The 71,298-nt window shown below is 44.4% G+C and overlaps 3 protein-coding genes and 1 long non-coding RNA gene across 12 annotated transcripts; 1 reads left to right on the forward strand and 3 right to left on the reverse strand.

The window, feature by feature from the left end:
• Positions 1-2,120: 2,120 nt before the first annotated feature.
• LOC120725487 lies at positions 2,121-3,397 on the reverse strand. The gene is made up of 2 exons (XR_005694120.1): positions 2,526-3,397; positions 2,121-2,431 (listed from the first exon to the last, which is right to left on the reverse strand). It is a non-coding gene; the product is annotated as an uncharacterized LOC120725487 (long non-coding RNA).
• Positions 3,398-5,301: 1,904 nt separating this feature from the next.
• zbtb1 (zinc finger and BTB domain containing 1) lies at positions 5,302-14,004 on the reverse strand. Its single transcript, XM_040018407.1, has 2 exons — positions 13,891-14,004; positions 5,302-9,696 (listed from the first exon to the last, which is right to left on the reverse strand). Exon 2 carries the CDS (start codon positions 9,690-9,692, stop codon positions 7,686-7,688), a length of 2,007 nt encoding a protein of 668 aa, XP_039874341.1. The 5' UTR covers positions 9,693-9,696; positions 13,891-14,004; the 3' UTR covers positions 5,302-7,685.
• On the forward strand, positions 13,980-21,417 carry zbtb25 (zinc finger and BTB domain containing 25). Of its 4 annotated transcripts, none has more exons than XM_040018432.1 (4): positions 13,980-14,089; positions 14,487-16,588; positions 16,667-16,847; positions 17,986-21,417. In XM_040018432.1, the coding sequence occupies exons 3-4, from the start codon at positions 16,675-16,677 to the stop codon at positions 19,166-19,168; spliced, it is 1,356 nt and encodes a 451-aa protein (XP_039874366.1). In that variant the 5' UTR covers positions 13,980-14,089; positions 14,487-16,588; positions 16,667-16,674; the 3' UTR covers positions 19,169-21,417. The 4 variants fall into 4 exon arrangements, with proteins under 4 accessions (XP_039874366.1, XP_039874364.1, XP_039874367.1 ...); XM_040018430.1 differs by having other exon boundaries at positions 14,487-15,388; XM_040018433.1 differs by having other exon boundaries at positions 14,487-14,969.
• Positions 21,418-35,661: 14,244 nt separating this feature from the next.
• Positions 35,662-50,552, reverse strand: LOC120725481 (C-1-tetrahydrofolate synthase, cytoplasmic-like). Of its 6 annotated transcripts, none has more exons than XM_040018446.1 (12): positions 50,213-50,552; positions 48,872-48,974; positions 48,706-48,810; positions 44,782-44,841; positions 43,983-44,036; positions 43,758-43,894; positions 43,569-43,669; positions 42,970-43,106; positions 42,709-42,820; positions 42,328-42,455; positions 36,646-36,710; positions 35,662-36,445 (listed from the first exon to the last, which is right to left on the reverse strand). In XM_040018446.1, the coding sequence occupies exons 1-11, from the start codon at positions 50,242-50,244 to the stop codon at positions 36,663-36,665; spliced, it is 1,017 nt and encodes a 338-aa protein (XP_039874380.1). In that variant the 5' UTR covers positions 50,245-50,552; the 3' UTR covers positions 35,662-36,445; positions 36,646-36,662. The 6 variants fall into 6 exon arrangements, with proteins under 6 accessions (XP_039874380.1, XP_039874384.1, XP_039874382.1 ...); XM_040018450.1 differs by having other exon boundaries at positions 48,706-48,790; positions 50,213-50,544; XM_040018448.1 differs by lacking the exon at positions 50,213-50,552 and adding an exon at positions 49,943-50,144 and having other exon boundaries at positions 48,706-48,790.
• Positions 50,553-71,298: the final 20,746 nt, after the last annotated feature.

A 71,298-nucleotide genomic window follows, 5' to 3' on the forward strand; every position in this document is an offset into this window, starting at 1 on the left:
TCTATACAGCCAATCACGCCTGGGAACTGTGAAAATAAATGTAAAATTTAAGTAGTAGTTCAAGTATCACCACATCATGAATTAAGTTTCGTTCATCCTGATACCTGCAATTTTGTGGAATCCCTCTTTGATAAATCTTGTGGGTCTATGACCGGGGAACACCACAAACGAGTACACGAGACGTTTCAGTGCAACTGTAACATTCCTGACTGCCCGACAGACGGTAGCCTTGGAAACGTGCTCAGCGTCACCAATATTATACAGAAAGCTCCCGTTTGCAAAAAACCAAAGTGCAATACAAATAATATGTACAGAACTGAGAGAATGTCCGCGATGTGTCACATGAGCAATATTAGGCCTGAGGATGTTATTCAAATGAATTATAGATTGTGCTGAAAAACTGTAACGTTCACACAGGAACTCATCAGGAAATGATAAAATGTCCGAACGCGCTCTAATCACTCTCTCCCGGCGGAGAGCTCTGCGGAGAATTTGGGCTTCAACATCTACTGGCTCTTCAAGGAAGGGACACGCCATGTCTGACACTTCCTACAGTCAGGTTTCCGACAAAGAGGCGGAGAACGTCAGGGTTAGTTGAAGTAAACCTGCTAGGGGGCAGGTTAGCTTCACGGAGTGTGTCGTCATAGTAACTCACTCAGAATTAATCTAAACTCGCTTTGTGAAACCGAAAACCCAGAGTTTTCGTTATCTCAGGGTATACTTACTCAGAGTTTGCACTAAACCGGCTTCCTGAAATAGGGCCCAGAAGTGTTTGTTTTTATTTACATTAATAAATGAGTAACATTAAAGTTTTAGAAACAACTTTACTCTGATTTAAAATGTCCTGTTGATCAGTCTCATGATGAATCTTCATGTCTCTGTCATGGTCAGTTTTTTGAGTAGAAGAAGATTGATTTGTTTCATTAAACTAAAACCTATGAAAATACCATAATCATTCAGATCAACAGAAACATGGAGTGTCTCTGTGCGCAGACCAGTGTTGGAATCCACAGTCATCTCCTCTCTGGTCAGAGCACCAAACTGCAGATTCATCCACTTCCTGTAAGCAGACTGTCGTTATTGGACATCAGGCTGAGCTCTCAACAACCAGTTGCACAGTGAAGCCCTGAGCTTTACATCGTGCAGCAGCAGGTGAACAGCCTGTGAGACAGTCTCATTCTTCCGTCTTATTTTGGATCGAATGGGCATTTGCTGGGAAGGTCTATGCCATCCCGCTCACCTCTTTCCTGCACACGTTGTCTTCACCGCCTTTTGTGCCAAGGCTGAGTGACCTAAACATCTGTACTGGCAGGTGATGTATCACTGAGGTTGTGTTGTGCCAGTGCACCTCAGCCGTCTTAGATCATGTGTCTGCAGCAGGTTTTTCCTCAACGGGTCTAAAGATCAGCTTCATAAATGATTTTCTGTTTGTTTGTGAAATCTGATCATTCGCCCCATCAAAACCAAGAAACCTCTGTGTGGCAGCCATCTTTTTTTTTGGCTCAAGACAGCAAACAGAATCTGAAGGTTTGTGATTGTCGTCACAAAGCCGAGGATTCAAAGCAGAGATACGCCGTCAGATTCCCAAGCTCCTGGAATCCTATGTGGAGACAGACTTGCTGTTTGACAGGAAGTAGGAGAGGCCGCACATTTTCATGCCTCAGTTAATGACCTGAAAATCCTGTTTACGGCTTCCTGTTTGCAGGACTGAGATAAATAAATCTGCATTTACCAAAATACCAAGGTGTGACTTCAGGAACAACGCTATTTGTACAGCTGTCAGAGCTCAGTGTGGATGGCTAATCACAGACCAATTGATGCAATTGATTAGAAATCATTTAATATTTGTTTACAGGAAATAAACTCTAATTAAATGAAAGTTACAGTGACTCACTGCGCCACCATGTGATACAAGGTGGAATTACAGAAAAGAACAGGCCAAAGCAGCTGGTGGTAGTTACTCAAGCTAACTCAGATCAGCTGGAGAGAAAGACCCTAAATTAACATCAGTGGCACTGAAAGCAGCTGTAGATAATGTTACATCTATGCAAATATTTGGTTCAGATTAAAACAGTTTGATGATGCCCTTAGGTGCATGACTGTCATCACTGAGAAATGAAAACAATTTAACCTGATTTATTTCATTCTGTTACAGAAAATAGAGAATGAAACAAAAATAAATACAGCAGAAGGTTTGTATCAAATCCAGCTCAGCATTTCCAAACACCAGTGGTTTTTACACCTGAATCAAGATGTGTGTGTCTGCAGAGTCCCAGCAGACATGTGACGGACACAGGTCCTCCTCCTCAGACTCACCTGACCACACACTCAGGTGTAGTCAAGTCAGGTGAGTCGCACCTGTGACACGTTCATTGCCCACCTCTTGAACTGTGGTGTAACATGGCCTGGTGGCAGAGGCGGAGAGCACCACCTGAAGTCAGAAACAATAAAGTGAAAACTGTGCTGCCACATTAGAAACACATCTAAGTGATGTCACATTCCTGTTGTCGCTCTGTCACACTGACCTCTGCATTCAGCTTCCTTCTCTTCACATCGTCATACACGTGAAACATCAGCAGCTCGCAGGTCTTCTTGTGATCTCAGCCTGCATTTGAGCCACAGCACAGAACACCAACCCTCTCTGCTCGAGGGCTAGCATCTGTAACTGATCTGGGACTCGTGTGCCAAAGCGTTATTAAAAAGGACTTGACTCCTCAGCAACTGACACAGTGTGTTTGTCACATTCAGACTGACCCAAGGACCTACTTCTCACAGCCAGCAGCTGACCTTTGGCCTCCAACATGCAGTTGGATCACAAACTCTTTTGACTCAGTCAAACCTCAGAGAGGTGTTATGAGTCATATTGCAGGTTCTGCTTTCATTCTGATGTCTGAAGAGGTCCAGCCCACAAAGCAGATCTTCAGTCTGTCAGTCCTTCTGCAGCTCCCCCGTGTGGACAGACGCTGAACCAGTTTTTCACAAAGTGTGACTAGCAGCATCAGCCTCACAGCTTCCTGTAGAGCACAGGTGCCAAACTCGAGGGCCAGTGTCCTGAAACTTTTAAATGTGTCCCTGCTGCAACACACCAGAATAAAATTGGTAGGTCATTAGCAAGACTATAGAACTTGACTGCATGCTGAGGAGGCAATTCAGGCCATGTCCACACTTATACGTTTTCGTTTGAAAACACATCTTTTTCTCTCCGTTTTGGCCTTCCGTCCACACTGAGACTTCGTTTTTGGTCAAGGAAAACGCTGTGTTTTGAAAACACTTTCCAAACCGGATATATTTGAAAACGCCGTTTTCGTGTCGCAGTGTGGACAGCGAACCACACTGTGGCGTCATTGTTTTCTAAAACGATGACACATTTTAGTCATGTGATGCAGTCATGTGACCAATTAAATTAAACTTAGGCTACGTTCACACTGCAGGCGAAAGCGCATCAAATCTGACTTTTTTGACCCTATGCGACCCATTTCCGATCATGGTATGACAGTGTGAACAGCGCAAATCCAATATTTTTAAATCCAATCAGGGTCACTTTCGTATGTGGTACTGAATTCAATACATATCTGATGTTTTAGAAAGCGACTGCTGTTTGAATGGTCATGTCGCATTAAATCCGTCTTTTACGTCACTGACACAAGACAGACGCCAATTATCAGCGCCTGAAAAGCACCCGATAAGACATCGCGAACGCTTCCTGGTCATCCCTTGTAGATGTTAGTGAAACGTACAGAAAATGGGAACATTTTATTTGTACTGTATAATCTGCAGATTCTGACAGACATTTCTAACTATCCTTTGAAGCACCGCTCCTCTCTAAAACAGCAATAAGGATAATTATTAGGCCATTTGTAAATAACAAAATAACTTTATAACTTAAAGAAAATTTGGGAAACATAAAGTCCGAAGTCTTTATATAAAGGGCCATCAGTCAAACAATACTGTTTGGTCTGGGTCTAAACAGAGCGCGTTGTGTGTGACGTCTTCTTTTGCGCATGCGGGCTGCTTTGAGGGTTCACACTAGAGCTCGTTTGCTGTCACATTTTATTTGTAGTGTGAACAAGCAGACAAAAAAAAAAAAAAAATTGGATTTGATCAAAAAATCGGAATTGAGCATTAAGACCTGCAGTGTGAACGTAGCCTAATATAGCAGAGGGTATTTTCGGCCGTTTCAATGTGGACGCACAACGTGAAAACGATAGTGTGGACACGGAGCGTTTTCAAAAGAAAACACAGTTTTCAAATTTATCCGGGCTAGTGTAGATGTAGCCTCAGCCATTTGATTCATGTTACAGCAGCTCATAAGTGAATGAACATGGTGCAACAAAAGTACTTTTAGAAGTACAATTTCCCAAAAACTTACATTTATTTAAATTTACTTGAGTAGGGTTGGGATTTGCCACCTCAGCATGCAGTCAAGTCTTTCTAATAACCTAATTTTAATCAGGTGTGTTGCAGCAGGGACACATGGAAAAGTTTCAGGACACCAGCCCTCAAGTTTGACACCTGTGCTCTACAGGAAGCTGTGAGGCTGATGTTGAGGACTGGAGTTTGACACCCCTGCTGCAGAGGAACATTACAGACCCTCCTCTTGTGGATATTTTAATCCAAACAGAGACAAAAGTCTGGATTTAACATTTTCAGATTCAAAGGTGATCTGACGGTGGAGATGGACATCTGCGGCCTTGTGTTGATGACATTCTGATCAAATGTTATTTTTATGTCTCATCTTCAGAATCTTTAGAAAAATTAAAACAAGTATTTCTGAGTGAGATGCAGTTTCCTGGAAATATTTCAGAATAAAAGCCTCACTAAACACTCAATTTGAAACAGGAAGCGCTGAGGTTGCATGATCAACATCAATAAAAATCTTCAAAATAATTGTGATTATATTCCAATCAGATAGAAAGGTCAAAGGTCAGCTGAATCTCAGAGCCCATGTGACTGAAAAACATTTATGTGGAGCATTTAAACACCAACACTGGACCTGTTTCCCGCTGGCCTTCAGTCAGAAACGATCACCGTTAACAAACCAATAATCAATAACAGCTGCTTCTTCTGTGGTATGCTGTCAGGAAACCACAGAAGCTAGAACACAGCTACAGGTGATCTCTGTGAAAAATGTGAGCATCAGTCCAAACATCAGCTGATCAATGAGCTGATCCTCCCTTAGTTTTGACATTAAAAACTTCATGAAGCAGAGAAAAGATGAAGCTGCAGCTTGAGGAGGAGGTGCTGGTAAATAACACTGAGCCTTCATCCTCTGTGGGATGGAAACAGAGGCTCCACCCACACTCAGGTTCACTCTGTTTATTAAGAGTCGTGGTCACAAACAGAAAAACAACGCAAGAAGAATAACAAACAGCTGACATCGCTAGCTTTACTTAAGACGACATTCGTTTACACCTGGGGTAACCAGGTGGACCCGCCACCTTGGTCAGATCCACCCGGTCCGACCTGAGCCGGCTTAAACTGGTCTAAACTGGTGAGGCGTTAAAGGGGCATGTCCCTGACTTCTCTTAGTGCTGATTAGGTGAAAGTTGAATTAGTTTGAGTTCAGCTGGAGTTTGTTTGGTTTCAGGTCTTAGTCCACAGAAAACAGTCTCACTGTGAGCCAGACGAGAAGATGAGGGGGCAGGGCTGATTGTCCGAGCAGCCGCAGAATCATTTCATGGAGCTCATTCTGATTGGTTCTGATAGTCTGATTTACTTGAGCCTGTAACGACTGGTTGGTTCTGAGCAGCTGGATCCAGTCCGATCCCGTACTGCTGGCGAGCGAACACTTCCAGAGACTTGTAAGGCATCACAGGAGTTCTGAAGGTAAGAGTCGAGGTGACTGGTTCTAGTGTTTAGTTGTTGGATTTTTCATTGGCCGGTTCAGTCTGAGGGGGGGGGTTGTGACCTTCCGTGCCGGCCCGCCCCTCACACATCGCCGTGAGTTTGACAGGAAGGACGGAGTGTTACAGTAAAGGCACCAATCACAGAGTGCGTGGGACGGTGACAGAGCGAGGAAGCCGTAACAGGCTTTAGTATTCTGGGAAACATCCAAGCGTGAGGCAGCGCACCCTCGCAAACAGGAAGTTCTCTCCACGCAGGCCACAGGGGGCGCCGTTTCAGCAGATATACTAGTTTGTATTTCCTCTGGAGATCACACTGCGAGCAGCACAAGCGCTAACCGTGGGTGTGGGCGGAGCTTCGACGGACTCATTTTAATCGGTTACTATAACGTTTTTAGGTTGTGATGACGTCAGTTTAGCGTGTACGTGCTGAACCTGAACTCTAGGATCCATGAAGGTCCGCAAGTCCTCCGCTTGGCCCATTGGACGGAAACGCTACGGTCGACTCGTTCAGACCTGAGCTGTAACGGGTGGAGGGTGGTGCCTCCTCTACGCGACTGCGAGATTCCTGCTCTTTGATGCGAGCAGCTGATTGGCCATCACAGCTGTCAGATATCATACATGCAATTATAACTTAATAAAAATAATGTTTAACTATAAAATCGATCAGTGCCGTCAGCTGAGAGCGTGATTGGTCGTGCAGGCACCAGCTGACGGCACGTCACCTTCATGGTTTGTTTAGAGAACAGAGCAGCTGCGTCTAGACCTGCAGCCAGTTTCAGGTAACGTCTTAAAACAGAAGCTCAGAGCGCTGCAGAACCACCGCAGCTCACACCGGCCTGTGACGGCGCCAGTTTCAGTAACTCATGACGATTTTGAATCAGCCAGAAATGTCGCTAAAGCGCGAGTTCATAGGGGTCGTCTGATTGGTGGGTTTCTGTGGATTACTTTTGGTCCTGAAATGTGATTAAAGCTCAGAGAAGGCCACATGACCACATCAGTCTGAGGCCACGATTTGAACCGTGCACTCTGCGAGTCGGAATTTAAGGCAACATGGCGCCTCGTTGCTCTGAAAATCACGCAAGGGCAGTTTTGAGTTTCAGCTCGTGTTTAAACATTTAAAAAAAGAACAACAGGAAACGTGGGCTCTGGGCGACCAATCAGATTTTACGATGGGTTCAGTTATTTGTAATCTGTTTCCTGGCGTGTAATTCATTGTGCAGCTCATTTTGGCCTTTAATTTTGTCAAGGGTTAATCTCACAGAGCCCCACGAGGCGACTGCTGTTGTGACTGTGTGCCGTATGTTTGCGTAAAATAAAGTTAAATTGAATTGGAGGATAAAACAACTGTTCGTGCTCTAAACAGCTTCCCTCCTCCCTCCAGAAAAGGTCTGCCTCTCTCGCCACCGAGTTCAGCTCCAATATGGCAGACAGAAGCTTCCTGTCACGCACGGTGACTACACCGTCATCATGGAGAGAGGCAGGCAGTGGGTGGAGCCTGTGTGCCACCGCCCACCTCCCGCTCTCCATGTACGGACACATAGCAGTCGGTTTCTAGGCAGCATGCTGTTTGCTATTTATTCAGAATCAGCTCTAACACGAGGCTTCCTGTCCTCAGGTGTGCCTCAGGTATCTACCAACCCACCAGCTTCCTGTTGCGCAAAGCCTCAAGCGGTCAGAAGTCACTAAGGCGCGGCTGGACCCGCAGCTCGCAGTGTGACACCCGGTTAGTTTGCGTACGGCTTCAAAGTGCAGTTCAGTCTTTTTGGTGTTCAAGTGCATTCTTTGTTCTCACATTTATGGCTTCTTAGTAACAGACTCGTGGACATGGCAGCAGCGCTGTTATAGTCTCTTGGTGTGTTTGGAGTTATAGTGGCTCCGCATGTCTTTGCGCAGGCGGAACTTCTCACCGCACACGCCACAGATGTACAGGTGGACATCCATGTGCTTCTCCAGCTGTTCGCCACCCGGGAAGATCTGGAAGCACACCTGGCAGATGGTTTCCCCGGCTGACAGGTGGGAGATCATGTGACGCACGTGGTCGTGTTTGAGGAAGGTCCCCTGGTCACACACGGGGCACACGTAGCGCGCCATTCCTTTATGCATGTCAGTGTGGAGGCGGAGTTGGCGCTCGCGCAGGAACTGCTTGCCACAGGTCTGGCAGGTGAACTGCTTCTCCTTGGTGTGGACAGTGTAGTGCTCGCGCAGGTGGCAGCGCTGGTAGAAGCCTTTGCCACAGATGCTGCAGAAGTGTTTGCGGCGGTGATCGGGCTCGCCGCCTTCCTCCAGCATGGTGGGCCGGAACAGCTCCTGGTCGTGGCAGGATAGAGCGTGCTCCAGCGCCAGGCTCTCGTTCTGGAACAGCAGGCCGCAGTGTGGACACGCCAGGTCGGCCGCCTCCAGCAGCCCCTCCTCCATCCCATGCGGCTCCTCCAGCAGGGACGCCTCATCCTCGCCATGGGAGTCCGACTCAGCTCCATGGGATTCACCGCAGCGCTCGGCATGCTCCTGCAGCTGCCGGCCTTTGATCAACACCTGGCCGCACCTGCCGCAGGCACATATGTGCCCCATGTGGTTGGACAGATAGTGCGCGGACTTGTCCTCCTCCAATAACAGAGCGCCACACACCTCGCAGGGCGTGCCGTCAGCGTCCTGCTTCTCGTCTTTGACCTTCTGGAGTTTGGCGGGGATGCCGGAATCATTGCCTTCGAAAGGCTCGCTGCTGTTTTCCAAACCGGAGACACCGGGCTCGGGGTCCGATTGCGTCTTCTCCCTCAGCGCTGCATCACCGAAGCGTGTGCTAAAATCTCTGGCGGCATGCTCGCCAACACGGACCACCTCGATCTCAGGGAACATGCTTTCTTCTGGTTCGGTCTTGATGCTCCTGGTGGACCCAGGCTCGCCGTCTGGTCCGCCTAGGACTGACCGGGCAGTCTTGGCCTCAGGCCAGTCATCCTCGCCTTTACAGACGACCCGGTGCTCCTCCACGCTCTCTGAGGCGGAGCTCTCTGCTTTACTTGAGTCGTTGTCACCCTCAGTGTTGCCTCGGGGTGGGTGGAAGGCTTTGCGGTTGGTACAGGTGAGGATATGCTCGATTAGAAGCTTCTCGCAGCTGAACACGAAGCCACAGTCGTCGCAGGTGTATGTGCGACCGAACCTAGGGCGGTCCTTCAGAGTTGAACTCCTGCCACCTGACCGCTTCCTCAGGTCACACGGTTGCTCGCCTGCTCCGTCTAAAACTGGCGCCGCCACAATCAGAGGAGCGGTTGCCGCCTCTTCTGTCGTGGCTGGCCTGCCAACTGCAGCAGGAACAGCAGGAACAGCCGGACGCCCCGTGCTGCTAGTGACGGCCTTCGGCAGACGCTCCCCTTCAGGTGCGGCGGGCCGCTGCTGTTCGTACATGCGCACGCCAAACATCATCTTCCCGCCAGCAGGCCCGGCGGAGGAGCTGGATGAGGAGGCAGAGGAGGACGGTGTGATGTTGGAGCTCCTGATGTCCCTGAGGTCCTCCAGCGAGTCGGGGATGTAGTACATCTGCAGATATGCCATGGACGCTTTCAGCTCCTCAAACTCGTAACTGCCCACAACGATGCGCCCGAGGTACATGAGCTGCAGGATGAGGTCGAAGCACTCGGCACTGATCTGCATGTTGCTCAGGTCCAGGCGGCCCGCCCCCTGCTGGTCCCGGATGAACATCATCCTGAAGTAGGAGCTGCAGGCCGCCAGCACCGCCTTGTGAGCCCGGAAGTAGATGTCGCCGATGGCGATGAGGCAGTCGCACAGGAAGCCCCACTCGCGCTGGTTGTTGAGTTGCTGGAGGACGTGATCGCTGTGGCTCGGCCTCGCCATCGCCCTGTGGACAACAGAGGAAGACAGAGTCAGAGTTTATGAGGCAGCAAGGTCGTCTGCGGTCGACTTTCATAACGTGTGAGCCGGCACGGGACAGTTGGGCCTGATATGATTCATCAGCAACTCTGACTTTAATTAGAGCCACAAGTTCACACACCGAGCACCCTCAGATCAGCTCCCAGCTTCACTTACAGCACTGCAGTGATGAATCAGTATTTCCTTCTCAAGAACACACTGCTCAGATTTAACATGCATGCGCACGCACACGCACACACACTCACACAGGATGGCAGGTTTACTTTTCACCTTTCTAAACTCACTGTGGGGGAGGATGCTTCACCTCCCGTTGGCTATTCTCACAGTAAGTGACACCCCCCCTCACACACACACACCTACCCTGTTATGTGACAGATGTGTTTGTACTGCAGGACAAGTATACCTGTACACACCCCAAGTTACTGCCTAAATAAAAGGTCCACCCTGACCCCACCAACACCTGGAGAGTTCACAGCAGATGTCCTGTGGACCAGGTTACAGTAAACTGTGAACCAGATGTGCCCGACACACCCGACAAATCTGGATCTTTAAGGTGGACTCAGAGGAAACTGCAGATGCAGGGCACGTCTGGGCCAAACAGCTCTCTGAGAGCGCTCTCTGCTCGCTGGTTACCCGAGCCCTCATCGGCGGGTCTGCGCCAATAACATCTGCAGCAGTGCCAGATGTGGGCGGAGCTAAAAACAGGTTCCTGTGCTGCAGGAGAAAACCGGTCGCATGCGGTTTTCTGTACCGTGAAGTGAACCCGGTCCTGTTCTTCAGAACAGGAGCTTTTTGTTAGACATGTACCTTCACTGCCTGACCCCCCCTGCCCCGCTGCTGCTTGGAGACACTGAAACCCATCAAAAGATGTCACTTCTTGTGTCAAAATGGGGTGTAATCAGAGGAAGATGTTTCCTCCCGTCACCTGAGCTGAACAGTGATTCACTTAAAAATTTGACGTGTTTTTATTTTCAGCGATGTCGTCCCGTCTGTGTGTACTGAGCTGCCTTCCCTCCCCGGTTCCACTGGCAGTTCACCTGGCTGTGCTCACAGGTAAAGCTCACACATAGTACACTTGTGACCAGCTAGAATTTCTGTCTTTGTGTCATGTCAGCTGATCCCAGAGCGCCTCAGAGCATCGCGCCAGATAAGAGATCAGTGGCAAAGTAGCATCACTGCACGTGTGTGTGTGTGTGAGTGAGAGAATCCTGAAAGCCATAGCAGCAGAACAACATAAAACCAGCTGTGCAGGAGCTCACCTGCCTCAGGTGCAATGAGAAGACTCGCCTCTTCCAGATTTTTAAACATTTAGTGCCAGCTGACCACCACCGGTCACGTGTTTCTGCGTTAAATCTACGCCATAACGTGACGAATCCTGACAAATGCAACTACACATTGACGCAGCCCATGATGACCATGATCAGTTTCAGCTGTTTCCAACTTGTTCTGCCTCACACAATTCCTGATTCAAGCAAATTGACTGGCAGACAAAATTTCCAGCGCCAACTAGTGCCCTGCATCTCCGCGCTCTGCATGTATTAGGCTGCAGAGCGCCTAATAGATGCATGAATCATGCTTCACTGCAACAGCAAGGCAAGAACACTCAGCGGTCCTCTGGATGTCGGTGGTGGCCATGCAAACTGACACATGACTAGAGCAGGACGATATGACCAAAAATATTTATCACAATATATATTTGAAAATTTGTGATAACGATATAACTGACGATATAATTGACACTAGACAAAATACTTTACAACTCCTCAACTTTATTAGTGCAAAGAAAAAAAACTCATCAATGTATTTTCACTTAAACAAGCAGCTTTTTTAAGTGCATTAAAGTTATATAAAAAATTAACAGTGCAAATGCAAATCCTTGCTGACAGTTTAACCAAAAGGCATTTCCGGTGGAAATTGGCCGACATATCCTCAGCATAACCATGTATAATATCCACAAAAACTTAAAAAGAGGTTATATACACACACAATACGGTAATATTATGTTGAAGCACAGTACGTATCACTCCGCGAGGCTCCTGCCTACGATAGCCGTAATGCTCCGACAATCCATCAAGCGGTGCGGCTTCGTAGCTTAGCAAAGTCGTACTGAAGCATTTGACAGATTTTCGAGCGCCGTGTACCACATAAAATCGTTTCCAGGTCAGTAAACACAACCAGAATTCATACATAAGGCACACGGGATTATAAGGGGCGCTGTCGATTTTCAGAAAAATCAAAGGATTGATTTTAAGGGTGCCATATTTTCCAATAATAACGACAGCCCGTTAGCATGCGCTACCAAAAATAGTGTTTTGTTGTATATCTGACGACGAAAGCTAAACCAGTTCCACACCACTGAAGTTGCAGCATTTTTACAAACGAATTCTGGTTCATCCGTTTCATTCAACGATCCACTTTCGCTCTTCTCATTCTGCGTCGACGCCATGTGCGTATGTAAACAAAGGCACTGCGCATGCGCGTTTTACCCATATTCTATCGCGATATTTCATTTTCTTATCGTTGCCCAACATTACACCGGTATTACCGTGAACGGTATGATATAGCCCAGCCCTACACATGACTACAGGAAGTGAGGTCATCATGTGAGATCAATTAGCCAACATGTTCCAGCAGAATATAAATTGATGACCGAAGAGCATGACTCCATTGCAGACTGTCAGGTGACTGATTTCCAAACTGAGTTCCACCTCTCAGATGAGGCTCAGGATGGCGTTTTATTCTGAAATGGTTTGGCTCTTTGATCACATGACGTGACGTCAGATCAGTTCACGTGAGTTCAGGACGGTCCCGCTGATTTAAAGCCAAAACTGAGCTCCTCCAACAAAACCTGATTCTGCTAAAGGTGGAGACATAGAACGCACCTCCACATGATTCCCCAGACACCGCTAGCTACACACCATGTGACAGTATGAGCCAGAAGTGGAGTGACTTGTGATGAGGTCACACAGTGGGAAAGCAGGACTTTGCCCCCAGCCCCAGTTTGATGTGACGGCGCCGTGCAGCTGCTGCAGTTACATTAAATTGCAGAACGACCTTTTTATATCCCATCATAAACGTCATCATCATCATCACACTTTTCCAGAAATATGCAGATATGATTTTAAGAATGCCTTAAAACGTTCAGGCTGATTAAATCCTCAGTTTCTAATCACAGCCCAGCTCAGAGTTTATGATTTTAAATGGTGACGCATTGTTTTTCCCCCTTTCAGGTCATTGTGATATGCAGTTTTTAGTAAGATGAGTGCCTTAATCGTGTTATTACCAGAACAAGTCATGGACAAGTCGTTTGAACTCTGATCAGCTGGTTGCTGCTCACAGGAAGGTCTCAGGGCTCATTTTATCAGCCGACACGTGACAGTCTAAGTTCATATCTGATGTGTCTGCTGTCAGGTGTGTTTGAGCTTTGTGAGGTTAAAGGTCACAGTTCAGAAACCTACTCTACTGATCAGTAATCAATAAAGATAATAATGTGATCACTGTGAAGAGTGGATGAAATAATTTTGGCCTCTGTCACCAGACTCCACTGTAAAAACCACTCAAATAAGAGCCCTCATCCTGCTTACTGGAAGTCCCCGCCGGGCCCGCAGGCACGCGGTGCGGGTTGTCAGTCACCGGCAGACAGGTCGCGAAGGAGCCGCCGAGGTGGGAGCGAGCCCGTGGAGAGACTGGAGGGAGAGGCTGGCCACACCGCCGAGCTAAAATGGAGATTACAGCTCAGATGAGATTAGCTGCTCCAAGCTAACCCCTGTTAGCGTGGTCCACACCGGAAGTTCCTGTGATCGCTCCTCCAAAATGAAAACACGAAGCGTGACAAGGGGTGAACGAGACCACCGTCAGGATATCCCGTGCATCACAGCGCGTCTCAGTGACAGTCAGACACTCCCCGAAGGACCGTCAGTGAACCCGTAGCTCCTCCGGCTGCTTCAATGCTCAAAACTATTCGTTACGACTTATATTTTGAAAGTAGCCACCGGATGTGATGCGAATAAAACCGGGCGTTTACTGAGCGCTCTCTCCCGCAAACAGCCCCGCCGCCCCCGCACTGCCACCCGCATTCAGCACCGAGAGCAGGCCGCGAGCATTTCCTTCACCGCCTGCCGCCCAGACGGCCCCGAGCCCGGACACGGGTCCGTCCACTCACCGTGGGTCCCGGAGGCCGGCGAAGGGGCTGCTGCTGTGGGATTCCCAGGCTCCGAAAAGTCCTCCGCGGATGGTTTACTGTGGAGACGAAGGAGCAGTCTCTTCTTCTTCTTCTCCTCCCGCAGGATGAAAGCACTTCCGCACAGCCCGCCGCGCCGTCAAGCCGCACATAGCGAGGAAGTCCAAATAAGGAACTTCCGGTCAGAGTGAGGCCCTTCAAAATAAAGTTAAATAACGTTTTAACGTTTCAAAAATACGTTTCTGCTTTGATGCTTCGCGCAGCTCAGCTGACACCACGGAAACGCAACATGTGTCGCACAGTAAAAAAATAAAAAAAAAGTAAAATGAAAAACTGAAGTTATAATAAAATATATAAGAACTTTAACCCAGTGGGACATGTTTAACTGCATCAAGCAGTAGTTCACAGGTGGGCATTAAATAATAAATATACGTTTCTGGCTTGGACGGGGCCTTTCACAGTTAAATAAATAGTGTCAGAATTATGTCTTCATTGAAAACGACCACAGGAAACCAAGTCTGCTTTTAATTTGAAAATAATAACCGGAATAATTTATTTGTTTTCTCTCTCGCTTGTAGGATTACTTGAGGCCTCCCGCCACCCACATTCAGTCAGAGAGCAGCAAGGAGGTCTAACTCTGAGCTGAGCAGGAGACTCCGCCTGAAGAAGCAGCAACATCTCACCCATCAATCATATACGAGGTGGCCCATACCTGAACGATCTCATCACTGCAGCTGCAGCACCAGTCCGTCTGTTTCAAAGTAGCCTGCGATCTGGAGGCAGCACCTGATGATGCCAACAGAACCACATCATCTGCAAAATGCAGAGACAAGATGCTGGCCACGCCCAGATAATCTGCCCATCACCGGTGACAAAGTGCGGCCTAGGCGGAGCCCAGCACCCACTGGGAACGTGTCCCACTCACTGCCAAGAATGTGGATCACACCTCACAGCATACCCGCTGTGGTCAGTAATAATCAATACTGCTGATCAGCTCAGTGGACACCAGCCTAAGAAAACATATTTACACAGGTTATGAGTCACTTCAGTCACCAACCGAGGTACAGTGGCCCACTCTGAGAGTACTCTGAGTCTCAGATTACACAGATTATGATGGGGTTCAGTCCCTGAGCTGCAGAGCTGAGGCGTGTTTGTGAGTCTGTCTGCTGCACGGTGTCGGTGTGTGTTGTGTCACGTGATCGTGCTCCCTGCACGGTGTCGGGGTCTTATGCTGCTGGCTGACAGCCTCTGATCAGTTTCACTTTTTTTCCTGATATACTCAGAAAATTATCGATGGCACGATAACGCCATCTTTCCTGCTCTGCGTTTATTAAATTACTGATCAGCCATCAAACGTTTCTGACGGCTCACGTGACTGCCCCATTTGACCCATGTTCTCGCGAGAGGTGACGCGGCTCGTCGCGAGATCCTCTGCAGCAACAAATCGGCCGATTCTGAAGACGATCTGCTCGTTTCTGCGGTAAGGCGCTCGTTAACGGCGCGCGTGCAGGGTCCGCGCATACACAGGATTGCCGGGCGTTGGGAGCGTGAACACGCGCCCGTGTGCGCGTGTGTGCGGAGGTGATGAGGACGTGCGTGTGATGAATGAGATGAAGGATGGAGGATGCTGCGCGGTGGCGGGCGCGACGGCACGTGCACGCGCAGAGCTAGTGTGTGACTGGGTCGCGCGGGTGTCCGGTTTCCGGTGTGGTCGGGTCAGTTCGATGTGAACACCCGCCCCTTCCCCGTGCATGAGTGCGTGTGTGTGTCAGGTGTGACCTTCACTGAGGTCAGAGGTGGCGTGTCCAAGTGAGCCTGACGGACTTAATGTGACGTCACAGGGTTAAACAACACCTTAAGTTTTTCAGGTCTGAATGTGCTACACTGCTCTGTGTTTGTGTGTCTGTGTGCTTGTGTGTGTGTTTTTGTGTTTCTGTGTATGCGTGTGTGTATGCGAGAGATGCTGAAGATAAAATAACTCTTTATTGTCATTGCACACTCATACCTTGTACAATAGTACAATGAAATTGGAAACTCCCACGTCAGCACAACTAAAGACAACACAGTTACTTAAAGTTGATTTTTTTTCATTTCATTTTTTCATTTCATTTATTTATTTATTTCACACTTGGTACAACAATTCAAACAAACCAACCACACTTTCTATCAAAAAGCACTACAACCATGTGTGAAAAGGAGCAGGAAGAAGAAAATATTCTTATTAAACCCTGCCCCCTATCTATTTTCAAAGTGCAAGGAACCCAGACAGTGGCACGCGTGCGCCCCTGTAGGAGCTGAAGTTCCTCTGATGTCCCCCAGACGCTCCAGCAGTGAGCGGTAGAAGAGGCTCCTCCTCAAACAGAGGAGCTTCATCAGCTCTTTTAGTGAATGAACCTGCACCCCTGCTCTGTTCTACAACATCGACCAATAACAGTGCACGAGAATCAGGAAGGCTCTACCTTGTGGCGTTATTCAGCACTTCGATATTAAGTACTTACTGAGCTAAAGCAACAGGAGTATCGGTAACACAGCAGCAATGGACTTGACCGACCACAGATATATATATATTTCATCTTCTATCACCACAGCGGATCCTCTGCTCGGGGTCACAGTGAAGTTCCTCTGACCTTCTCTGAACCTCTTCAAGACATCCTCCATCCTGTCGCACATTAATAAGTTTGTATGTTAAATGTATGTGTGTGAGCAGTGATGATGGAGGTCATAATGTGAACTTCATGGGCTCGGGTTTGTGTTTCAGACGGTGTCATGGAGGTGTCGTCGCACAGCCTCTTCCTGCTGCAGCAGCTCAACGTGCAGAGGGAATTTGGTTTCCTGTGTGACTGCACCGTCGCCATCGGAAACGTCTACTTCAAAGCTCACCGCGCTGTGCTGGCTGCCTTCTCCAACTACTTCAAGATGATCTTCATCCACCAGTCCAGGTGAGGGATGAGACAGCGGCGTGTGACCTCTGTACCTGAGTAGAAGTTAGTTATACACCTGTGCTTTGGGTCATCACACAAGTGCAGGTAGGATAAAAAATAGGCATGTTTTCTGAGAACCTGAATTCTTTTAAATGCCCAGCAGGTCGTGACTCCTCTGACCCTTGAATCCTTTGTCCTGATAAATTTGTTGGCTTCCTCAACCGTGTTGGGTTCCAGGTCAGAGAGGAGGATTATCTGGGGTGTACTAAACGTACGTTCTTCAGTCAGATATGCCGCTTGCTGTCATCGTGACGGCAGTGATGAAAAGGACTTCACTAACCAGCCGGTGACAGTCTCTGCGTTGATCCTTTCATGAAAACGTTACCAGATGACCTGCTGTTAGCCACCTAGCTGTGAGTTAGCAGTGCGGCATGAATCCCAAGAGGGTTTGCTTGTCTGAAACCATGCAGCTGCAAATAGATCAGCCTTGGGAGTTTGGACAAACTGGCCAACCTTATCCATTAAAGACAGGATTTTACTACTTGTCAGCAGGCGTGTTAGTGTTAGCTAAGATTAGCCATGAGAAAGACAGCTCAGGATTGGATTTGCTCTCCACAACCAAACCGAATGCTAGCGTTAACTACAAACTTGGAGCTTGACTAGTCAAAAAGTGGCTAGCTGTCAGCTACAAACAGATGCACTGTGAGGACATGTGAGGACAGTTTATTTGGCCTTAGCTTTTAGGTGAACAGCGGTGTGTTTGATTTGTAACACACCAAAAAAATAATGAATGAAATTTAATGTTTTATCCCAATTATTTTATTTTGTTTTCATAATTTTTAAGAAGCAATAATAATAAAAGTAATAAAAGTAAAAGTAATAAAAATTCAAATATGATTGATCAGCCCTAAATGTGTTTAAGACTAGAATAATGTCTTAAACACAGGAGAGTGTGGACGGCGTGCCTGCCCGAAGGCTTGTACCGGTGTTTGTTCCTTTATTCCAGGAGAACAAATTTCAGGATCTGGATCCTGTAATCCAGAATAGAGGAACAAAACTTTGGTCCAAACCTTCAGGAGAACATCGATCCAAAACATCAGGATTCACATGCTGTTTTTTTCCGAGGTGCTGACCTCATGTCTCTCTGTGTCCCCAGCGAGTGTATAAAGATCCAGCCCACGGACATCCAGCCGGACGTCTTCAGCTACCTGTTGCACATCATGTACACCGGTATGTGTCCCAAACAGCCGGTGGACCAGAGCCGGCTGCAGGAGGGCATTAAGTTCCTTCACGCCTACCAGCTGTGCCGCAAAACTGGTGAGGGTGCTGCTGAGACTGCCAACAACGTGGTCCGCATGTCCAACCTCTATGGCATTCAGATCTCTTCCCAGCTGGCCAGCAAGGAGGGATCCGGAGTCCCCAAGACCACCACGGTGTCCCGCGGGGCCGAGGATGGGCGGTCCTCTGACCGAGGGGCCCGGTCTCACTCCCAGCTGTCCCTTGCTGTCGGACTGGAGGGGGTATCATCGGACCATCAGGCCTCAGCGCTACGTTGCTCTGTGGCATCCGGAGACGATTCTGACATCTCAACTACCCATATCAAGCAGGAACGCTTAGAGGAGGAGGAGGATGGCGAGGAGGGTCCAGGTGCAGGGTCTCCAATTCAGGACAGCAGTCCCATTCAGGGCCTCCTGTTCAAAGACCGGCCGCTAGTGCTGCTCTGTCCCCGCTGTGGAGAGCGCTGCTCCTCCCCAGAGGGCCTGCGGGAGCACCTATTCAGCCACGCCCTCGACCCCGCCCGTCTCATGGAGGGGCTGTCACAGGGCGGCGAGCTGGAAGCCGGCCTAGAGGAGGGTCCTCCAGGAACCCAGGAGCAGCTGGATGCAGGATGTTTGGAGGAAGCTCTGAGACAGAGCCAGGCGCTAGCCAACCAGCTGGCTGCTGAGCTGAGGCGGAGCCGAGGAGGTGGTGGGAGTGGAGGAGGGGGGAGTAGCCCTGCTCCCTCCCTGCACTCACGCAAACGTAAGATTGCCTGCGCCGTCTGCAGCCTACGCTTCTCCCACAAGAGCCAGCTGCAGGAGCACATGTACACCCACACAGGCAAGCCGTCCCGCTACCACCGCTACAATCGCCTCTGCAGCCAGCTCTTCCAGGCCTCCGCCCACTTCTGCGACAGTGCTGCTGAGCCTGGGGGAGGGGCTGGGGGTAGAGCCTCAGTGGGCACCCCCATAGCTCTCTCTGAGGAGCCCAACAGGGACACTCAGGACAATGGCAGCTCCTGCTACTCCCTGGACTCTGAGATCTCCCAGGAGAGTGTGGACGGCGTTCCGGTTGAGTGATGCCATCTGTTATGAGGGATGTGATTGGACGGAATAGTAATTTCCGCAGGTGGTGGTGTTCTGAGTGTTTGGTCTGTACCTGTTTGGGAGTGTCTGTGTTGAATCCAGTGATGTGATCATGAGGTGCTGAGGTCAGCAGGTCGGACTGTTTGATGCTCAGAAACGTCGGCAAAACCTGACTGATTGATGATTAATAATTAATTGATTGGGAACTGTTTCGCCGGTTTGAAACATTTGCTGATTTGTGCATGTTGAACAAGTTTCTGGACTCTGATTACATGATTCGTTGATTAATCAGCAGATTAATCAGAGATTAATGATACGTCAGTACTTTGACTAATGTCACTTCCTGTCATTCATGTCACTACTTTGTATTTCCTTCTCTGAAATTGAGCCGCCAGAGACTCTAAACCTGAAAGCAGCCAACACTGAAGCCCATCCGAGTCTGAGAGGACTGTGAGGAAGAGGAGACAGTGAGCACTGTGATGTCAGAACCTTTCTGTGGATGCACTGACATGTGCAAACTACAAAAAGCGAACTACTCAGATTTCTGTCATTTGGTGTCAGAGTGTCGTACATACAAGGTGTAATCTACAAGTTATGAGAACAGGTCCAAACCAAAAACTGGATTTAAATCTGGCAGATGTCACATTCAGGATCATCTTCCCCTGGTTTTTGGATCTCTCAGTGGAAATCCTGTCAGTTCTCCTTCCAGTTTTATTTTTTTACTCACGTTTTCTTTCCCTCCATCTTGCCACACAGGTTTAGGATTAAAATGTACAGCAGTAAACCCTCTCAGTGACAAATAACGAGTAAGCGCCGTACACCTTACATGTAAAGTTTGAGTTAGTCTTTTGTCAATGTTCATCGTCAGAAAGAGAGTACGAGGCTTCTTGTTTCTGTCCTTTTATTGTTGTCCACAAAGAAACAAAACTACAGTGCAGACTTCAGTAAATAACACTGTACTGTTAAACGTATTCACTCCTCTGCATATGATTAATAAGAGTTACTTCACTAGAACTAAGGGGCGGAGTCCAAGTCCTGAAAGGCACACCCACACCATAATCCCCCCACCAAGCTTTACATTTGTCCCGGTAACCACTGAACCTAGACTCATCCATTAGAGTGCCAGATGGAGAAACGTGTTTGGTCACTCCAGCGAACATGTCTTCACTGCTCTAGAGTTTAGTGGCATTGTGCTTTACTCCACTGCATGTGACGCCTTCATTGCCCTTTGTGATGTAAGGTTTATTATACAAATGGTCACCATGGAAACCCATTTCATTCATCTCTAATCTGAAGGCCACATGAAGTCTGTAGTGGTTGAATCTGCAGGAAGTTGGCGACCTCTGTGCGCTCTGTGCCTCAGCATCGGCAGAAAGTTTATCACCACAGAGTTACAAACATTATCAGATGGAATACAACAAAAACATGCAGATCAGAACATGCAGGAAACACAAGACAGTGTCCTGGTTAGGACGAACAGATCTCTTTGGAGGAGCTTGAAACGTTCAGATTTTGCTTCTGAAGGTTTTCCAATGCTACACAGAGCTTTGAGAAGATCCCGAGTACCCTGAAAAGGAGTGACATCCTCAGAGGTTTGAATGGATATCTGCCAGTGCAGTGAATTTACACCCAGCTAACAGTCAACAGGACAAGGAGAAGAAGGCAGCAGCTACAGAAACGTACTGGCAGAAATGACCTGAAGCCACCTGGGTTCTCGGACCTCTGCAGGTTAAATAGTGAATAGTGATGACCTGTCATTGAGATTAGCCGGGGTTAAACCAGGTTTTTATTGGACCTCTTCGCTGAAGCTGCTCACACCCACTAACCTCAGTGTGCAGCACCAAGGACAGAGGTAGAGCTAACGGTTCAGATCAAAGCCACGACCTAACATCAGTCATCTTCTGCCAAACTGAGCAGATCCGAAAGCTCTTAACTTCATCCTGCCTCTGTTCTGCTTTTCTTTAGTTTCTGCTAAAGAGTTTACAGCGTGAGATGTTACATTTCACCGAGGTAAAAATTAGTCCCTGTAGAAAAATCTCTGATTGAGGTGTTGCCCCTCAGCGGGCTTCCAGAAACTGTTCAATCAGGAAGAAGTGAGCTTAAACGGGCGCTCACACACAGATGGGAGGATTACACTGAGGGTGCTCTTACATGGAGTCGGGATTAAAAAGCATCTGATGGTTTAACTTCATTTAAAGGATCATTCCACAGTTTCTTCCATCTGACTCGAACAAAGGCAAGCACAAAAAAAGACAGAAAGGACAGGTGGGAAAATAAACGTGTCCCAATCTGTGGGTCAGGACTCTCGCTGGTTTCCAGCCTACGCCCACAGGGGCACATTTTTTTATTTACATTTTTAAATAAAGTTTTAAAAATATTCAATCTTTTTTATATTTATCAAAAAAATGTGAAAAACTAAAATCTTTTAACAGTCTAAAAAACAAAAGCCAACAAAAAAGCACGATCTGAATTTTATTTTTAAAAAGTTACTGCCAGCATTTGAAATATTTTGTTGGAATGCCCTATTAACTTTTACATTTTATTTTGAAATGGTTATGCTCCTATATGTTCTAAACATTTTATTTTGAAGGAGTCATAGTTTAGTGCATTTGAAATACATTTATTTTGAAGGAGTGACATTCTGTTGCATTTAAACCTTTTTATTTTGAAGGATTTGATGTTTGTTCATTTTAAACATTATTTTGAAGGAGCCAGTCTGTTATATTTAATTAATTTATTTTTTAGTTTTTGAAGGAATTGTACGCTGTTGCATTTGAATCTTTTTATTTTGCAGTGGTCCTATCTTGTATTTTAAACCTCTTATTTTGAAGAAATCAATATGTTCTATTCTAAACTTATTTTGAAGGAGCACCAATCTTGCATTTTAAACCTCTTATTGTGAAGGGGGCAATAGTCTTGCATTTTAAACCCTTTACTTTGAAGGAGTTACATTCTTGCATTTTAAACCTCTTATTTTGAAGGAGTTGATCTCAATTCCATTGTAAACCTTTTACTTTGAAAGTTTCCACCGGCCAGAGGGAAATTGGTGGTCTCTGCTGTTCCTTTCTGTGTCACGTGACCAGCGCTCATTGATGATGAGGTGTTGATGATTATTGATCGTGTGTGACTGTCGTGACGTCGTCTTATTTCTGTGTTTCGCTGTAAAAAAGCAAACAGGAAGTTCAGTGTCAACATGTTTTTGTAAACGGCATCTGTTTTTCATGGATAGAACAATAAAGTTTTGTAAATAAATGTTTTTTTTCACCAATAAGATCAAAGCTCTCGTGTGTGCTTTTCATTCTTTTTTTTATTATTGATTTTGGAACAGGTTTTAATCGGCTCGGCGTGGATGTTGCTGGGTTGCACCGCAGCGTGCAACACACTTCAGCTGTTAGCTGTTAGCAGCAGCCCAAACATGCATCAGCACAGTGGGAAAATGCCCGGTATGCCAGATTTTCAGTCCAGCCCTAATACCGATCAACCAATACTGAGATTGATTATTGATTAACCAGAGTAACCTGTTGGTGACATCAGCTGTTTATCACAGAGGTGATTATTGAGTTTGCTGCGTACTGATTGATTGCTGATTGGTCTGCAGAAGAGCATTCTTTGTGCCCTGCCAGAATCTGACCTGCAGGAGTCAACAGAGAGCTTAGCAGCCAGGTGAGCAGAGAGGCATTGTGGGAAAATTCCGACTCCAGTTTAACTGCTTTGACTCGAGATTTTAAAAATAAAAATAGATTTTTTTCAGTCCGCTTCGTCACGGGGTCAAAGGTGATGCCACAGATTTGATCACACTCCTTACTGTCAGGGCGAGTCCACAAGATGTACTCTGTTTCCCAGAATACTTTGCCTCAGTGAAGGACTGGATGAAGGTTCCCGACAGTCTCTTGGCACTCACCTGTCGGGTGATCTGATTGGTCAGCGTGCTGTTGCTTGGCAACAGATGGATGTATTCTTACCCTCCATCACCATAGAAACAAAGGCTTCAGTTTCTTCTTAACACATTTAAAAATAGATTCGGAGGACAGAGAGCTTGCGGCAGGCAGATCAGTAACTGATCAAGGATCAATGATGCGGTGCCACAGTGTGACTGAAACGGGTCTGAACAGCTGATGGACTCGATGACTTCGCTCTGCGGCTGTTTGGAGATGGTGACCTCTCACCTGAGCCTTAGATATCAATCACAACTGAAACGCTGATCAATCAATCAATCCCTTAAACATAGTGAGCATCTCCTCATGTTTAAACTCAGTATTTCTCCTTTCAGTTCATCTTTTCATTGTTATTTCCTGTTTCATTTTGAAATTACTCACCTCATGAACAGGTGTGGCTTTGTGCTCTCTGCAGGTTCCTCATACTTTAATGAGGAATCTTGTTCAGGATTAGTGCAGACTGCTAATTGCAGGTAAAATGCTGAGCTTTTCTTCCCATCATCATCAAACACAGATGAACATTCGTGTTTGTAACAGGAAGTACTTCAGTAGCAGTACATCCTGTCAAAATAAAGCAGTTTGAAATCAGCTCCAGAAGCATTTTAACTGTTTGAAATCACAAAAAGCTGATGAAACTCACCTTGGATGTTTTTAAGTGTGATGTTGTTCAGGTCTCCATGGTTTCTGTCATTTCCATGGTGTTGGTAATGCTGCTCTAAAACCATCAGCTGACTGAAACGTTTAAAGAGTCAAACTGCTGCCATTAAGTGAAACTGGACGTGACAGTGATGTTACTCTGCAGTCACGTTTCATCAAGTCTTTGTGTTTTGTTAAACCTTTATTTTAATACTGTTTCAGATTCCTGAAGAACCAGTGTCACACTAGTAATAGTAACTGTAATGTGATTACAGTAAGGTGTAGCAGCCGTGCTGCTACAGTCGTGTGTTTCAGTGTTGAATGTCCAGCAGATGTTCGGAGAAGTAGAAGGAAACACGTATGTTATAGAAGGGGTTTTAGGGAAGAGGATGCAGCCCCACACCTGCAGTTCCTCTGGTGTCCAGCAGAGGCAGGGCTGAGTCATGCGTACAACCTGAAACAAACTGATTGGTCTCTTTCCTCGTTCATGACACCGGTACGGAGGGAGGATGCTTCTATGACTCACCTGTTTAAGAGTTGTGTGTTTATTGAAAACTTTACTGACACCGTGTCTATGGACAAACACGTGCAGGCATCGTTATACAGAGCTATTTGGTGATTGGACCTCCTGATGACACAAACCTGATTACAGGACACGAAAGCTTCTGTTTCCTTCCCCCTCCCCCGCCCACGTACCACCGCTTTATCAAAGAAGCAATTTGTGTAAAAGAAAAAAGCATCAATCAGTGTGGTTGCTATGGAAACTGGGGAGGCACAGTGCTGGTGGCAGCGAGGAGAGAGATGTGCTCGGTGTTTCCTGATGAATCCGAGAGAAACAGATCGATCAGCAGGAAGCACCCAGGTGAGAACTCATCTGTTCATTCATCATGTTCTTTCATGTTCATACCTGCCTGATGATATCATCACTGCATGCCTGATGATGTCATCAGCCAGCAGGAGGAGGTGCAGGTGGTGGAGGAGGTTCTCCTCGGAGCTCATTTGCATCAGAAGTATACAGAAAAAAGTCGAGAAACAACCGGAGCAGCAGCAGGATTCAGAGGTGGAGCCTCAGTCACAGGACAAGAGAGCTAACAAGAGGGCATGGCCAAAGTTCAGGAAGTCCAGGAATTCATCATACCAGCAGAGGGAGGAGGTGCAGGGGGAGGCCCAGAAAAAGCTGCACAGGTTCTTCATCAGAGGAAGAAATAGGCGCCCACAGGAAGACATGGTGGCGGTGGGAGTGGCTCAGACAGACACTGTTCAGGCAACTGTCATAGTGGAGACTAGCATGGAGGCGGCACAGGATTGAGCTGCAACTGGGAGTCCAGGAGAACCAGCAGCAGGAGAAATGTATGAGGAGGTGAAGGAACATCGACCAGAGACCTTCCAAAGAATTGGTGAGGTCGATGACATCACCGTGGGGAGACCACTCAAGGTTTTCAGTGACTCTGCGGACGCTGGGTCATTCCTCCATAAGGAGCTTCAGAGCTCATTCCAGACCTTCTCCTCCTCCCTTCAGGCACCGGCAAACGGTCCGTTCATTCGAATTGAGCTCTGCCCCCAGGAGAGGGAGGAGGAAGAGGAGGAGGAGTGCTGGGAGGGCAGCTCTTCCTCACAGAACCACCTTATCCTCCACCTCCTCGGTTTTGACCACAGCGAGCAGCAGCTGCTTCAGATGGCTTACACGCTGGTCCGAGCTGCCGTGAATGCCGCTGTGGATCAGCTGACCAGAGAACAGCAGAGCACCGCAAACTGTGTCCAGCGAGACCATGCTGAGGACGGGGAGGAGGCAGATATAGGGAGGAGGCGCTGCATACCCGAGTGAGTCTCTGCGCAGAACTTTATGTCAGGCGGAGAACAAACTGGAGCTAAAAGATGACACGAAGACGCTGACAAGCCATGATGGATCACGTGCAGAAGGAGATCAACACCTGCAGGAGGAGATCAACACCTGCAGGAAGGGATCAACAACTGGAGGAGGAGATCAACAGCCGTTTTTCTCTGGATCAACTAGATAAAGGTTACCTTTCTGCCTGAGAGTCACAACTCAGTTCTCTCGCCACCTTAGGCTCTGCCCATGAATTATTGCTCTGTATAAAGTCACATGTTCTGCTTTTCAGTCGTAGTGATGGTTTAAATAAATATGATCTTCCTCCTCTTAGAAACTTCACGTCTCTTCTTAAAGCCACAGTTTAGAAATGATTTCTACAAGGAAAGGACAATCACAGAAAAGAGGTGTAAAAAAAACAGAGGGCCTGGCCAAAGGTCAAGACCAGCTGATGTAATGAGCTCAGGCGTAGACAGGTGAGTGTTTGAATCAGAAAGCAGACTGAGAGGAAGAAAAGGATATTTAGAATAGAATAGAATAGAATAGAATTCAACTTTATTGTCATTGCACATGCACAGGTACAGGGCAACAAAATGCAGTTTGCATCCATCCAGAAGTGCTTTAGTGATATAGATATATTACAATATATATTAGCAATAATATAGATATGTGAGTATATTACAGAAATGGGTCTATTATGGTATGTTATAATGTACACGGTATGAAGTATGTTGTGAATATTCTATAACTATATGTATGTACAGGCTGTAGTGAGTACAAGCTATGTACAGGCTATGAACAGGATATAAATATGAAAAACTACACAGAATATGAAATAAATAACTTTACAGAAATCTGAGATATACAGTTATACAGAAATGGGAACTATGAAAGTTGTAAACAGTTGTAGGATTAAAAATTATCAAATGTACAGAATGATTATTTACACAGAGCTATACAGTAGTGCAGTTAAGATAAGTGAGATATAATTCCTACAGAGGCTATATAAAGTGCTAGTGGTTGTGAGTGGTGGTTCAGTCCATGTTATTATTGTGTGTTTGAGGGTATAGTTGTCCATTGTGGGTGTGTGTATGTTCAGTCCATGTGTTAACGTGGGTCAGATGTCAGGAGGCAGAGTTCAGGAGTCTGACGGCTGTGGGGAAGAAGCTGTTCCGGTACCTGGTGGTCTTAGTCCGGAGGCTCCTGTAGCGCCTCCCAGAGGGCAGGAGGGTGAAGAGTCCATGTGATGGTGACTGGGGTCTTTGATGATTTTCCCAGCCCTTTTCAGACACCGCTTCCTGTAGATGTCTTTTATGGCAGGAAGTGGTGCTCCGGCGATGCGCTGGGCAGTTTTCACGACCCTCTGCAATGCCTTCCGGTCCGAGGTAGAGCAGTTCCCGTACCAGACTGTTATACAGTTGGTCAGGATGCTCTCGATGGTGCAACGATAGAAGTTCACCAGGATGTCTGAGGACAGGTGGTTCTTCCTCAGAGTCCTCAAGAAGAAGAGGCGCTGGTGAGCCTTCTTGACCAGCTTGGAGCAGTTGGTCATCCAGGTGAGATCCTCGGAGATTTAGAGGTCAGAGCAGCTGGAAGTGACATCACAAAAGAGCAGAGACTAATGAGCTAAACTCTGTACTTAAGGTCAAATGATGAGCTCTTTGGTTTCTTTCATGAGGACATAAACATATAACCATTCTCACCATGTGAACTCGAGGATGAATGGAGCTCCTTAAAAATGCATTTTCTCACCTCCTCTGGTCTGTGAGCAGATGAGCCATCTGTGCAAATTGGAATTGTGACATTAAAAAAAAACAATAATTGCTAAAATAAATTAAATTTGTAGTTCTAAATAAATTCTAAATGCATTTAGGACGTTTTTTACTCACTTTATGTCTCTTCCACGATGTTATTTCTCTCTCCAACAACATAGGTTACAATTATTAGCATGACCAATTATGCAAATTAGGCGATGACATCATTGAGTGACTTCTAGCGACTTTTAGGACAGCCAATAGCGATTTTCCTTATTGAGGAGTTGGCAACACTGCCCTTGCTGCCAGAGCGATGGTGGCTGAGACGCAGCGGAGTGGAGGTGTAAGTGCCTGGACATGTTAGCTGCATTTAACCTTCAGTTACTCTTTATATAGTTAGGTAGGAGTCAGACCATGTTTCTTTTTAGCTAAAAACATTACACTCAGGTAACCTGCAGTGTTGAAAACTTTTCTGTCGATGTTTGCTACCCTACAATCTGCCCTACTCTGCAGTAAAATCAGCGACATCTGACTGTCCTGTTGCTCCCACTGAAATGTATACAGCCTATTTAAAATCTAAAACTTAAAATTGTCCGTAACCTACTGTTGTTACCACTGTCCTGTTTGAAATAGATACTAACTAGCTAACTGACTGAATGCCCAATAGCCTTATAACTCCCGTTGTGTGTGTGTGTGTGCACAGAGCGACAGCCAGGTTCATAATGGATATAAGGAAGTTTATTCAAAAAAGGAGCCACATTCAGGTAAAAGTGTAAAATCAAATGATCCGTCTCTCAAGAATAATGTTGGATCAGTCTCAAAAAGTTGAATCTGTTCATCTGGACGTAGCGTTTTCAGTGGGAGAAACGTTTCGTCACTCATCCAAGTGACTTCTTCAGACTCAGCTGACTGCAGGTTTCCCGAAATCTTATAAACAGTACATTTGCATAATGACTGAAACCAGCCCACTGAAGGAACAATGGGCTGGGAGGTCAGTTCCTTAATCTTAATTATGCAAATTCTCATGACCATTGATCAACAACCACTGACCAAAACTCACTGACCAAAACCCACTGATGTGTGGTTCAGCCACAACTCTACTAAAACCTCAGCCAGTAATAGGTAGGCCAACTTTTGGACCGTCCAGTTGTCTGTATGACTGCCGCAGTACGTGGATCACATTTGCACACTATCAGAAAGTGCCAAACAGCCCTGGTGGAGTGAGGAGCTGTAAAGAGAAGCAGATGCTCTGTTTATATTCTAAAAATATTTTAAGCTAGCTTGTTTCAAAGATTCTGTACAGCAGCTTTAAATGTTTTCCAAAAGCACACATACACTTACCTTATCAGTGTTTCTCAAACTTTTTACAGTGTGTACCACCTGAGAAAATGTCAAGCTCTCCCAAGTACCACTATAAAGGCATCAAACTCATAAATCTTACAACATAAAATTAGTATCTGCAGTAAAGATTTTTTCATACATTGTATACATTCTACCACAGGCAAAGTTGCCTCCATTTTTATAGTTTTTTATTAATATTTTGTAATAATTTATTCTGTTTTGGGAGGAGTTTTTTTTATGTATCTGTATTATACTGTTTACTTTTTACTCACTATGAGCATTATTCATTATCCTCCCCCAGTAATTAAGGTTAGGATATATATATTTTTTTGATTCCAGAAGTCTCATGGTGACGTGTAAAGTTTATCTTGTCTGGCTGGGCAGCTCTCTGGGTGCTCAGCACCCCCAAAGCCCTAATCCTAGAATCACCCCTGATGAGATCACTTTAATTTGTTGAGTATCTGAGGCTGAGACCATGGGACTGTAAAAACATGATTGTTGGGCTTAATTTCTGTAGTGAACAGTCATTTTAAGATTAGCTAGTAAATAACAATTTACTCATGTTGTTCATGAGACTGAAGTCATCTCACTTTGGTAATAGGAAAAATAAATGACTGCAACTTGAATCTTTGACACAGAGTTCAAGCTCACTGCTGTAATATAGTCGCTAAAAAAAGACGTGAAAGCGCGTATCGCTTTTACTCTCAACAAGCAGCGGGTGCTGTAACGCAGTCAGTTCTTCTTTTACTCTTTTACTCTTATGCTGTTTTGTGGATCACAAGGTTTAAAACTACTTATAAACACACACACACAAAGTAACTCCACCAGAGTGCCTATTTCGGGTCACTTTTGCCGGTCCAAGCCCGGGTAAAAGAGCAGGGTTGGAATTGTGAGATTAAAAAAACAATAATTGCTAAAAGAAATTTAATTTGTAGTTCTAAATAAACTCTAAATGCATTTAGGACGTTTTTTACTCACTTTATGTCTCTTCCACGATGTTATTTCTCTCCAACAACATAGGTTACAATTAGATTAGCATGACCAATTATGCAAATTAGGCGATGACGTCATTTAGCGAATTCTAGCGACTTTTAGGACACCAATAGCGATTTTCCTTACTGAGGAGTTGGCAACACTGCCTAGGCGGAGTAGTCGAACGCAGATCCACTGAGCGCAGGGCAAGCCAGCGAGACAGAAGTTAAGCTCTCCTTGCAACATGGCAAATTGAACCTCCCCAACCCTCATTCAGATCTGGCCTTTGGAACTATTTTGGTTTTCATGTGAAGTATGACCCTGAAGGTAAGCGCGTCATGGGCAAAAGTAAAACAGTATGTCGGATGTGCCACGCAATGCTCAATTACATTGGTGGGAACTACTGTGTTAGCGCAGTTAGCTCGTTAACGTGTTGGCCGTCCAGCCTCACGCACGGGGCGATCCGCGGTAGCTCGTTAACGGAGATTTGCCGGTTAACGTCATTTCAACGAGATTAACGCTGACAGCACTAGTGGGAACACAACGAATATGACTGCACATTTACGCCGACATCATCCTAGTGCAAAAACAAGTGGAAGCAGACAAAAACAACAAGCACGCATGCTACAAACTTTACCCAAGTCATTTAGACAGCCGTTAGCACATGATTCTCCTTATGGGGACCTGATATGTTTAATATGCTGCTGAGAATATAGCCCAGAAGACGCGTATAGTATAGCTTTTATTTTGGAAAGAGCCATTTCTCTGTAATAAACTCTCTTTTCCAAAGATGAGTGATTTCTCAATTAGATAGATTTATTATTTTATCCCTTTGTTGTTTCAGCAACATTAAATTTAAAAACTGTACTTTTGAGTTAAAATATATATTTATAATTTTAATAAATGACAAATTAAAAAGGCATGAACATTTTTTTTGTATCGAAAAAATATCGAACCGTGACACCAAAGTATCAAACCGAACCGAACCGTGAATTTTGTGTATCGTTGCACCCCTAATATATATATATATATATATATATATATAATTAGCTAATGGTGTTCATGAGACTAAAGTCATGTCACTTTGGTAATTTAAATATAATATGGCCAATATTATATTTATTGTCAGATTATATATATATATATATATATATATATATATATATATATATATATATATATATATATATATATTACAGCAGTGAGCTTGAACTCTGGGTCAAAGATTCAAGTTGCAGTTATTTATATTTCCTATCACCTTAAATCTTCACTCAAAGACAAGTATCTTTGACAGTGTATATACAGATGTGTTATATATAAGAGACAAATATTGTTCGTTTAATTTGTTGGCATTATTACATTTGGCTCAATGCTTACATATATGTGTAAAAACAAAATATACGAGCTGTGATAACTGTTTCTGATAACATGAAGAGTAGACTGATATATTAAATATTCCTTTATTGGGTGAGAAAATCAGACCATGTCATAACTGATTTAAGTCATACAGAATAGATATCAGAGCCTTAAACAGGCTGACTTCTGCTAAATGGGTCAAACTGGGCAGAAAGTATACAAACACATAACATCCTTATAGAATATGATGTAACACTATAGATCAACTTACCTCAGAATATATAAAGCATATAAACAATTACAGCAATATGATGCAACAAACACAGCAGTACTACTAATCCAAAATACTCAAAGCTTCATAGAACTGAAACAAACATTTATTTTTAGGTCCATTCTGCTGCTGATACATACTTTAGGTTTCTGAACATTAAACTTGTTTCTGCCTTTCATAGTGTGTAACCTGAAGGCCCTGAGTACTTTCTCCCACACTGAAAACACTGGAATGATAAAATTATTTTAACATTACCTAATAAGTGATTCAGGACAGACAATTAGTTATTCTAAACTTTTCTAGCAGTCCTTCACAAACAGGGAACAGTCTGTCTATTCTCTCCATCTGTCAGCTGCTGCTGGCTCTTCCTCCTCCTCTTCCTCACACACTGCTGAGTTTGTCCTGGTGGATCATCAGGGGTGCAAAGCCTCACAGATGATGTGCAGCAGTGGGTCCCTCAGTCTGTCCTCACTCTGGACACTTGCAGTTGTCACACATGGAAATCAAATGTGTGATAAGCTGCAGGATTCAAACACAAGTGTAACTTATAAATACATGTTCATACTTTTATTACACAATCAGAGAGAAAGAAAAAGAGAGAGAGTGCAGGACAGACAGACAGGTGACAGTCTCAGGTGTATACACTGCTACAAAACAGCACAAGAGAAGGAGGATTTGGTGTTTGTGTTATTACGAGTGCTAAACAAGAAGAGTTCCCAGATGGTACAGTGGACACATGTGTGAGTCCTGTAATTAAAGCATCTTTCTATCAGCTTAACGAGTGAACCATCAGTTCGTTCAAACACACGTTAAAGTCCATTTGGCTCGACACCACCGAACAGAAGCAGCAATATAACATAGCTAACATTAACAGTGCAGTGGATCCTGCTTGTGCCGTGATATTCAGGACTGCAAACCGAGCAGCATTCACTGACTTTCATCTTATTGTGTTTGTGGATATATTCCTGACTTTAATTATCCAGAAAATCATCACATTCTCTGTAAGATTAAGGCCAACTATTGAACGGCGTATATTTTAAAGTAAAGGCTTTAAAACCAAGTTAACACTGCAAGTACTAGCATCACTAATGTCACATAACTTTGCCGACATGTGGCCAACAGTAATGTTTTAATGTTCTTCATCATTCTTCATTCTTTATAAACATTCGCACATAAATAAGTGACATAATATTCAGTACTTACTTTTGAAAGTTTACTCTTCGGGAATGTTCCCTCTAATTTTTCATGTGTCTGAGGGAACACACAAACTCCCTGAGCAGTCCCTTGGACCACTGTGAGCAACAGCAGACGTGTGCACTGTGGTCACGCCAGCATCGAATCCATCCAAGTTACATGGTTTATTAAAATAATCAAATTACAGCATTTACATTTATGTTAGTCTACTTTTAATTAACTGCTTTAGCCCACTTACAATGAAAATTTAAAAAAAAATGTTGTTCATGACCTGTGTAGTATGTTAACACTATTGGAAGTAAAAATAACTCCAATTTTGAAAACACAACTTTCTTTTTTTTTATATATATAAAGCTCTGACTTGCTATCACAGCTCTGAGTCCTGTAACTCTCTGTCTGCAAAATACAGTATATAATGACCAATGTTGGGCAATTAATTATATAGTTACTCCTTCAAAAAAAGTAACTGAGTTTTGCAAACAACAAAGTTTTTTGCAGCTGTTTACCTAAAAATGCAGCCAAAGCGTTTTTTTTAAATAAACATTTCAAACTATTTACAGAACAATCAGGTTTTCTGCATCAAATTTGATGCCACACAAATTATTTGTGCCACTCCAAAAATGTATTTCTGTCCACTATGAGATAAAGGAGAACAACAGCCTGATACCTGCAGGCCTGACAACAGGAGATGTATCACTCCTGTAACACCTGTAACATTCAGTAGTTGCCTCATTGTTCTGTCACACACAACAAAACTATTGACTACACTACACACTAACTACACAAGATTTTTGCTAAACGTCGCAAATCTCTCACATCTCAAAACATTGCTGTCATTCCTAAAACTTCCCCCTTCCTAAACAACTAAATGCCATGTTGCCATATCATTTTTTGATTGGTCGACATGGTACATTTTTCCACCAATAGGAAAGGGTGGGAGTTTTCTGGTTTTGTTTTTGCTCACAGGCGGAGAGCGTTTTCCTTATAAAACACAGTTTTTACCGTTTCTTCCCGCAGTAAATATAAACAATGATAGTATTCAGGAAAAAAACAAACATTGCATATATTTTTATCATAACTCTGGTTTTACGTGACCTATCAACACAATTTAAAAACTGGTATAAAGTCCACATTTTTTCCGTCAATTGTTCCATCTGTCCTGCTCACATCTCCAATGGTTGTACGTGTTGTCATTAACGTGGCTTCACTCCACATCAGCCACGCCGCTTTGCTAGCTAAAACACTGGTGTCAGCACATAAGGACGCTGTCATAGCCTGTCAACGACGTTGATTAGCTGTGTATATACGAATGTGAATCACATTATTGGCTGGACTATAATAAGATGGCGTCGTTGCAATCCCATACGGGAGCAGCCAGTCACTTACTGACTAACACTGCAAAACAGAATTGTTAAAGTATTGTGACAGCCAGTGGGCTGGCCTTGTGTTTTGGTTTTTCTGTTACCTGTTTCTTGCAGGTAGGTGGAGCTGACCCAATTATAGATGCAGCACACCTGAGAAGGCCAGTCCCAGTGTATAAAGACACCTTGACTCTCTCCGTCTGGCACCCATCAATTTCATTTGAGGCTTCAGTTATGGCTGTTTTGTCCTTTAAATTGTGTTGAAGTTGCTTCACCTTATTTTCATTAAATATATCTTACAGTGTTTAAAAGCCTGTGTGTGGTCTCCCACTTGCTTGTCACTTCCTTTGAGCCGGGTTGTGACAGTATTAATTGTAATTTCAATTTGGGTTAGATTTTTTTTTTGTGCGCAACGCAGATTTTCTGTGCGCAGAGACCATGCCAGCAGTGCGCAATTGCGCACGTGCGCAGCTTAGAGGGAACATTGCTCTTCAGCCGCTGCGCTTCAGGCATCTGCCATTTTTTTCCGAACAAAATATCCACACTCACCACCGCGCTATGAATTGTGGGATGTATGGGACCACGAAGTCTATGCCGGACTACACTTCAAATTTGGGAAAATGAAGGGCGCACTTGAAGGGCGCATTTGAAGTACACTTCGAATTGGGACACCCTTCATCGCGTCGCTGTTACGTAATTGGCCTGCCTGGAGCTGTGTCCCAAAACGTAGGCCGTTTCGGAGGACCCTGCCTTCGCGGTCTACGTGGGCCGGGTCCTTCGAAGACCAAGAAGGCCGGAAGTGCGAGGCTGTGAAATGGGACAGTCTAGCCTTCAGATTTACGTCACCGGTGTCTCGGTGGAGTTTAATAAACTCAGCCGTCTGCTCCTTGCTATCTAAAATACAACAGGACACTGGGGTAAATTCTCGACCGTCTCACACTTCGGTGTGATCCGTTTTCTGTTTGACGTTTATTCAGCTGTGTGAAAATCCCGGAGGAACCCACCCGATGGATTAATAAAGTTTTATTTAATCTAATCTAATAACTTTGATCTCAGCCAAACCGATTTACTCCGGAACAAATAAAACACAGAAAAAAGCCAAACAATTATATTTTTAAGTTATCGGAGTGACTTATATATCATGTTTAACCTGAGTAGCGAAAGACAGCAGAGGTCTGAAAACGATGAAGCCGGGAGTCCGCTGCTCTCGCTGGTTCGAGTGACCATTGAACCCTAGCTATTGAGCGGGTGGGTAACAGACATTTCCGAAAACGTCAGAGCACTTCTGCAAATATGCGATGTCTTGATAAACCAAGCAGTTTACTCAACTACATTCTTGCCTGAAAATATGTTAAAAGTTATTTTTGTGACCCAGAAAGAGTAATAAGAGTAATATTAAAACTTAGTAGCGGCCGCTGTTGTTGAAAACTGGAATTGGCTGGGCCGGGCTATGAATTCTGGGATATATGATGGGCCACAAAGGACACACCCGACCCGTCCTTGAAATTCGGGGAAATGAAGGACGCAATTGTCGGCCACATTTGAAGGAGTCGACGAATTGGGACAGCCTTCGTCGCCTGGCTGTGACGTAATCAGCCTTCAAATGCGACCTCCAAAGGATGCAGCCTACGTTTTGGGACACAGCTTGAGTCTCTGCTCTCAGCTCTGAGTCAAACAGGGAGTTTATTTTGAAGATTTTGGTCCAATCCGTCAGATTTGGGGACAGATGACAAACATTTTGGTGTGCATTGTTTCTCGCAGTCATCCATGTTTTATATGCGGTCAGATGTTTTTGTTCTTCAGGTTTGTGTCTCTAATAAAAATAACAGAATGTATAAATGAGTTTGAATACTTAACTTTATTGAACACTTCATTTAGACGGAGTACAATTAGAAGTTAATTTTCAGATTTACACGTTATTTGCATGATGAAACCTCAAACACGTGTTCTAATAAAATTATATTATATGATCTTTTCTGTCAATAACCAATACATTGATCCTTCATAAATCTCTGATTAGTCTGCCTGACTTCAGTTGCCAGCAGGAAGCAGTTGACTCTGTTTCCATGACAACAACCTCTGATCCCTGAGCAAACAAAGCTGCTGATGATTTTGAAGGTGAACACGTGAAGGTAACACATTGCATTCAAGGATGTTCATATGAAGCTCAATTGAGTCAAAGTTGCAGCTTTTCACAATAAAAGCCCCATGAAGTTCTTATCCATCACTTCTTTTAAACTGAAAGTACAGAAACTGTTACTGTCAGAGATTTTTTTATACAAGAAGGTAAAAGATTTTTACTATTTAAAAATCAAAGTAACAAAAGGATGAAAATAAATAAATGCTGGGCATGTACTTACACCTGGTTTAATACTGCAGGAAAGCGCAGCATCCACAGCCTCATCGAGCTCAGTGCATCTGAACTCTGAGGTCCTGCTGGAGTCACAGTCAAACTTTGACAGACGTCAGAAATCTCTCAGATCAGGAAACAAATTACAGAAAAAAATTAAGACAAAAGAAAAAATACGGACGAGTTCAGCCTCTGAAACAAGAAGTGTTTCTGCTTTCATTCTGACGATGTCATCTCTGTGTATGAGCTGTTCACCTGTCCACAGCTGTCTGCCTACAGGGATACAAACAAAGTGAAGAAACTGTCACAGTTATCAGAACCCAAACAAAAACACATTTAATCATTTATACCTGTGCAGTTTTTTTGGTTGCAGAGTGTCCTTCAGTGACAAAAACTGATCATGACAATAAATTAGTTCTGATGAATTTAGAGGAAACCCTGGTTGGAATTTGAAAGTTTGAGCCGAGTTTTACCCGTCAGTGTCAATGTTTCACCTCCTCAACTTCAGGAGGAAGCGCTGAGCACTCTGCACCGTATTCTGAAACAAAGAAAAACCACAATAGGAACCGATTAAAGAAAAACCACAATAGGAACCGATTAACCGTCAGACCTGCCAACACTCCCAATCTTCCGATTTTAAGACCACCCCCATTTTCACCCCATTTCCCCATTTTCAGAGGAGACCTATGTCTCCTCTGAAACTCCTCAGATTTGTGTGTTTGTTTCCCAAGTTGCTGCTTACATTTTCAACTGAGCCAGATCAGCTGATATGCAGACAATTTTCTGTTGTACCTATTAAATCTTATGGTGTGTTCACACCGAACGCGATGGACGCGAACAAAACGCCCCAAACGCCCCTAATTTGATGCGTGCACATTCGCGTCTCAACGCGTGTCCAAGAAAAATCCATAGCGCGTCAAAGCGTGAACCGGAAATGTGGGAGGAATGTGGGAGGAAGTTGTGCCAGACCGGTATCTTTGCAAGATGGCAGCTGTCGAGCTAGCGCTTGAAGAGAGAGTCTCCCTTCTCTATGTACAGTGGAGAGCAGAGCAGCGGCGTAAAAGACGTCCTCGCCGTACCTGGGTCCATCAGGTCCTCCAGAGGCGTAAGCAGTTTGGTGAGTTTCACCATTTGCTCCAGGAGCTGCGCCTGGATGACGGCTGATTCCAGCGATATCACAGTCGGCCAGTTTGAGGACCTGCTTTCCCTCATCGGTCCCAGCATCGCCCGCCTAGACACCAATTACAGGCGCTCAATCCCACCTGCAGAGCGCCAGTCCATCTGCCTGAGGTTAGTAAAAGTATTTAATACGGTAGTCCTTTATTGATACCTGTGCTAATATATGCTAAACCATCCATTTATACACTGCTAACATGGATGTGCTATGCTAACAGTGAATGCTCTCTGTGTTTACTGATAGCAAACTGTGGTACTGAGACGACTGTTTATAATATTTCTAGTGATACTCAGAAGGTCTCATCAAGTCCCGATTTAATTCGATTTATGCTGTTATCAGTGTTTGCAAGGATAGCATAGCTGTGGTGTCACATCAATGTATGTGCTTGGTGTTTGCTGATATCAAACTGTAGCATTAGGACCACTGAGTTAACCTTTGTAGTGATACTCACTCCTTTTTATTTAGACCTGGTTTAATTCTGGGATAGTTGAATATTTGTATATAATCCCTGCAGCTGTCAGACTCTATAACAGGGGTCACCAGCCTTTATTAAAACAGAGTTAGATAAAACTGAACAGTTTGGGTCATCTTTAGTTGCATGGTTCTATCTTGATAAGCTATGTCTTATCACAGATTAATTTTTCAAAAATATTAATGATTTAAGCAAGGAAAGGGCTACATGTCAACATACAACTCTTTATTTCTATTAATGTCTTACTTCATTCCTACCTGATTGACATGTTTAGGAATTATGAGTGATTGGCTCACTGTAGTGGTAAAAGTTGTTACCAATCAAATTATGATATGTTAAAGTTAAAACAAAACACAACTGTTTTAGATATTATCTAATATACATTTTGTAATTATCCTTATAATTACAAAATGTTTTATGTAAGATTTAAGTTTTGTAATTTAAATCTGACATCACAAAAGTATTTTGGAATTTGAATAATGTATTTTGTAACTGCAGGACACATAATACTGATTTTGAACAATTTTGTCCAGGTTCCTTGTCACCGCGGACTCCTTCAGCACCAAGCGTTCAGTTACAGAGTCTGTGTGTCCACGGTGTGCCAGATCAGATTTTTGTGGTGCCCAAATTTATGCACCTGCTTGATTTTGTTTAAACAATTATTGCACACTTTTTGTAAATCCAGTAAACTTCTTTTCACTTCTCAGATATCACTGTGTGTGTCTCCTGTATGATATATTTAACTGACATTTTTTTATTGTAACAACCAACGATTTATACAGGAAAATAATGGCTATTAACAATGTTGCCCAAACCTTTGCATCCCACTGTATTAGTATATTTTGTCATTAGTATAATATGAAATAAATTCTACATGTGTCAAGTCGTGTGCCAACATTTGCTGTGTAGTAGACATTAGTCATTATAAAAATTTATTTGAAATAATATTAAAATTCTCAAACAGAAAAACATTAAACATGAATATATAAATAAAATATAAGAATTTACAGAGAGACAGGAATAAAAAGGACCAGCTGCTCTCCAGAGCAGGAACAAGGCTGAGGAGGAAATGCTCCATTGGAGACTGGTGTGGCCTCTTCAGGGACACCAGGATGGCCAGCTCCACCGCCGATGGACCGTCCTGGGACCCGTCCCTCATCTGCCTCGGAGCTGTCCTCCCCTGTGGGCCTGTAAAACAGCACAAAACACAAAGAAATGAGAAGGCTGCTACTAGATTTTAATTTCAACATCGAAAAAAACAAACAAATAGGATATAATCAGATTGGTTGTAGACATTTAGTAAAGGTGATCACAAGGGAATCCCACTGAGTAAAAAGCTATCAGTGCTTGCTGTACATCTGATGCTACAATTACATACCTGTGGTGCAGCAGCAGGAGCTCAGGGACTGGGGAGACAGGAGAAGCAACAGGGGATGCTCTGCTGCAGAATCAGTTGGTTCTATCAATACAGTATTAAATGTTAACATGTTGAATATAATCAGAGAAAGTATATACAGTGGTCCCTCATTTATTGCAGCAGGGGTTCTCAGAATAACTAGCCCCTGGCCACGCACTTTATACACTGTTTTCCCCACACACATGAACATTGGTCACAGTTCTCACAATTGATTCTCAAAGTGCAAACCTTTGTAGATTGCAAAACGTAAAAGTATTATTATGCCGCGTTTTGTCTTCATCTGCCTGCCACTTTCGTGCGCCTTTTTCCCTCGCGGTGCAGGCGTCTATTTCCGAATGAGGATCATAGTTATGGGTGTTTTTGTGCTGTTTTTTCTATTGGACGTGATGGTTATCAAAACCAAACGTGATAAATTTGGCAAGCGCAGGAGACACGACACGGAGCAGATTTGTCAATCAGGCTGCAGAATGCAATGCTGTACTGTGCAATAAAAAAATCAGCGAAAAAGCGAAGCAGTGACGGATGAGCAGCGGGACCACTGTGTGCTGTTTATTAATAAACAATAAAATATATTCCTAAATGACAACATGCATAAAAGCAGAACGGTATTTGTACGTCAATGGGAAAATAGCGGTGGCTTGCTAGCTTTTGTGCGGCTTCCCCGGGTCAGTGAAAACTTTCAAAAGAGAAATGAATGAACTTACCAGGTTGCCCGATCTCTTCACATATCTTCCTCCAAGCTCGGTCCTTTTTATTCCTGTCTCGGTACAGAAAGCAGCTGGTGTCATGCAGCTCCGGGTTGTTTGCTATGGCATTGATTAGCCTTCCCTCCATTGAAGTATGAAGGGCTTTGGCTGGATCTGCCCCTTTGACCTAGGTCACAGCCACGTCACCAGGCTCCTGATTGGTTGTCGCGGCGCGATTTGACGCTGGAGTTCAGATTTTTCCAACTCGAGCGGTAGACGCGAAACGCGCGTATGCACAAAATGCTACACAAAAACTCACGCGCGTGGTTTTATTCACGAGTCAAACGCGCCAGACGCGCTACACTGACGCGCATTTCACGCGTTTTGGCGATGCAAATCTGCTTCCGAATTTTCGCGGGACCTGCAATCGCGTGTCATCGCTCTTTTCCATTGACTTTACATGTAAACCTGACGCTCTATTCGCGTCCATCGCCGTTAGACCATCAGGCTCCATGTTTTCTACTGTTTTCACTTTGTTCTGCACATATAGCATACAGTCAAGTAAATATATATTTGGCCACTGACACAAAAAAGCGGTTTTTTTTTTTACCTGTTTACTGAAACATATTCCAATTATAGTTTTATGACGAACATGGACATAATGTGGATACCCTCAGCTTTCATTTGAGCGTATCCACATTCAAATTGGATGATGGGTTTAGGAGTATCAGCTCCTCAACATGTGCCAACTTGTTTTTAAAATAAAAAGTAATTGGACAGTTGACTAAAAGGCTATTTCATGGGAAGGTGTGGGCAACTCCTTCATGTCATTATCAATTAAGCAGATAAAAGACCTGGAGTTTATTTGAGCTGCGGTGCTTGCATTTGGAAGATTTTGGTTGAGCAGAAAACATGCAGTCAAAGGAGCTCTCCATACATGTGAAACAAGCCATCTTTAAGTTGTGAAAACAGAATAAAAACATTAGAGAATACAATATTAGGAGTGGCAAAATCTACAGTTTTGGTACATGCCGAGAAAGAAAAAAAGCACTGGTGAACAATGCAAAAAGACCTGGACATCCACGGAAGACAACAGTGGTGGATGATTACAGAATCATTGAAGAGAAACCCCTTCACAACAGTCAACCACGTGAATAACACTCTCCAAGAGGTAAAAGTATGGATATCCAAGTCTACCATAAAGAGAAGACTGCATGAAAGTAAATACAGAGAGTTCAGTGCAGGGTGCAAGCGACTTGTAAGCCTCATGAATAGAAAGGTTAAATTGGACTTTGCTGAAAAACATCTAAAAAAGCCAGCATAGTTCAGGAAAAACATTCTTTGGACAGATGAGTTTAAGAAAAAGGTGGGGAGAAGGCACCGCACAGCTCATGATCCAAAGCATACCACATCATGCACACATTTTGCACAGTTTCCTCCTGTAAAAGTCATATTTGTATATATTGGACCTATTTCTTATATTTTGTTCTAAAATATTGTATTATTTAATTTAGTTCAGCCTGTTACTGTTATTGTCTTGAAGTGGCTGCAACCCACATAATTTCCTTAGGGATGATTAAACTATTCTGATTCTGATTAAAACACAATGGAGGCAGTGTGATGGCTGCCAGTGGCACTGGGACACTAGTGTTTATTGATGATATGACACAGGACTGAAGCAGCTAAATGATTTCTGAGGTGTTCAGAGACAAACTGTCTGCTCAAATCCAGCTAAATGAAGTCCACTTGATTGGACAGTGTTTCATAATACAGATGGACAATAACCCAAAAATACAGTCAAAGCAAACCTAGGAGTTTATTAAAGCAAAGTGGAATATTCATGAATTACCAAGTCAGTTAGCTGATCTTAACCCAACTGAGCATTTCACTTCATGATGTCCATGACTTCAGGTTGTCAGTGCCAGCAAAGAGTTTTCAACCAAGTTAGAAATGAATATTTTTTTTCACTTATTTAATTTGTCAGATTACGTCTGAGCCCCTGAAATGAAGGAATCGTGTTAAAAAATATTTATCGCCTTTTTATGCGATATTTTTGCGATATGCGATTTTTATCTTTTTGTTCAACTCAACTTAAAGCTGAACGTCTACACTTCAACTGGATCTGACTTGTTTCCTTTAAAATTAATTGTGGTAATGTACAGAACCACAAAAGCTGTGTCTGACTGGATGACAGAGCTCTTATGAGGAGATCATTTAACCTGTTTTAAGTTTTTGTCATTCATGCATCTAAAATGATTTGATTTCATTTGAATTTGATAAAAAAATAAAAGTACGTAATGCTCAAAAGTAAAAGAGTAAAATCTGATGACACTGAAAAGTAAAACAAAAATAAAAACATAAATAAATAAAATAAAATAAAATAAAATAAAATAAAACAAATACCTCCATGAGCATGGCCACCGTCATTGGCCCCACCCCTCCTGGAACAGGTGTGATGTATCCTGCTCTCTGACTGGCGGAGGAGTAGTGAACGTCTCCAACCACTCGCTTACCGCTGGGCCTTGTCTCATCTGTAGCAGGGGTCAAAGGTCACAGAGTGAATCATTTTAAAGAATTACAGTTTTAAAGCTCAGAGCTAAACTTGGTCATTGGTTTATATTTTCCACTGCAGATCATTTTAGGATTGATTCACTCGCAGGATTGTTTCCACCCAGCTGGGGTTCCTGTGGAAACAATCCTGCTTCTGATTGGTTAAAAGAAAAGAAAATAAACAAGCTGCTGGCTGGAAAAAGGAAGTCAATAAGCGTAAGGGGATGCTGATACCGGGGACATGGTTAATTCCACAGTCAATGACCACGGCACCCTCCTTCACCCACTCTCCTCTCACCATCTCTGCTCTGCCGGCCCCCACCACTAGGATATCAGCCCGGCCCACCTGCAGACGCAAGAAGTGTTTGAATGATGGAGGCAATCTGTTCTGTTTGATTTTGAAGGTGATTTTGTTTGAATTTTAACTTTTTAATTTTGCTTTTTAGGTTAGCTTTTATTCATTTCATGATTTATTTCGTGTCTGCATGTTGTTACCTGCTCAGGTAGGTCAGGTGTCTTTGAGTGGCAGGTGGTCACAGTGGCGTGGTTCCACAGCAGCAGGTCGTGCATCGGAGCGCCAACGATTTTACTGCGACCAATAACCACCGCGTGCTTCCCCGCCACAAACACGCCTGCACAGGTACAGGAAGTCACAGGCAAAGGTGTTTACTGGAACTGTCAGTGATGATGTTTGTATGTCTGATGAACAACAAACACATGATTTCAGATTTACAATCATGTGGTTACAATTATGTGTCTGCAGCAGGTCTTTACAACTAACCACCGTTTATCCCCAGGAGACGCATCCGCCGCTTTCAACGAATGACATAATGTTCACAGTGTTCCCAATGTTCTGAATGTTCTCGGTGTTGCCAATAGTCCCAGCTTTCTGAATGTTCTCAGAATTCCCAATGTTCCCAGTGTTTCTAGTGTGCTGAATGTTCTCAGAATTCCCAATGTTCCCAGTTTTCTGAATGTTCTCAGAATTCCCAATGTTCCCACTGTTCTAAATGTTCTCAGTGTTCCCAGCAGTCTGAATGTTCTCAGAATTCCCAATGTTCCCAATGTTCCCAGTGTTCCCAGTGTGCTGCTACCTGTCTGTCTGATGAGCTCCATGCAGGCGTTGGGGGTGCAGGGGATGAAGCAGTCGTTCAGATCTCCTCGAGACAGTTTACCTGCATTAATGCAGCTCAGCCTGCACACACACACACACACACACACACACACACAGTGTTAGTGATGAGTATTTGGTGATGAACACAGGAAGTGATGCGCTCACTGACCCATCTACGTCTTTTTGCGAGGACACAGCGTTGGTGACGAGCTCAGTGTCAATGCAGTTTGCGGAGTCCAATGGCAGCTGCACGATCAGACCGTGTACGCACGCGTTCTCGTTCACAGACATGATGCTGTGCAGCACCTGCAGGGCGACAGAAAACAAGAACCAATCAGACCTTCGATCACGTCACGGAGAAAAGATGATGACGATGAAGATGATGCATGAAGACCTCGTCCTGCGTGGTTGTGTTCGGCAGCCGGATATGTTTGGCTTCAATTCCAACCTGCAGGAAACAAAGTGAAGCTGCATCAGCTCACTGTGTGTGTGTGTGTGTGTGTGTGTGTGCATGTGTGTGTACGGAAGGACCAGAGGTTATGGTTAGGTTGAGGCTGAGGTTTAAGCTGAGGGTTAAGGTTAGTGTTACGGCCCCTGGCCTTGGAAGAAGTGAGCCAGACTTCCTTCAAGCAAATTTGAGTGTGACAACACACTCAGACAATTGGCTGCCTGGGAACCTGTGGTTTGCACCTCCAGGGAAAGTCTATTGGACCAGCTGAGGGATGCTAGACCAATCAGTGACTGATTGGGCACACTTGCATCTTTAAAAGGCTGAAGAACATTCATTCTGGGTCTGCTGCTTTCAACTGAGTGTGCAGTCTGCGTGCTTCTGTCTGGTAGCCTTGTTTGTAAATCCCTGTCTCGACTGAGATTCTCTTGAGTAATGTTAGTTGTGCTACAGCCCATGGGGCTAATTTTGATTTCTAGTGGTTGAAGCTTTAAGCGAGGAAGTTGTTTTTGTATCGGTTGTTTGTTTGTTTGTAGTAAATGCTGCTATTATTTTTCAGTTCTCTGAGTTTTTTTGTAATAAAACGTTTTCGACTCCGATCTTCCCCGTGAGAATCTCATTTATGTTACCTCCCTTAACCCCTAGCAGAGATGGTTCGTAACAGTTAGGGTAAGCAACTAAGGAAAATATTGTCAATTAGATGTCTTCACTAAGATAGGAAAACGAGTGTGTGTATGTTGGTCACCTCAGCTGCAGCCTTCAGTTTGGTGCTGATGTACAGGTTAGAGTCATCTCTGTCTCCCACCTGTGACACACACATACAGTTAAAAATAGCCATCCTGCAGGATCCTGCATCCTTCTCATTCTCTGACGTGTTTGTTTCCTCCTGGAGGATCCTGAGCTGCTCCTGACTTATTTGCGGCTTTTTATTTCTACATCATTCGTGTTTTTAATTTTACTCAAATCAAATCAAAATCAAATCACTTTTATTGTCACATCACATGTGCAGGCACACTGGCACAGCACATGCGAGTGAAATTCTTGTGTGCGAGCCCCACAAGCAACAGAGATGTGCAAACACAACAACACAAACGAGCAAAATACAAGAATGGCCGACCTGAAACTAATAAATATATGTACAATATATAATAGTGTATGCATTTCTGGATGTGTATACTAAATATTTTCGTGTGTGTGTGTGTGTGTGTGTGTGTATACACATTTTTACAAATTAAATAGTAAAAAACAAAAACAAACAATAATAATAATAATAATAATAATAAAATATATAAAATATACAGAGTTGAATATGTGCAAAACAAGTGGCATTTATATACAGTGTGGAGTGCATAATGTTGAAGTTCCAGTAGTGAAGCTGAGGTGTCTATGACGTGTTCAGCAGTCTGATGGCCTGGTGGAAGAAGCTGTCTCTCAGTCTGCTGGTACGGGACCGGATGCTGCAGAACCTCCTTCCTGATGGAAGCAGTCTGAACAGTTTATGGCTGGGGTGACTGGAGTCCTTGATGATCCTCCCCGCTTTCCTCAGGCACCGCTTCCTGTAGATGTCTTGGAGGGAGGGAAGCTCACCTCCAATTATCCGTTCAGAGCACCGCACTACTCGCTGGAGAGCTTTGCAGTTGTAGGCGGTGCTGTTGCCATACCAGGTGGTGATGCATCCAGTGAGGATGCTCTCAATGGCACAGTGATAGAAGGTCCTGAGGATGCGGGGGCTCATGCCGAATCTTTTCAGTCTCCTGAGAAAGAAGAGGCGCTGCTGCGCCTTCTTCACTGTTTTGTTTGTGTGTACTGACCACGTAAGATCCTCAGCCAGATGTACTCCAAGGAACCGGAAGCTGCTCACTCTCTCCACAGCAGCGCCGTTGATGGTGATGGGGGTGTGTACTTCTCTGCACCTCCGGAAGTCCACTATCAACTCCTTTGTCTTTGCGACGTTGAGGGTGAGATGGTTGTCTTGACACCAGTGGGTCAGGGCGCTGACCTCCTCCCTGTAAGCCGTCTCATCACCGTTGGTGATAAGACCCACCACTGTAGTGTCGTCCGCAAACTTCACGATGATGTTGGAGCTGTTAGTGGCTGTGCAGTCGTAGGTGTAGAGTGAGTACAGGAGAAGGCTCAGTACACACCCCTGTGGAGCACCAGTGTTCAGTGTGATGGGGGATGAGGTGATGCTGCCCAGTCTGACCACCTGGCGTCTGTCAGACAGGAAGCTAAGGATCCAGCTGCAGAGGGAGCTGCTCAGTCCTAGATCCTGCAGTTTCCTGTCCAGCTTCGAGGGAACGATGGTATTGAATGCTGAGCTGTAATCTACAAACAGCATCCTCACATACGTGTCTCTCTTCTCCAGGTGTGACAGGGCAGTGTGTAGTGTCAGGGCTATGGCATCATCAGTGGACCTGTTGTGGCGGTATGCAAACTGTAGAGGATCCAGTGAGTCGGGTAGTGCAGAGCAGATGAAGTCCCTGACCAGCTTCTCGAAGCATTTGCTTACGATGGGGGTCAGGGCTACAGGTCGCCAGTCGTTCAATGAGGAGATGGTGGAGGATTTGGGTACAGGGACGATGGTGGCCATTTTGAAGCAGGCTGGGACTACAGACAGAGAGAGGGAAAGGTTGAAGATGTGCGTGAACACTCCAGCCAGCTGAGCCGCGCATGACCTGAGGACGCGGCCGGGAATCCCGTCCGGACCAGTAGCTTTGCGTGCGTTCACCTTCCTGAAGCACTTCCGCACATCCTCCTCAGACACAGTGTACGCACTGACGTCATCCGCAGTGCGCACACTGTCCGGTCTCATGGTGTTCGCTGCGTCGAATCTAGCGTAGAATACGTTTAGATCCTCACACAGAGAGGCCGTGGTCTGCGGTGTGCTGGTTTTCCCTCTAAAGTCTGTGATCGTGTTTAGTCCCTGCCACATACTCCAAGGGTTGTCAAACTGTTGCTCCACCCTGTCCCTGTACTCACGTTTGGCTGCTTTGATCGTCTTCCGGAGTTGGTAATGTGCGTGTTTGTAGTCCGATGTGTTCGCGGAGGCAAAGGCGGTGTTCCGTGCCGCCAGTGCCGCGCGAACATCTCCGTTAATCCAGGGTTTTTGATTTGGGAAGGATTTGACTGTTCTGGATGGGACGACATCTTGCACGCATTTCCTGATAAATCCACAGACTGAGTCTGTGTATTCATCAATGTCTCTGGCGGCCACGTGAAACATTTCCCAGTCCGCGTGATCAAAACAGTCCCGCAGCGCAGACTCCGATTGGTCCGTCCAACAGTGCACCGCCCTCCGGGTTGGAGCTTCCTGTTTCAGCTTCTGCCTGTAGGCGGGCAGGAGCAGGATGGAGCAGTGATCTGATTGGCCGAATGGGGCGCGGGGGAGGGCTTTGTACGCATCCCGGAAAGAGGTGTAACAGTGGTCGAGTAGCCGATCTCCACGTGTGTTAAAAAGGATATGTTGATGGAGTTTTGGTGAGACTTTCTTCAGGTTTCCCTTATTAAAGTCCCCGGCTGTGATAAACGCTGCCTCTGGGTGTGCGGTTTCCTCGCTGCTGATCGCGCTGTACAGTTCCCTGAGTGCACGGTCAGTGTCGGCTTGTGGGGGAATGTAAACAGCCGTAATAATCACTGCTGTAAATTCCCTCGGTAGCCAGAATGGCCGGCACTTAATCATCAGGTACTCCAGGTCCGGTGAGCAGAAGGATTTGACCGGGTGCACGTTCGCATAATCACACCAGCTGTTGTTGATCATGAAACACACACCCCCGCCTCTGCTTTTCCCAGTAAGATCCTGTGACCTGTCCGCGCGGTGCACAGAGAACCCCGGCAGTTGTATTGCGGAGTCCGGTACTTTGTTCGATAGCCAGGTTTCTGTGAGGCAGATCACGCAGCAGTCCCGCATCTCTCGCTGGAATGAGATCCGTGCCCGAAGCTCGCACAGCTTGTTCTCCAGAGACTGCATATTAGCCAGTAATAAACTGGGTAACGGTGGTCTGTAAGTGTGCCGTCTCAGTCGAACCAGAACGCCAGATCTTCTCCCTCTGCGTCGGCGTTTGCGGCCTCCAGGGCCAGAGAACAAAGGCGTCTCAGGTGAGATGAATGGGGGGTCTGCAAACGGAGCGTCCGTGTTGCAAAACTTGAACTACTGACAGAACTTCTTTGATTTTTGGTCGCTCGTTTTTGTCCCCTCGGGTTAAACTGCTGTAAGATTTTGGAGGTTTGTCCCATTTTTCACAAACAGACTGAAAATCATGGCCACGCACTCAGCAGTCACAGGTGTTTCTAATGTTCTGTCATTTATATCATTGAGGTGCACACGTCACCTGGTCACTGCTCTGCCGTAAACAGAAACGAGATGGGAGGCAGTCACATGTTTGTGTGTTTGTGTGAGAGGACCAGGAGCTCCAGCCTGAGCTGGGCGTGGAGGTCAAAATTCAGTTGACTGGTTTCATCTGGTCACAAACACTAAAACAAAGCTGCTTTTTGTTGACAGGTGACAACAGGTGTGCACAGGTAAACTGCAGAGAGCAGCCCTGGGTAAAGTCTAGTCTGAGTTATGATGGCGGAGCTCAGAGAACGACCTGATCAGGTCACTGTGAGGTTGTTAGAAAAAAATTGGTTCGAAGTATCGCTCCATCCAGAAGGGGGCGCTCCAGTCTCTCACCTGCAGGACCACCAGGCCCGGTCTGAACCCGGAGAACTGACTCGCCATCTTCTCCACCTCCTTCTTCAGTCTCTCCCTCACTATTCTGCACACACAGCCGCAGGGCTGGGGTCAAAGATCAGACAGTTAACGGACTCAGAAGCCGCTCTGGTGGGTTGAGACTTACTTGGACGTTTTGTTCCCGGAGATGACAGTTGCTATGGAACGCAGGCTTTGTTGGTAACCGGTGGCCCTGACACAGAGCGAGTGGGCGGCCAAGGACAACATGACTAAAAGAGAGAGCAAGAGAGAGAAAGAGCTTCAGCTGACTGAGGATAATCAATAAAATGGATGGAAAAATCTGGAAACATCTGGAAATGTGAGGGGTGATAGGCAAACCAAACTTTAGGGACTTTGATCAGCTGTGACTGCGATGCATAAAATTCACAAGTTCAGAAACATTCCTGAGAAAAAAGACCTGCAGACGTTTTTACAGTGTTTCATGTCTTTATCCTCTCTGAACGTTTATCCAGCTTAGAATGGATGTGACCCAACCGATACACACGAGCTCATGACATCAACATTAAACGTTCTCTTATTTCCTGTTAGGACGATAGCACTCAGAAAGGCCGACGACACAAAACAACCCAAGAGTGAAAAGAGCAAACTTAAAGTCAAACAAAATGCCAACAGGGGCCTCAGACGGACCCAAAGCAAGAGAAAGCTCTGATATCACGAGAGGCAGGAGCTCCGGGGCGGACAGGGTTAATAACTGCAGCCCTCTCCCACAAACTGTGAGCGTGTTTAACTGTTTCCCTTCATTGTCATCCTCATCATCATCAGCACAAAGTAAGCAGAGACTGAAAAAGCAGAGATACACAGAGTGACAGTCTCTGAATCTGTGCTGGCTTCAAAATGAAGAACCTTTACTTTTTCTGAACTTTAATGAAGTATAAAAAGCTTCATTAAAGGTTTGGAGGGTTGTTTAAAGTTCACCGTCAGCACTCGCAGCTGCTTTTCTAACCTCACAGTGAAGCTCACATGTTAATGATTACAGCCGCTCTGCAGAGAAGAATTGAACCGAGACTTGTGCAGCTTCACACAAACACACACTCCTCTGCAGCGCTGCCACGTTCACCTCCAGCAGCTTGAAGTTTTCCAAGATTCCCGAAACTTCAGGAAACTTTATGCGACTTCAAGAAAGCTGCTGAAAGCTGCACAAGCACAAAGAGAAGCTGAAAGAGCAGCAGCTTCATACCTGAGAGGCAGAGCAGAGGCAGTGACAAACAGCTGCAGCAGATGTTTCCGTCTCTGTGGAGCTTCTGTCAAAGTAAGGAAGCCCAGCAGTGACAAAAATACTATGTGAGGAGGGAGAGAGGCAGCCACAGCGTCTGACAGGAGTTAATTATTGACTGAACGGGTATCGCTTATTGATCGATCAGACTGAGCTGGGTATGTGGACAGCTGCACACTTCTCCTTATCTCACCTCGGTCTACAGAAGCTATGCTCACGTAGGTCTTTACTTACCTGCGCTGAGTTACCTGTACATCTGTCCACATGCTCAGAGTGCACACTAGCTCAACTCGACTTTCTGAGCAGGAGTCCACTGGTCGTGTGGTGTGTGGGTCACAGTCAGGAGCAAAGACCAAATCTCACACGTTGTAAAGTCTTTGTGCTTTTAAACACAAATAAAAAGTCATCTGATCATTGTTCCATTTCCTGAGCTGAGTATAACATGAGATTAACTAAAAGGTAACAGAGCTTTTATTTTGGTATAGTCCTATGACAAAAAGGAAATAGTTATACAAGTCAATGAATTTGAGTAATCAGAAAAAATAAAAGAAATACAATCTCTCCTTCCTGCCCACACTGGGACCACAGTGACTGTTAACTTTATTCATGTTATTTTATTTACTATAAGTATTTGATCACAGAAACATTCATGCTGGTCGTACACTTACAGCTGTGGTTTAACAGTTCACTTCCAATATTTTAACACAACTACACGATTCACATGTATTACTAAAATATAATAACAGTGGTAATGATAATAGTAACTTTTTTGTTCCAGCTCCACAGATGCGAGCTGTATTTGTTCCTCTGTTACAAAACCCTAAAATAAAAACATTTCAGTCACTCAGAATTTCTGACACTATCATGTAGGTAACCTGAGCCTGTGTGAGTGTGTTTGTGTGAGAATGTGTCTGTGTATGTATGAGGAATTACTGCTTAGAACTGAATCAAACCGGCCAGGAGAACCAGATTGATACTGGGATGGTGGACCAAAGGTCAAACCGCAGGAACCAGGAGGGACAGCCCACGCTGCTCTCAGCCAATTACATGGCAGCCTGTCAGGGAGGAGGAGGGACTTGGTTTTACTTACATGGAGCCACTCTGCCGCATTTTCCGGCATTATTCTGACGCTGGGCTGCTCAGAGGACATGGTGCTGCGATGCTTCCTGGGAAATGTAGTATAAAAAGAAAAGTGAAGAAAGGCTCACAGAGCTGAGAGACCTCACCTGCAGATTCTGCTTTCAGGGCCAAAGATCAAATCCAAAACACAACCCATCAAAAAAACCTTAATATACACTGGCATCAGTGTTTCCGTTGAGCTGTCAGAGCCGGACCTTTAAATTTATCTGCACCAAAACACAAAAAGACACAAGAGGACACAAGAAGAGACAAAAAGACACAAGAGGACACAACACACTGGATGAATTTATCAGTTTTAAAAGTCGTGAAATTGACAATAAGTTGCAAAGATTACAAATCTCCATGACAACAAACAACAGCCTGAGCTTCACACCATCACATAATGTCAGCAGGCCTGGATTGAGGAAAAATGCCAGGTGGATCACCACGACCAGTCAAAAAAAAAGATGTGCAGCAGCTTGAATGATGGATTCAGGGTCACCTGATTCAGCAGTAACTATATGCTTTAGCAAAAAGGAAAGTGTGAAGCCTAATCTTAAAAGTAGAGATAGTGTCTGTCTCCAGAATCCAAACTGGAAGCTGGTTCCACAGAAGAGGGACCTGAAACTGAAGTTGTTTCTGAAAGTGCTATAGTAAAGTTAAAAAGGATATAATTGATCCACTGTTATCTTCTGCCCACACGGAGCAGCTGCCTGAGATACTCTCTGCAGAAGTCGATTATCTTGTTAATAATTTTACTTCTTCACTGTGAACGACTCTGGATGCTGTAGCTGCTGTGAAAAATAAATCTACATACAAACTGAGGTTATTGTACTCGGCCCTGAAAATCTTAAAAATATGGTATCTAAGCAGATTCTTACTCTGGGTGGCATTACCTTGGCCTCCAGTAACACTGTGAGGAACCTTGGAGTCTTCTTTGACCAGGATATGTTTTTCAATGCACATATTAAAGAAAATGTAGTACTGCTTTCTTCCATTTGTGGATTATCCTCCTGAGAACTGAGGAAAAATGAATCATCCCATTGAACTTTTTTTTGATTTCCTTCGCAGCAATTTCCTAATGTTGTAAACCTCCTCAACATCTGGCAATAAACCCTTTCTGATTCTGATTCTGATTCTGATTCTGATTCGTCTTTGCAGCGAAAAGGTTTCACTCTAACACCTGAGATATCCATGGAAAGCTGGGATCTCCTCTGTTTAGTACATCGGGACTTGGTAAGATTGCTCTGATAAGACAAAAGATATCGACTGAAAACAAAAGTAGAGGATGTTGCAGAGGACAATGAATAGGGTGTTTCTTAGCAGGATTAGAAATATCCTATCTCAGACTGAAAAACTAGTTCATGCATTTATTACTTATAGGCTGGACTACTGTAATTCAATATTATGAGGATGTCCTAAAAATTCCCTGAAAAGCCTTCAGCTGATCCTAAATGCTGCATTTTCCTGTCTCAGTTTGAAATCATCTGAAATTGTAGCCTGTAAAGTGTCATGAAGGATGACACTTTACTGATGAAGTTTTGAAGGTTTAATGGCAGTAAACCATTAATCTCACCCAGAGAGCTGCCCAGCTAGGCAAGATAAACTTTACACGTCACAATGAGACTTCGGGATTAAAAAAATAAAATAAATACTGGATGGTCCAAAAGTTGGCCTACCTATTACTGGTTGAGGTTTTAGTAGAGTTGTGGCTGAACCACATAAGGATATATCATTAATTTTAATCTCCCCAATCAATTATAATGTTATGTTGGAATGTTGTTAAAGAGCATCAAAAATGTTTCAACCCAGTTTGTTTTGCAGATTCTGTATAGCAGCTGTAATATAGGGAGGACTCAACTTCCAGACTGTATGAGTAAAATCAGGTTTTTTCTCTTTGTCAGTTTAACAGTTTCTGTTTTGCCTGTCACTGTTCCCTGTCTGTTTTCTTACCTGGTTCTTCCTGACCTTGTACTTTCTCCTCACATTCCCCTCTTTCCTCTCTGCCTCTTTGGACTGACAATCATACACAAATAGAATCAATTAGATGAAAAATTACATTAATATGAAAAAAATACTATAAAGATCACTAACAAAAAGTCCTCTCTCAGTGTACTTTCAACCAAAAGGCAAATAACCAAACCACATGAACATCTAATAAAAGATATAAATATTGAAAGTCAAAGGAGCTTGCAAAGAAAAGCATCTGGACTTCTTTAAGTTGCTTGAAGACGTTTCACCTCTCATCCGAGAAGCTTCAGTTTCAAGTTCTTTCAAGTTCTTCAGTTCTTCAGTTCTAAAGAACTGAAGAACTTGAAATATTGATACTACGACGACCTGGATGACTGAGAACCTTCACAGACATAAATATTGAAACACTGATCCAACATTATTCTTGAGAGACAGATCATTTGATTTTACACTTGACCTGTGACATCATCAAGTACACTGGTGTTCGGCAAGTCCGTACTCCCGTGCGTTCTCGGCAAGTCCGGAGTCGCCGAGAACGCGAGTACGGACTCGCCTACTTGAGAATTGAGAAAGGGCCAGTGATTCGTTTATGCTAAGATTCAGCACAGGAAGGGAGGGGGTGAGTGAGTCCTGAGTGATTCATTCATGCTACGATTCAGCTCAGGAAGGGAGTGGGTGAGTGAGTGAGTGATTCGCTTATGCTACGATTCAGCACAGGAAAGGAGGGGGTGAGTGATTCGCTTACACTACGAATCCGCACAGGAAGGGAGGGGTGAGTAACTCAAATGTGCTGTTAGCATGTTAGCAGAGCGATGCTACTGTGAACCGAGGAGCTATTGTCTTGATGTGAGCTTTCTACTCAGGGTTTTTTCTTCCAGTCCAGAGCAGAAATGCTTTTATTAAGAAACTGGCTGTTGTTTTTTCCCCCCACAATTTTAATTATAAGCTAGATATATTTCTACTAATGAAATTAGTTTGCTAACAGCAACAGGGATGAGTCAGTGAATGAGTCAGTTGGGCTTGTGAATCATGATTCACGAGTCAGTAAAGTGATTCTCGAGTATTGAACGATTCGTTCATGATTCGCACATCACTAGTGCACACTCACAACGATGGCTGAGCATAAATGGAGTCATGTGTGGACGTATTTAACTCCACAAACAGCCAAGACGCGGTTTGCGATACATGTGGCAAGACAGTGAGGTGCTGTGGCAACACCACTAACCTTGTCAAACACCTCAGAGTAAATCATATCACAGAATATGATGAGCTTATATTGAGGCGAACTGAAGAGGAGGAGAGGGACAGGTGCTGCTAGGGCGAGACAGACGTCTCTCACGGAGTCCTTTAGTGGTGCAGGCAGGAAACGTTTTCAAATAGCGCACAACTTTTTTTATATTTCTATATGATAATTCTGCATTATTAAGCAATAAGAACAAGTAAGTCTGATGTCCTTGAATCATTATGAAGTTATATTATTATATTATTATTACAATTACATAATACAATTATATATGAAATACAATGAAATATTAAGCTTTTGTACAGAGTATCGGTATCGGATCAGTATCGTCGATACCACCCTGAATTTTACTTGGTATTGGATCGGAAAGGAAATCAGTGGTATCGCACATCACTATTCTAAACCCGAAGAGGAAGCTGGTAGTAGAAAACAGCGATGAGTGCCAAAATAAGGTGCAAGGAACTAAATAAAAGCATTTAGGGTTATTTACACTCCCACCAAAATTATGAATAATTGGTTTACATAAGAACCACAATGAATAATTTTCCCCAACAAAATAACTCATGTAGAAATTACCTTAAAAACTTTCTAACAATACATGTTTTTGTACTGGATGCTCCACAACTGATGGTTTACTAGAGTGTTGACCTTTGTTATTGAGTCCAAGTGAGATCTTTACCCTTCGCACAAGTCCATCTTTTCCACTGACAGTCTCTACAACTCTTGCAAGTCTCCACTCACCTCTGGGCGCTAGTTCATCCATGTCTAACACAACATCACCTACTTTTAGACTCCTTTTTGTTGATTGCCACTCTTGCCTTGAAATGATGTTGTAAATATATTCCCTTCTCCAGCGGCTCCAGAACTGCTCTGCAAGGAACTGCACACAGCGCCACCTCTTCCTGCTGTACAGGTCCTCCTCTGAAAAGGCACCAGGTGGGGGCAACGGTGTGTTGGATTTCATGTGCAGCAGATGATTGGGCGTAAGCGGTTCTAGGCTGTCGGGGCTGTTCAAGTTATCTATAGTCAGGGGTCTGCTATTGACTATAGCCATGACTTCGTAGAAGAATGAGGCATCATTAAGTCTGTCATTAGCCAGTGACAGAGTGGTATTCAGCACACTTCAGTAAGATTCACAGTGTCTGTGACTTTAGTTAACATTGTCTGTACTTTGCTGACTTCTGGATCTCCTATGGTCAGATCCAGTTCGACAGGCTGTGCTGTGGGCAGTTCATTTCTCCACAAAAAGGCAGGGCCAGTGAACCAGATAGATTTCTTTAACTCATTCACAGTTACACCTCTTGAAGCACTGTCAGATGGATTCAATTCTGATGGCACGTAAAACCATTGCTGAGGGCTTGTACTTTCCCTGCTCCTCTGGACCCTGTTAGCTACAACCCACATAGCAGACAGGTCTGGCCCGGATCTGGTGTCAAGCCGTTACTGCTGGCTGACTTCTGGCATGGTAAGTAGTATGTCATCCAGATATGGGCCAGGCCTGGCGTAGATGGCACTGTTTATGTGATGGCATGCCACATCTGGCCCTATTGTGGTTTGGTTTATGTGGCCCAGGCTCATAGAAAACAGGTCTGGAACAGATCCGGCATCAAGCTGGCACTTCTGACAGACTGGTGTCATGGCAGTGTGTATGTCAACCAGATGTGGGCCAGATCTGACAATGATGGCACTATTAATGTTCCTATTTTCCTATTTTAATTAGAAGACCCAAATGCCGTGTTGCAATACTATACTGTTATGGTAGCCAGTGTTTCAAATGCAGGTTTGACAGGTTTGTGAGTGTACACTTTATCCAAAACCTAGTGAGGGTTTACTCATATTTACCACCGGTTGGCTGTAGCTCAGGAGGTAGAGCAGATCGCCTACTTATCTGAAGGTTAGTGGTTTGATCCCTGGCTCATCCAGTCTGCATGTCAAGAGTATGAATGTAGTTAGGAAACACTCAGTTTAGAGAAAGTGTGTCATTGGGTGAATGTGGCATGTTGTATAGAGTACTTTGAGTAATCTGGGAGAGTAGAAAAGCGCTATATAAGAATCAGTCCATTCACTGTCTGAAGAGAGTTTTGTCATGTTACTTTTGCACTATTATGTTCTGGCACATGTTGTTATTACATGGCTTGATTAAGGTACACATTAGGCTGACATCTGGGGCCAGAGCTGAAACTGTTCTGGGCCAGCACAGGGCCAGCAATATGTCTGCAACAGCCCCGTGGCTGCACACAACTTACACCAAAGGGCCGTCATTCTTTGCGGTATTTGGGCCATGTGTAAGCACATTGTGTGGACCAGATCCGGGCCATACCAATTTTGCTATGTGGGTAAGGTGTGGGAATGACATGCATCATTGTTTATGTAGCCCAGCACCACCTTTGAATCAGTCCAGAAATACTCCTTTGCAACATAACACAGCTCTTCCCATAACATGTTGCTGACTGAGACTGAAACTACAGCTGCTGTTAGTTCAAGTCTGGGGATTCTGGTGAGTTTAATTGGAGAAACACGAGCTTTTGCTATTAACAGAGAGCAGTCACTTGAGCTCGCATCTGAAAAGTTGTGCAACTCTGTTTCTTTAGTTTCACCAAAGTTAGCAGGCAGGTAACAGCGAGGTACAGTGGGGCAAAAAAGTATTTAGTCAGCCACCGATTGTGCAAGTTCCCCCACCTAAAATGATGACAGAGATCAGTAATTTGCACCAGAGGTACACTTCATCTGTGAGAGACAGAATGTGAAAAAAAAATCCATGAATCCACATGGTAGGATTTGTAAAGAATTTATTCGTAAATTAGGGTGGAAAATAAGTATTTGGTCAATAACAAAAATACAACTCAATACTTTGTAACATAACCTTTGTTGGCAATAACAGAGGTCAAACGTTCACTATAGGTCTTTACCAGGTTTGCACACACAGTAGCTGGTATTTTGGCCCATTCCTCCATGCAGATCTTCTCGAGAGCAGTGATGTTTTGGGGCTGTCGCCGAGCAACACGGACTTTCAACTCCCGCCACAGATTTGCTATGGGGTTGAGGTCTGGAGACTGGCTAGGCCACTCCAGGACTTTCAAATGCTTCTTACGGAGCCACTCCTTTGTTGCCCGGGCGGTGTGTTTTGGATCATTGTCATGTTGGAAGACCCAGCCTCGTTTCATCTTCAAAGTTCTCACTGATGGAAGGAGGTTTTGGCTCAAAATCTCACGATACATGGCCCCATTCATTCTGTCCTTAACACGGATCAGTCGTCCTGTCCCCTTGGCAGAAAAACAGCCCCAAAGCATGATGTTTCCACCCCCATGCTTCACAGTAGGTATGGTGTTCTTGGGATGCAACTCAGTATTCTTCTTCCTCCAAACACGACAAGTTGAGTTTATACCAAAAAGTTCTACTTTGGTTTCATCTGACCACATGACATTCTCCCAATCCTCTGCTGTATCATCCATGTGCTCTCTGGCAAACTTCAGACGGGCCTGGACATGCACTGGCTTCAGCAGCGGAACACGTCTGGCACTGCGGGATTTGATTCCCTGCCGTTGTAGTGTGTTACTGATGGTGACCTTTGTTACTTTGGTCCCAGCTCTCTGCAGGTCATTCACCAGGTCCCCCCGTGTGGTTCTGGGATCTTTGCTCACCGTTCTCATGATCATTTTGACCCCATGGGATGAGATCTTGCGTGGAGCCCCAGATCGAGGGAGATTATCAGTGGTCTTGTATGTCTTCCATTTTCTGATGATTGCTCCCACAGTTGATTTTTTCACACCAAGCTGCTTGCCTATTGTAGATTCACTCTTCCCAGTCTGGTGCAGGTCTACAATACTTTTCCTGGTGTCCTTCGAAAGCTCTTTGGTCTTGGCCATGGCGGAGTTTGGAGTCTGACTGTTTGAGGCTGTGGACAGGTGTCTTTTATACAGATGATGAGTTCAAACAGGTGCCATTCATACAGGTAACGAGTGGGGGACAGAAAAGCTTCTTACAGAAGACATTACAGGTCTGTGAGAGCCAGAGATTTTCCTTGTTTGAGGTGACCAAATACTTATTTTCCACCCTAATTTACGAATAAATTCTTTACAAATCCTACCATGTGAATTCATGGATTTTTTTTTCACATTCTGTCTCTCACAGTTGAAGTGTACCTCTGGTGCAAATTACTGACTTCTGTCATCATTTTAAGTGGGGGAACTTGCACAATCGGTGGCTGACTAAATACTTTTTTGCCCCACTGTATGTTTAGCTTGTCTAGATTTACATAGTCACTTTGCCAACTCACCTTGGCTAGAGTGCATTAGGGTAGGGGGTTGTCCCACTCGGCATCATGCTGACACATTCAGCACATATGGCGCTAAAAATCCAGGTGGGTTGTAGATCGGTGGATAGAATGCCTCTGCGTAGTGTTGGCGATATGATGATATATATCGTGTGGACGATAGAAAAGTGTCTATCGTGCCATTTGTCTTCTATCGTTTCTATCCTTATTTTATAAATTATTACATAAAATATACCATTAACCTTTTAAAACCGGTCAGAGTGGGCCTAACTATTTTGCCTAACTATTTTTAAATCCCTGTAGAACTGGAACCACGTATGCTAGCGCAATATTTTTTTTTTGCATATGAAACCGGAGGAGTTGTACTTACATCTTATGCCATCAGCTTGCCCTAGGTCACGGTTTCCTTTCACATATGGCTTTGCAAAAACTGCATAAAAAGCACTTGCAGCAACAAAACCATAATATTCCAGAAACGTGCTTTTCCAATCCAATCAGTTATTCATAACACTTCCTAGGTTGGAATATATGTCAGCGCGAACTGTCGCATGTCCGCCATTACCTGTCCAAAACCGGAAGTGATGTCATTTTCGCGGAAAATTTAGTTTTTTTTACGTTCAGGGCCTTATAAGCCTGTACTGGTGTTTTTAAAAGTCATGTTTGACTTTATGCTTTTCTGTATCATTGTCGGGATGCTTAGAACTCAAATTACACTGTTGAAAATAGTTTATTTTGATGTACATGCTGGGGTTTTTTTTTTTGCAAATTTGCATTATAATATTTATTTTCATTTTTCCTGCAGTATATAAATATTAGTGTATCTCAAAAATAAACTATGAAGACACTCAAAATAAATTTCTCGTGGTTGGAAACTATTTTGTGCAACTTTTTTGTTTTTACAGTTTTGAGGGATAAGCCTCTTAAATTTCTCTAACTAGAAATATATGTAAAAAAAAACCAGCCCAAAAATGATTTTCAATTTTTTTGTAGTTTATTGCACTTTTTTGCAATTTATGTAGTTACTATAGACTTAATGCATGCATATTATTCAAATTTTGGCTATAATGGTTGTATTGATGTATAGCAACTTGAAATGCTCCCACAAATGGCACTACAGCATGTAAAAATATAAAGATAAGCTCTGGCGGACTTGGTTCTATGGTAGGTCTTAAAGGGTTAAATAGCCTGTGGCAAATATATTAGTGTTGTCTTCTCACTATACATACTCTTAACTTTATGCAAGAGAAAATAAAGTATAAAAAAATGATATTTTTCGCAAAGAAACTCCGTCTTGTGGTTTTGCGACATGGTACTGCGACATGCTTTACGGTAACTCAAAACGATGGACGTGCGACAGGTTGCAGTTTCATGCCCGGACATGCAACGGGCAGAGACAGCTACACAGGCAGCCCAAGAAGAAGCACTTTTACCGAAAAGAGGTAAAAGTGATTGGGTACATCTGTGATTTGGTTACATTTTGGGTTAAACAGCACCAACACGGAGCAGAAGACGCCCATTTGCAAGCTACGCTATAAAACTATTCCTGCACCTGATGGCAACACAACAAATCTCTTCTATCACTTATAGAAGGTCCACAAAAAAGAATACTCAAGAATCCAGAAAATCCAAGCTAAACCAAGTTGTGGAACGACGGGAGCAAGTTGGGAAAATAAAAACTATAGCCAGCGGAAGATACAGCAGTCTTTCACACAAGGCCCTCATGAGAAAAAGTCCCAGCACCATAAACAAATCACCGGAGCCATCTCGCGTTACAAGGCATGGCCCCTGTTTATATAGTTGAGAAGGGCAGTTTTTGTAAACTCATCAAAGTCCTTGATCTGAGGTACGTTATGCCCGGTCGTATGACGCATGCCGGGCCAAAGTAGAGAAGGATGTTTGCAATGTCGTGCATTATGCCTTGACGACTGACCTATGGACGAGCAGAGATATGCAGCCCTACATGAGCGTAACCATCCATTTCATTAACAAAGACTGTGCGCTCGCTGTTTACAGGCTGCGTACTTTCCAGATTACCACAGGTCAGGTGGTATATCATGATATACATCGTTATATAAAATAATTCATATCGTGATAAATATTTTTTCCATATCGCCCAGCACTACCTCTGCGTGTGGCTGGCTGGACTTTCAGTGTGTCGTCAAATTTGAAACAGTCCTTTTCAATGTTCCACTGGATGCCTAGTGCTCTTTCTTGTGGCATGTCTTTGAATGTCAAGTCTCTGATGTTAATGTTTACAGCACACACTAATGGAGGGATACTTTGCAAAACTGTGTGATTTTTATAAACAAACTTGTTGAGACAGAGGTTACCTTTGCTGCAGATTTCTCTGGCCTCTTGTGCCAACTGAATTGCTTCTTCCACTGTGTTTGTTCTCGTAACTCCATCATCAACATAAAGGTCTTTCTCAATGAACCGTGAACCTGCTGGGTGCGAGTGGCAGTGCTCTTTGGCTAAGTACTTCAGTCCGTATTTTGCACAGCCTGGAGATGATGCCGCACGGAAAAGGTGTACCTTCACTCTGTATGTTTGAGGTTGTGCGCTTGTATCACCGTTTTTCCACCAGAGGAAACATAGATAGTCCCGGTCCCTCTCACTGATGTGAAACTGGTGGAAAATCTTTTCTATATCGCACATTAAGGCAATAGGATGTTGCCAAAATCTCAAGAGAATGCCAGTCAGATTGTTTATTAAGTCTGGCCCTTGGAGGAGATGATCATTGAGACTTGTTCCATTGTGTTTGGCTGAACAGTCGAATATGACGCGCAGTTTTGTGGGGTGGTAAATCCCATGATGGGGGATGTACCATTGTTCACCTTGTGTTCCTTCGTTGTGTACTTCTTCCACGTCTCCTCTTTCAATTATGTCATTCATGTATGCAACATAATCCCTTATGTAGTTCTCATCCTTGTTCGACCTTCTCCTTAAGTGTTCCAGTCTGATCTTTGCAAGCCTTTTGTTGTCTGATAAGTGTGGCCTTTGCTTGAATGGAAGAGGCCAGAGGTGTGGACTCGAGTCACATGACTTGGACTCGAGTCAGACTCGAGTCATTAATTTTATGACTTTAGACTTGACTTGAAAAAATGTTCTAAGACTTGTGACTTGACTTGGACTTTTACACCAATGACTTGGGACTTGAATTGGACTTGAACCGGTTTACTTGAAAAGACTTGATATTTTACCCCAAATATAAAATTTAACATGCATATTATATAGAGATTGAAAATGTGACGTCATTCACAGGTAGAACCGCAAAGGATTCTGGGAACTCGTGGCAAGCGGTACTAACGCACGCAGGCTTTCAATTAAAATCAGTTATACAGCGATAAAAAGAAACACAAAAATGGCAAGAAGCTGTTGTATTATTAACTGCAATAGCCGGTCGCATGACAGCCACGGGAAGCCGACGGGTAAAGAGATCGGTTGTTATCGGATTACGTCGTTGAAGAGAAATTGTTCGAGCCATGTTTCCGAAGTAACAAAGAGGCGACGGGTGGCCTGGATTGCAGCCATTCAAAGACCAAATATAACGTCCCAGAACACTCCAGCTCACAGGTTAGTCTGCTCCAAGCATTCCCACAAAGGTCAGTCTGCTGTTGTAGTTAATGCGTCATTTTTCTTAACATAATTGGTGATATAGGTTACATGCAAGTCTGGCGCTGAACAGAAATTGTCGCTCCTTTGTTTATTGTGCATAAATAGTGAATTGTCCTGACACAATATTGCGTTTCGCTTGTGTTATTATGGTACATTGACAAAAACATATACTTTTATTCACAGAGTAAAACAGTTGTTTTGTATCACCAATTGCCCAGTGCGATTACAGCATACAATATTATTGTCACTGCTACATTTCTGTGATGCTACCAGAAATTATTTCCACTGCTAATTAATTACCCTTGAGCTCAAAGGTCCTATTAATAAACGGTTAACGAATGTGTATTTATGAAGACAATTTGTGAGACTGGTAAACTTATGATACGTACGATGGTCTTTCGTTCTACACTGTGCATTTCAAGGTCCTGCACCCATCCGTCGGTAAACTGTACCTGGGCTTGTTGCAGTGACCTGAAGTTACTAAACTTCATGAGTGTATGCACTCACTCCAAGAACCGTATGATTATAAATATGCATATAAATATGCTACGATGAGATAGCTGACTTCATCTAACTAGCAAATGTTTTCCAGGCTACGTTGGTGATGCAGTTTTTTTTTAATGTGTATGATATTTTTGTCATGCGATTTGTCCTACAACCGCATCCAAGAATAACATGCAGCTTATCTCAGAACTGTTGGTGAAAATTATTCTTGGAGCTAGGTTTAATTTCACTATTTTGTCATGTGTTGAGAAAAACACAGATTTAAAAATTACATGGTCTAATATTTACATTTAGCATATAACTGCAACATGCTTTTTTTCGTTTTTTTTTAAAGACTCGAAAGGACTTGAAATTCAAAATTTCAGACTTGTGACTTGACTCGGACTTTTACACCAGTGACTTGAGACTCGACTCTGACTTGCCTGACATTACTTGAGACTTGACTTGAGACTTGAGGATAAAGACTTGAGACTTACTTGAGACTTGCAAAACAATGACTTGGTCCCACCTCTGGAAGAGGCATCTCGCAGTGTCTTTGTTTGTTTTTCTTTATTCCTTCCTTGAGTTTTTCAAGAAAAATGAGATCCTCTTGGGAGACTGTTTTGTAACATGCCTTTGTGACCTTGAAATCTGATTCAAGAACACTGATCATGTCCATTGGTGTTACAGCAGGCATTTCCTTTACCATGAATCTATGGCACAGACTTGTTTCAGTTTAATTTCAAGTTCAAGTTCAAGGTTCTTTATTTGTCACATGCATAGTTATACAAGTATAACACACAGTGAAATGTAGCCTGACACGCTCCTCGACATGTGCAAAATTGGGGGGGGGGTGTAGAGGAAGAACATTATATATATATATATATATATATATATATATATATATATATATATATATACATATAGTATATACACTGGGTGAATGTGCAGTAGTAGCAGCAAGGAGGTGAATTCTGTACATTAATATGAATAGACATCTGACTATTTTACAGGATAGACAATATAAACATATTTAAAATTAAAGGAATTTGAAATGTACATTGTGCCTTGGTTTAGAGTGTTTGGAAGAGAGTCCTGTCTCAGTCAATTATAGATGATGTGAGAGGGCGGGTGTGTGTGTTTAGGGCACGGATGGCTTGGGGATAGAAGCTCCTCTTGAGTCTCTCTGTCCTTGCCCGGAAGATGCGGAACCTTCTACCAGATTGCAGAAGTTGGAACAGTTTGTTGCCAGGATGGGACGGGTCCTTCATTATCTGCGCTGCTCTAGTCCGGCATCTCCTGGTGTAGGTGTCCTGAAGCGGGGGGAGAGCAATCCTGCAGCAGCGTTCTGCTGTACGGATCACTCTCTGGAGAGCTTTTTGGTCCTTCACACAGCTGTTCCCAAACCATGATGTCATGTTCTGTGTGAGGATGCTCTCCACAGCGCCTGTATAGAAAATCCTGAGGATCTTTGGAGAGACCCTGAACTTCCTCAGTTGTCGTAGGTGATACAGGCGCTGCCTAGCCTTTTTGGTCTGGACCTGAATGTGGGCAGCCCATGTCAGGTCTGAGGAGATGTGGACACCAAGATACTTGAAGGACTGCACCCTCTCCACTGGAGCTCCATTGATGATAATGGGCTTGTAGTCTCTGTGCTGACCCCTTCTGAAGTCCACCACCAGCTCCTTGGTCTTGCTGACGTTCAGCTGGAGGTGGTTGTCCTGGCACCACGATGCCAGATTCTTCACTTCATCCATGTAGGCCGCCTCATCGTTGTTGGAGATGGCACCCAACACCACTGTGTCGTCAGCAAACTTCACAATGGTGTTGGAGCCGTGGGTGGCCACACAGTCTGAAGTGTAGAGGGAGTAGAGCAGTGGCGAGAGGACACATCCCTGAGGTGCTCCTGTGTTGATGGTGATGCTGTTGGAGAAGCACCTGCCCACCCTCACCACCTGAGTTCTGCCAGTGAGGAAGTCCAACACCCATGCACACAGACGGCTGTTAAGTCCCAGTTCCCTCAGCTTTGTGAACAGTCTGCAGGGCACTATTTTTTTGCTCTGATGTAGAGCCACCAACAATGCTCCACCCTAGATCTGTCTGTATTGGAAATGGCTCATTCTCCTTTAGAACATGTTTTGGAGCTAGAGTTCTGGGACAGTGAAATCCAATGAGTAGTCCAACATCACAACTCAGGAGAGGAGCTATGTGATCAACGATCTCTGACAGATGGGGCTATTGCTTTGCAGTTTCGTTTGTGGATATGTTGTCATAGTTAAATGGGATGTAGTCCTTTGTGTAGGAGAGTGGAAGGTCAATGTGAACATCTGAATTATAACCTCTCATATGTAACCCTGTTACTCTCTGACTTTAGACTGTCATGTGAAAGCATCGTGGTTAGTTTTAGCTTAACTGGATGGGATACTGCTTGTAACTGGTTAATAACCTCTTCACTGACAAATGTGTTGTCACTTTGTGTGTCTAATAAAGCGTACACAAGCTGCTCTTTAGATGGACTCTGGGTAGTGGAAACCCACACAGGAACAAATCAAATCAAATCAAATCACTTTTATTGTCACATCACATGTGCAGGTACACTGGTTCAGTACATGCGAGTGAAATTCTTGTGTGCGAGCTTCACAAGCAACAGAGGTGTGCAAAAATACAATAACATAAGAACAAGCAAAATATAAGAATGGGTAAATCTGAGAGTTATATGAATAAATATATGTAAAATATAAGAGTATATGCGCATTACTGAATGTGTATACTAAATATGTATATTTACATGTGTGTGTGTGTGTGTGTATATATACATATTTTAAAAATTTAATAGAATAAACAATAAAATAAAATATAGAGAGGTGCAAAACAAGTGGCATTTATATACAGTATGGAGTGCATAATGTTGAAGTTCTGGTAAGTGAAGGTGAGATGTCTATGAAGTGTTCAGCAGTCTGATGGCCTGATGAAAAAAGCTGTCTCTCAGTCTGCTGGTTCGGGACCGGATACTACAGAACCTCCCTGATGGAAGTAGTCTGAACAGTTTATGGCTGGGGTGACTGGAGTCCTTGATGATCCTCCCCGCTTTCCTCAGGCACCGCTTCCTGTAGATGTCCTGGAGGGAGGGAAGCTCACCTCCAATTATCCATTCAGAACACCGCACTACTCTCTGGAGAGCTTTGCGGTTGTAAGCGGTGCTGTTACCATACCAGGTGGTGATGCATCCAGTGAGGATGCTCTCAATGGCATAGCGATAGAAGGTCCTGAGGATGCGGGGCTCATGCTGAATCTTTTCAGTCTCCTGAGAAAGAAGAGGCGCTGTTGCGCCTTCTTCACTGTTTTGTTTATATGTCCTGACCACATAAGATCCTCAGCCAGATATACACCAAGGAACCGGAAGCTGCTCACTCTCTCCACAGCAGTGCCGTTGATGGTGATGGGCGTGTGTACTTCTCTGCACCTCCGGAAGTCCACTATCAACTCCTTTGTCTTTGCGACGTTGAGGGTAAGATGGTTATCTTGACACCAGTGGGTCAGGGCGCTGACCTCTTCCCTGTAGGCCGTCTCATCACCTTTGGTGATAAGACCCACCACTGTATTGTCGTCCGCAAACTTCACAATGATGTTGGAGTTGCTAGTGGCCATGCAGTCGTAGGTGTAGAGTGAGTACAGGAGAGGGCTCAGTACACACCCCTGCGGAGCACCAGTGTTCATTGTGACGGGGGATGAGGTGATGCTGCCCAGTCTGACCACTTGGCGTCTGTCAGACAGGAAGTTAAGGATCCAGCTACAGAGGGAGCTGCTCAGTCCTAGATCCTGCAGTTTCCTGTCCAGCTTCGAGGGAACGATAGTATTGAATGCTGAGCTGTAATCTACAAACAGCATTCTCACATACGTGTCTCTCTTCTCCAGGTGTGAGAGGGCAGTATGTAGTATCAGGTAGTGATGGTAAATTCGATTCTTTTTCCTGAATCGAGTTTGAATGAGTCACTCACCAAAGTGAATCGGGTTTTTTGAGTCATTTGAGTCACTGAGTCAGTTGACCAGAGAGAGCAAAAAATTTACAGTTTCACTCAAATTTAATTTGTTTCTCTTTTCATGTAAATCCTACTGCTAAAATGAGTGATTGAAAAAGAAAAACAACTATTTTTATAGAGCAAAAAAGAGCAAAAAAAAAAGATTTCTAAAGGGAACATTTATTTTATTTATTTTTATTTTATTTTATTAGTGTTTTCCTCAAATGTGTCAAATATATATTTTCTCATCTAAATGTCCACTGAGCTGTGAGCCAGGGGGCGGTAATGCACCTTAACTTTGGTTTGCCAACCAAGAAGAAGAGAAGCTGTGAGCCAGGAGGGAGGGGGTGAGTGAGTCCTGAGTGATTCGTTTATGCTACGATTCAGCACAGGAAGGGAGGGGGTGAGTGAGTCCTGAGTGATTAGCTTACGCTACGATTCAGCACAGGAATATGGCGTTATTTTTGTGCACACGTAAAAAAATTTGAGCGCACGTAAAAAAAGTTTGCAGGTGCAAGTGTTGTATTTTGAGGAGAAATTTATTTTGAGCGAAGAAAAGCTGAATTTGAGTGAACAAAATTCATTGCTGCGTGTAATAAACTTTTAAGATATTTTCATGCGAGAATGGTGCTGTGTAAACTTCAAATATCTGCTCGATTCATCAACACATCACATATTTGCATAACTGCTCTAACGTTTTCGGAGATGCCTGTTACCCACCAGCTGACTGGGTGGGAACTCAGGTTAAACATAATGTAACGACCGTGGGTTTGGGGAGCTGAACTGGCTAAACTGCTCACTAGCTAAACGGCTAGCGGGGCACTAGCAGCTATCGCTAAACTTCGCAATGAATGGAGAGCGCTCGTGCCTCATACACCGCACGACCCCGAGGGTCTCAGCAGCGGACTGGTAATCCCCAAATAATCCAGCAGGAGGCAGTAGTGGTTCAAACCAGGCGTTTATTTACTATCTTTTTCTACAACAATGTAACGCTGCTGACACCGAACCCCTATCACGCTCCCACCACATAGAGTCGCGGTGTCAGCCAACCACGCCAATTCAACCCACTCCACAGAACACACATCAAATTCACTGTGGCTTACATTAACATAACACTAACACAACATGCGAATCAAACACATAGGAACTAGCAGAACGATAGAAAACACAGACAACACAATACCCAGAATGCACCTGGCTAACAACCCCAGCCAGGTCATTACAATAATATATAAGGCTGAACTGACAAAAAAATCACAGACTACACCACCAGGTATTATAGGAAAAACCATAAAGCCTTTGAACTAAAACAAACGCTGTTGTGACAGTGACGTACACTGTCTTTTTGGTATATATGTATGATTTGTATCACCTTCATGTTTCCAAACCGATATCATGAGCAGCAGCTTTTACAGCTGTGGCTCCAGCAAACATCAGCTGATACTAGAAATTAATTTAAAATAAATTCTAACAACAGCTTATCAAGCTTGAACATGCTGCTGTTGTTGTTTAGCGCAACATCTGCTGGTTTCCTGTTTCTGGCGCAAAGTGGGAGATAAACAAACAAGATAGATGATCAGCTGATCATTGATGAGTTTCATGATTGAAGTAGCAACAGGAGAGGGAGGGAGGGAGAGAGAATGAGGGGAGAAGAGGAGGCTGTGCAATTTAAAGACAGAATAACTCAAGCTTTGTGTCTTTTTTTCATTCTAGCTGAAGTACGGGACTAAGTGCGTTCCTTTTCCCCTCAATACGGATGTATTGTAATTGGTCCAGCCCAGAGTTGATCATGACCAATTGGCTAATCCACCACCTTTCATTGTTTATACCGTTACAAAAACAAACAAACATAAAAATGAAAAATCACCATCGGCCCACCGGGAAAATGCCCGGTATGCCCAATGGCCAGTCCAGCTATGGTGGGTAACAGGCATCAGTGAGTCAGTTGGGCTTGTGAATCATGATTCACGAGTCAGTAAAGTGATTCTCAAGTATTGAAGGATTCGTTCATGATTCGCGCATCACTAGTCTCAGGGTTGTGGCGGTATGCGAATTTTAGAGGGTCCAGCGAGTCGGGTAGTGCAGAGCAGATGAAGTCCCTGACCAGCTTCTCGAAGCATTTGCTCACGATGGGGGCTACAGGTCACCAGTCGTTCAATGAGGAGATGGTGGAGGATTTGGGTACAGGGACGATGGTGGCCATTTTGAAGCAGGCTGGGACTACAGACAGAGAGAGGGAAAGGTTGAAGATGTGCGTGAACACTCCAGCCAGCTGAGCCGCGCATGACTTGAGGACGTGGCCGGGAATCCCATCCAGACCAGTAGCTTTGCGTCCGGAGTTGGTAATGTGCGTATTTGTAGTCTGATGTGTTCGCTGAGGCAAAAGCGGTGCTCCGTGCCGCCAGTGCCGTACGAACATCTCTGTTAATCCACAGTTTTTGATTTGGGAAGGATTTAACTGTTCTGGATAGGATGACAACTTCCACGCATTTTCTGATAAATCCGCAGTCTGAGTCTGTGTACTCATCGATGTCATTAGCAGCCACATGAAACATTTCCCAGTCCGCGTGATCAAAACAGTCCTGCAGCGTGGACTCCGATTGGTCTGACCAATGGTGTACCGCCCTCAGGGTTGGAGCGTCCTGTTTCAGCTTCTGCCTGTAGGCGGGCAGGAGCAGGATGGAGCGGTGATCTGATTGGCCGAATGGGGCGCGGGGGAGGGCTTTGTACACATCCTGGAAGGAGGTGTAGCAGTGGTCAAGTAGCCGGTCTCCACGAGTGTTGAATTGGATGTGTTGGTGGAGTTTTGGTGAAACTTTCTTCAGGTTTCCCTTGTTAAAGTCCCCGGTCGTGATAAACGCCACCTCTGGGTGTGCAGTTTCCTCACTGCTGATCGCGCTGTACAGTTCCCTGGGTGCTTGGTCAGTGTCGGCTTGTGGGGGAATGTGAACAGCCGTAACAATCACTGCTATAAATTCCCTCGGTAGCCAGAATGGCCGGCACTTAATCATCAGGTACTCCAGGTCCGGTGAGCAGCAGAATTTCACCGGGTGCACGTTCGCATAATCACACCAGCTGTTGTCGATCATGAAACACACCCCACCGCCTCTGCTTTTCCCAGTAAGCTCCTGTGACCTGTCTGCGCGGTGCACAGAGAACCCCGGTAGTTGTATTGTGGAGTCCGGTACCTTGTCCGATAGCCAGGTTTCTGTGAGGCAGATCACGCAGCAGTCCCGCATCATCCCTAAGCTCGCACAGCTTGTTCTCCAGAGACTGCACATTAGCCAGTAATAAACTGGGTAGCGGTGGTCTGTTAGTGCACCGTCTCAGTCGAACCAGAACGCCAGATCTTCTCCCTCTGCGTCGGCATTTGCGGCCTCCAGGGCCAGAGAACAAAGGCGTCTCAGGTGAGATGAATGGGGGGTCTGTAAACGGAGGGTCCGTGTTGCAAAACTTGAACTCCGGGAAGTGATGAGAAAGTCCATCTCTTATGTCCAGTAAGGTTTGTCGGTCGTACACAAGGAGACATGTGCTACTCGTGAAAAAATAACAGAAAAGTCAAATTAAACACAAAAACCAGCTGTTGCTTGGGGGAGCTCACGGCGAGGTTGCCATACTCGGCGCCATCTTGGAAAAAATCATGGCGGTACTACCTGATTGACCCACCTTGGTAACATTCAGAGCTATGGCTGCCATGGTGTCATTTTCTGTGGTTGAAGCGACGTTTGTAGGCCTTTCATTTGCCATGTGACTCTCATTGTGCAAACAGGATGAGTGTGGCGATGACGACAGTCTCTGGCATTGTGGACCACCTTTAAGTACCCGTAGCACAGTTTATTGTCCTTCACAAATGTCCATTTGTGGTCTAGTGACTTTTCTGAGAAGCTTGGGCACTTTGACAACTGATGACTTTCATCTTTGCAGAACATGCAGGCCACCTTTAACCTTGTGTCATTTCACTTTTTTCTCCTTGTACTGTGGCTTGTGTAGTAAAGACTTGAGTCACAGATCTGTTTGGTTTGGTCTCCCTTGTGTGTCTTTTCTCCAAGCATGAGCTTGGAGTACAGTTCAGTACGGTTCCTCTCGTACTGAGCAGGATTACTATTGCAACAACACATCATCAGTAGGGTAAAACTAACCTGTCTCACGACGGTCTAATCCCAGCTCACGTTCCCTATTAGTGGGTGAACAATCCAACGCTTGGTGAATTCTGCTTCACAATGATAGAGGGAAAATCTTCGCTTTTCATGAGAGCAACTGTGACTTCACGATTCCAACGCGTTGTGAGCTAACCTGAAACCTTTTGCAACCATTTTTGGTTTTCCTCACAGTCACTTAGTATCTCTAAGCCCTTTACATGTGGTGTTGCTTGGAGACAGGAGACAGGACTTTCTGCATCTTTTGAGTGGATTTTAGGCCACTTTGACAGTTTGTCTTTGAATGCCTTTTGAACAACAAATGGCTTTTGAACAACAGAAATAGGCGTGCACATCACAAGACCACCTCAGGTAAGGCAGCGACGACTCCACCACGTCAACCAGATGGAGCAAATGCAAATCAGCAATCGGATCCAAGAACCAAGAGAGATTTTTAAAAG

The sequence above is a fragment of the Simochromis diagramma genome, unplaced genomic scaffold (assembly GCF_900408965.1).
Source record: "Simochromis diagramma unplaced genomic scaffold, fSimDia1.1 OVJJ01000802.1, whole genome shotgun sequence".
In the NCBI taxonomy this organism is placed as follows: domain Eukaryota; kingdom Metazoa; phylum Chordata; class Actinopteri; order Cichliformes; family Cichlidae; genus Simochromis; species Simochromis diagramma.

What these genes read in the sequence shown, in the direction of transcription:
- zbtb1 (XM_040018407.1), bottom strand. Translation starts at nt 9,692, where the DNA reads ATGGCGAGGCCGAGCCACAGCGATCACGTCCTCCAGCAACTCAACAAC.
- zbtb25 (XM_040018432.1), top strand. Translation starts at nt 16,675, where the DNA reads ATGGAGGTGTCGTCGCACAGCCTCTTCCTGCTGCAGCAGCTCAACGTG. An exon ending in ATCTTCATCCACCAGTCCAG is followed by an intron (nt 16,848 to 17,985) that starts GTGAGGGATGAG and finishes CTGTGTCCCCAG; the next exon opens with CGAGTGTATAAAGATCCAGC.
- LOC120725481 (XM_040018446.1), bottom strand. Translation starts at nt 50,244, where the DNA reads ATGTGGACAGATGTACAGGTAACTCAGCGCAG. An exon ending in AACTGAAGGCTGCAGCTGAG is followed by an intron (nt 44,037 to 44,781) that starts GTGACCAACATA and finishes TGTTTCCTGCAG; the next exon opens with GTTGGAATTGAAGCCAAACA. An exon ending in GGAGCTCATCAGACAGACAG is followed by an intron (nt 43,107 to 43,568) that starts GTAGCAGCACAC and finishes GTACCTGTGCAG; the next exon opens with GCGTGTTTGTGGCGGGGAAG.